Consider the following 64,801-nt stretch of genomic DNA (forward strand, 5'->3'; position numbering starts at 1 on the left):
AATTACAATTAAAAAGTTGTAACATAAACAATGAAACCATGTATGTTGTAGAGAATTAAGTTACAAACTGAGCAGTGATGAATTTACTAAAAAATATTACATAAAGAAACAAATAGAAAATCAAAAATCCAGACAATTTAACAAGATTAATCTTTTTAAAGATCCAGCTTCAGCTTTGTCTGTTGCCAGTACATTGTGGGTGGCATGTCTGTGCCGGTCAACGATCTCTGTCACTATTTACCCAGGCCACGCCAATCTTTGTTTTGGATCTTGGAACTTCCTTGAATATTCCCAGCACTTTTTGTTGTTTGCAAGTAGAGTCTCGTTTTCCTTTTTCCTTTCTTTTTTTTGTACCTGGAATCTCCAGAGTTTGGTTTAATTGTTTCCTGTTCTGCTTGTTTTGCTTTTGTACTGAAATTAAATACTAATTGTGGTGGCTCCTGGATTTGGATCCGTGCCATTCGTTTGAAACAGCAACATAATAATTTTGAAGAAATGATAATATGGGAAAAACATCTTCTGCAGTTTAGTCATTTGATCTTCCCAGTCCACACAGGGAGGCTTGCAGAGGAAGATACACAAGTAACAGGATCCCCTCTGACCCTCGCCTGCACCTCATTGTGCCTGACATGACTAGGCGTTATAGAAGCATTGTGTGCTGTTGGGAGTGCATGAGCAAGATAAGTGTGTCACAGTGAAGTGAAACGCTGCAGGAATTGTATTGTTAACTCCAAGGCTCAATGAAAAAACGTTTCTTGTATACAGTAATACAATCCAATATTAAATCCAATAGCATTTTTGACGGATCATAAATTCAATTAAGGATTGAGTGACTTCCTAAAAATTACCTCCATTGATGTATATTTTCTGACAAATTTCAGATCTTTTTCTATAAGTTTTTCAGTTTCAGAGACCGCCATCTAGTGGGCTCTGACAATAATGACACTGCACACGTTCTCTGGATGCAACTGCATTGGTCGAGGTCTTCATCTGTGTGAGCGAACCGCAGCTTTTTGAAATTAAGTCGCTACTTAAGAGACGAAGGACTTCAGAATCGGTATTAGCCATAGATAGCAACGGCCAATATTTTTTTGAAGGAACCTTAGAGAAAATTGATAAGAAACACACACTACACACGCTTGTTGAATATATTGACCAAATTCTTTTTTGAAACCAGATGTAACATGAATTCCACAAAATAAGATTAGCTTACCTGTTTGGATTGAGTGGATAATAACTAGATGTATAAAAAAGACATTAATCGATTGTAAAACTTAATCCTAAACATTGATTTTTCATCTCCCAGTAGTTATTTTTAAAAGAAACGGTGGCTGTTCATTTTTTTTTCTTTATTGTCCATATATGACCATATTGTGAGATGTCGTGATACAATTATTTTCAGATAAAATGATCATAAAGCGTGTATAGTAGGATTCTGATCAAGTAAATGTGTGTTTCAGCGAGCTGGCTTTCATTCTCATCCTTGGTTAGTATAATACATCGTGTTTCAGGTTGTGTGTGACAAGTAGTGATGGTCTGACAAAGCTTCGTGAAGCATTGTAATTATTTTCAGAGTCCACTAGATGGTGGTCTCTGCACTATTTTCCTTTGTTTTGAACAACTTGATTTTTCTAATGAAATAACACATCATTTTTAAGCTGATGGCGCCACCTACTGACTTTTAAACAACATGACACTGTTTCATGTAGCTTCATAAGCACAACACTAGTGAAAAGAACATCTAAAAACACTGGTAGATGTGGAAAAGATGGTGTTGGCAAGGAAGTATAATTTGCGAGCGATGGTTAGAAAAAAATATTTTTGTCCTACAGTAGCATCTCAATAGATATTTTTCATTTGCTTCAATTTTTTTCTAACAGATCTTCTGCTAAAATATATATCTCATTTGACGCACACAAAGAAGACAAATATTTGAGTTTTATTATTGAAGAGGTTACACAGTAATAAACAAAGAAGTTACACAAGACAAAAACATCCGCTCCTCTCGATCACGTGCACCTCTAGTCTCCATTGTTCACACGTCAATACAGTCCTTCAACACGCAGCAGCAACTTTCAGGCTTCTTCACTCAGTCTGGAATAAAACATACGTTCTTGTGTCAGGCCAACTACTGGTGTGAGCACCGGAAATAAATGTTTCCTTCTCCGCGCTGACATTTGAACTACACGGTTCCTCTCACCGTTTATTTTTTGTACACACAAATTCAAGTATGGAGTATGCATATCCCAAACCTCCCGGCTAATTCGTCAACACGCCAGGGAAATACATAAGTGAATGCCCATAGAAAAATAATCATAAAATAAAAAGTTGCGCGAAGTGAACAGCCTCAAGAGGAACAATAAAAAAATTGCTAATAAGTGCATCGTTATAACGTTTTAGTCGTTTGTGGAAATATTCGGTTTGCTAAAGCTCCACCGATCATGACACCCATGAGCTCCAAAACATTGACCATTTCATCAAGGCATCATGAGTCGACGCAGAGCTAAGGATGTAGATGCCTGGAGCAATCATCCCCGGTTGAGCTTTCAGACCCATGTCGCCCCCAGACTCGCAGTCATGTAAAAATGGCTTTGGTTCCCAGAGCAGCGCGTCACAAGCTAATCTGCTATCGCCCCCTGTTGGTCTGCGGGGTGAATGCAGGTCAAGCCGTTTGATCTACTCCGGGTATAAGCAGCAGCCGGGCAGCAAAGGGTGTGTATGATACATGTTCAGGCACATTCAATAGATGGAGAAAGTTACTACGTGTTCTCCTCACTCCTGAAGTCGACAAGCATTGATCATGATTTCCAAACTGGCGGCTACAAATGCAGGGAGTGAGAAAGTCCGTACGCTCACCGATGGAGTCGAGGAGTGCTACTCTCGTGAACAGCCCTAATATGTCGGCAGTTGAGCTCGGAAATGCTACGCAGCCTTAGTGAATTGATTGACCTTTGACCCTGTGCGGAGTAATACTATCATGACAGAAGTCAAGTGGGAAGCTCCTTAAGCAGATCTGGGGTATAGATGTTTTGCAGCCCGGGAGACCCTACAGCAGGTCGGGGAGGTGGCTGTAGACCGAGTCCAGCAGCGTCTGGCTGGCCTCCTGGCTCTTCACCCCGGCGATCTCAAACAGCTGGTCCAGCTTATCCTCGGCCGCCAGGATCTCCTCGATGACGTGCAGCTCGTCCGGGTTCAGGATGTGCAGCATGTCGTCGAAGATGGGCTGCAGGTCACAGGGGTCGAGGCGCACCTGCCGGAGCACCGTGTCTTTCTTTTCTGCAGGAGGAAAACACTAGATTAACAAGGTGACGCACCACTAAGGTTTTCTTTTCAGAAACGGAAGTCTCATAATTAAAACTGAAATTAATTTGGAACTTAAAGTGAAAGTTCAACCTGGAATCACTCTTTTTCAACTCACCCTCTTTATTATTTTGAATGTAATCCAGACCTTTTGAGAGTAATAGGAAGAAATTTAAATTTAATTTTAATCTAGCGACTGAACATGTTCTATGTCTGTATCTTCGTCCAAAAAGACATCATCAAAAAACCTCTGCGGTGCTCGCCTGTAACGCCCATCTTGTATTGAAGGATAATCTAGCAGCTGGAGACTGAGATCTGGAGCTTCTGCCACAAACAAACTATAGTCTTATTCTAGATTTTTTGCTACAATCTCTATAGTTGTGGCTTTAATATAAGATGGTCAGTACAGGCGAGCACCAGTAGAAAATGAATGATTTTATGTTTTTTAAATTTGAAATAAATTTCAGTTTCACAGATCTACCAGCAGGGGTCAGTCAATATCCGTGCCGATTAGCCTGTTGCCAAGCGATGTCTTTCCCTTTCTGACACTGTTTATGAGTCTTGTTTTATAAATAAATTCAAAATATTACTATTTTTACAAACCCTTCATTTATATTTGAGATTTAAATAATTATTGGTTCTGTCAAGGAGGTTATGCTATTGCTGTCCTGCGACGGACTGGCGTCCTGTTCAGGGTGTCCCCTGCCTCTTGACCAAATATATAGACACCTGCCCCTCTGCATCCTCCATAAGGGAACAAGAAGAAGAAGAAGGTTTATTTGTATAACGCCTTTCTAGCGGTAGAAAATTCATGAATTCATGAATAATGAATGAATTGTTCTATTGCTGGTGTTGACTTATTTTGATTTCTATTTCTCAGCAAAATATTTAAATCATCGGTTGTTAAGCAGAGATCTAAAGGGAGCAGAGTGAAAAACAGTTCTTAGTTAGTTAGTTATTAGTTCTTACAACGTTGTACTTGTTGTCGTTTAGTTGTCGATGAGGGGCCAAGGAGCAGATGATTCAATTTTGCAGGGAGTGTATTGTACAAGTAAGTTCATTGAGCAACTACTATCCAATTGAATTGCAATCAACAATATTTAAAATGCTTAAAAAAGGCTATCAGATATATTTAAAGGGCAACTAATGTGAAACTCCAAGTCTCCTGACGCATTTACATGTTTCAAATATTGAAGTCTTTCTCTCCAAGATTAAACTTCCCCCTCGTCTGAAATCTCAGCGAACATGAGGTTACAAGAGTGGAGTCCATTATGACTTAATAATGGCTTCACTCCTCCTCCAGCCAGCTGTAATCACACCCTGCTTTGTTTATACAACGAGTCCCTTGGAGGGACAGACACATACTGATGAGTACAGGTCTAAGCTAAAGGACACTTAAATCAACAGCAGTAGTTTCCATTTAAATACACATAGAAAGTAATTAAGTAAGTAATTTGTATTTATATAGCGCTTTTCCAGACCAGGGTCACAAAGCGCTTAAACGTTCAAAACAAAATTCAATAAAGTATATACTTTAATTAATATTGGTTTATATGAGCTGCTTGATGGAGGTCTGTGCTCTCATGCCTTTAATTTTTTTCTCATTTAAACCCTTGCTCCACATTTTTAAGAAAGACATCTAGTTTATTCCTATAGTGTTTGCTCAGGCTGCCCCTTGGTCTCCTCCTGTTTTATCAGGACAAGGTAGGTGCTCTTTTAATTTAGTTTTTAATTCCTTAAATATTGTTGAATGCAAGTCACCCATGAGTCTAACAAGAGGTCAACACTAACCTTTAGTAATAAACGATCCAGTTCTGCTGAGGGCCGAGTCCTTGCTGGAGGTGGAGTCACAGCGGAGAAGCGGTTCCGACTCATCGGGGAAAAAGCCTTTGGTTCGGTCCACCGGTGACTGCTCCATGCCGGTGGTACTACCTGCACTCACGCCGCTGCTGCTGCTGCTGCCGCCGAGGCTGCTGGGAGACCCCAGGGCCTTGTGGTTCGGACTGTTGACGCCGTTGCTGGATGTCATCAGCTGGTTGAGGTCAAACTGAGGGATGGAAAAGTAGAGTTGAACAATAGCAGGGGAGAGTGTTTCGTCAGGAACTTTTCCAAGGATTCACTGATGTCTAGGTCACCACGCCGCCATATGACTGCACTCACCGACAGAACAATCACGCTCTGTCTCCCATACAAAGGATGTGTGTCTGCATTTACGCACAAACTCTGACTAAGAAACAAGTAATCGCACAGCAGCCCGTGCAACTGGGGCAAATGTTTTTTTTAGACTGCAGATGCTTGAAAACATGACCCGCGCTGGATTTTTTTCTGCGACCTCGAGGGAAATGAGGTCACTGGGTTGTGATTATTTGATGAGCAGCTTTGAGTCTGCTCCGGTGATGTTCATTTGGACACTTTTCTGGAGTAAAAAGGGATAATCTAAGGACAGTCCTTCTTATAATTTACACCCGAAGGTCATTCATATTTCTCTTTTTTAACCAAATATACATTCATTTACATTAATTAAAATGATAGCCTGGATGCTATTAAACATTTCTTTTTTTTAATATATACAATTATATTATGAAAATCATAATTTATACACCATTAGTATTATTGCATATGACCCAGTATCACTGATAAAAAACAAAGACAACAGAGACCACTTAAACCTATGCAGGAGCCGAGGTATCAAACTTGAAAAGTAATCTGTTTTCTGCTAGTTCAATATGCCACGGTACAGATAACGCATATAAGTAACGCCCACTTTAAATGTAATATTGTACTTGCTAGCTTGGCTAGGGGATAGCATAGCTAGCTCTTTGTATATTTTAAAGATTGCATTTTGTGTCCAATATAATACGAAACATAGAATTTCGAAATGGTTTGACAGGAAAAAAACATTTAATGTTTTAAAATGAATTTAAAGGTTGTGTCTCAAAAGAACCACCTGCATCATGTCTACATTTGTTGCTTAAGCAGAAATGCACAGAAAAGCTTTGTCAACCACAAATGCTGTAATTCTGGAGGAACAAGAAACAACTGAACTATTGGCAATAAGGGGAAAACAAGAGAAATGTAAGATTTTTCTAACCCTACATTTCCAAAATTGTTGTGGTGAAAGACGTAATCTTTAGCTGTATAACCTTTAATTTGTTCAAATTTGTCTATTAAAGGATTATTAATGGTTTGGGCTGCGGATTATTTGCAGCTGGGAGCGTAATCACAACCATCCCCGAGATTACACGGCAGTCACGTGACGCGGCCAGCTCAGGGCGATGTGAGAAGGTGTGTCCCTTCATTAGGACCTCGCTGTGGTGCCCACCCAGGTCGAGCTCCTGCACGCTGCCTGCAAACACTTCCAACCGCACGCGAGCTGCCAGGCCCGAGAGATCGCACTGACATGGGGTCACGGCGAGGAAGAACAGGGGTGCTGTTTTGGTTCTTTTGTGTGTTTGTATGGGAAAAGTGAAGAAACACTAAGGAGCACACTCAGAACGCAGACCTCTGCCAAGCCTATATCGTGATTCTTTTGTCCCACAGAACTCGCACCCTCAAAGTAGACTAAAAGAAAAGTCTGTGGATCTGCATATTAATTTGTTATCAGCTGACCCTTCTCCCGCTATTATTCTTCTCTAATTCATCCATCCGTTTTTTGAGCGATCTTGATGCTGATGATAACAAATCCATCTTGTTTTTAGTTTTAACCCTTGTTATCTTTGTGGAAAGATGACCAGGGAGCCATAAAACAAACATGTTTGTGGTATCCCTTGTGTTGCCTCTGGGTCAAGATGACCAGGAAGCGCTAAAACAAATGTGTTTGTGGTATCCCTTGTGTTGTCTCTGGGTCAAGATGACCAGGAAGCGCTTAAATAAATGTATTTGTGGTATCCCTTGTGTTGTCTCTGGGTCAAGTCACACAAACACAAATTCAAGAAATAGTATTAGCTGCTTATAAATAATGCACAGTGGTCCGGAAATAAAAATAATCTTCAGAATAGCAACCATTTAACTTCACTATTGAAATACTTGTTAAGGCTTCATAATCCATCTTTGCACTCTTTATACAGTAACACTATCATGGACATTTTCCTCATTCTCACACAATTCATACACTCTTAAGCATCATTTTACAAAGACAAAAAAAAATCAACGTGAAAAATAGACTACGAAGTAACTTGACTCCGGGGTCCTATGACCAATCAGCATATAAAACACGGTGGTCTAATCCATATAGTAGGATTTAGATATAATATCATATATGTTGAATTGAAATATTTTTTAAACATGCAATACTGTGCGGAAATAAAGATAGGCTTAACATGTGGTTAGCTTGAAGATCCATCAGTCCACTAATGTCAACTTGATTGAAAATGTTTTAAAAATATTCTGTATATGACTATAGAACTTATAGTTTCAAGGATTTTAAAAAAAGATAACATTTTTCAAAACCACAGAAAAGCGAGATGCAACTCCAGGCGGAAATCGCGGGATGTTTTTTCTCCACGCTAACTTCCCGATGACATTAAAAACAAGATCTTCCGGCCCAATCCCAGACTTCATTAAAAATAGACCTTAAAAGTCAAGCACGGGCCGATTATCTTTCTCAGAACAATGCGAATCCGTTTCTCGGAAAAATTCTGTCCTTTTTTCCCCAGAATGTAATGGATGTGGTTTTGTTTTATTATCTCGTTACTGAAGGGACTGAAAGGCGTCTAATGGGACCAGGGTCATAAACACCCAATTACAGCATTTGATTGTGCATCACCGAGGACAGGGAAGTAATGTCTGCGTGATGCTGCTTAATGTGTGTTGCGGGTGGATCAGGACTGTCCTCTTGCAGACATGGTTTAAGCGTAGAGCTCCTTGGACCTCTTTAGCAAACCACCAAAGGAAACAAGTTATTACCCCTGCCTAGAAGGTAATGGCTAGCATTTTTACAAAATGAATGAACTTTTCAGGGAATGTTGCGTAGGGATAAGGATCCTATTTGTAAATCCTAGTGGATCCATGCATGTGGCTAAGTGCTATGTTTATGTTGTATTGTTACTAAAGTGCAGTTATGCAAGCATAGGCCGTGAATCAATATAATTGTTTTCGATGTTCCAGCGTTGAAGGGCAAATATCTGGTTGAATAACTCCGATCGATGACAGACGAACGCAACAGGCTGTGTGCTTCCCCGTTGAAACTTTATTAACTGTGATTTGATCCGAAACAGATTGTAACTCGAAGCAGAACACGGTGTGCCAATTATGAAGCCGCAACGAAAAGGCTCACGACATGAGGAAGTCTTCTGCAGAACCCAGAACAAGACTGGGATTGTCAACAGTTCACCTTGAGGTGTCCGGTCAAGGACGCTAATGTGATACAGATCGCTGGAAAGGGAAGGAGGCAGAAGAAAAGTGGATAGTGATGAAGGAAATGTCGTGTCCGCTGAGGTCGTTGTATACTTTTGGTGTTACTTAACTTTGGATTTTATTGTGATCGTGTGAGGCCATTAACCTGTTCATCATACCTGTGGGTTGTCCTCCATGACACAGCGGATCTTCTCCACCACATCGATGCGTCGCAGCCTGTGCAGGGCGTTGATCAGCTTGGCGAGGTTGGCGTCCCGGTCTCTGATGGTCCAGTGCTGCAGCGCCGCATAGGCACGTTCCGGATCGGACGAGTAGCCGTTGGAAAACGCAGCCACCTCGCGCTCAGTGGCGTTGGCCAGCGACTGGTAGACGTCGATCCACTGGGTGCCCACGTTGGACGCCACCAGTTTGAGAATATCCACTCCTGAGGAGAGAGTCAATGGAGAGACGATGGATGAGACAAAGGTCAAACATTTTAAATTACAATGAGCTTCTACTTTCTCAATCTGACTCTCAATGTGCTTCTCTTACATATTTTAAATCATGATCACGCTTGTAGTCTTAGTTAGACTTAGTTTATGAGGCCAAAACATTCATTTAACAGTCAAGGTTGAACAAAATGTGCTGTATATGTACTGACATGTCAATAGTAGTGTAACTGCAATATTGCCTTTTCATTTATACAGGCTCGGTCAATTTGTTTATCCAAACACGTCCTACAGTTTCACTCTTATTGGACGTCATTGTACAATTGTCGACATCGATAATCCATATCTTATCTTATCTTAAAAACTGGCATAGCATGAGCATGACTTGATGCGGGGCCTTGAGTTAGAACCAATCGGTCTAATTAAATAAACTTTTACATACAAAATAAACACAGTATTGTGTTACGCAGTTACATCATATGAAATGTAATTGTATAAAAAAATATTGTTCAAAGTTGGTAGCGAAGTACCAGTAATGTTATGAAAGTGTTGTTTGATCGCTGCCAAGTCTTAGTCATATCTGCCATTACTCTGGACTTGTCGCTCCTTTTAAAAAAAAAAAAACACACAGTCCCACTTTTTCATCAACACTTACATGGGCAGACACTTAGTTGGCTGGGGGTGGCACAGAAAACGCTGACTCATCTTCTTATCAAACAGCAAGCTCAATTCTGAATGTGGTGGACAAACTTCTTTTTTTTTTGACGGGCATCCAAAAACCGCATTAATGTCCGGAGACGTAGCGTGCACGAATCCTTGATGATTCCCGCAGGATCAGATTGTCATGAGCCACTGGCAAGAATCAAACGCCCCTCCCCACACACATGCACACTCCTACAGTCACGTGTCAGTACAATATATAGACACACGTGGAGCAGATAAGCCACAAACAACAACATGTCAAATGTAAACGCATGGGTTCGCTCTCGTTTAGTAACTCATTTCCTTAACCTCGTCTATACTGTAAATCCTAACGTGACGTCCCAATGTTGAGCCCTCGCGTCAATGCTATTATACCTGGAACTCAATCTAATCCACATGAAAACAGGACTCACGACTCGCTTCTTCCATCCGAGTGAACCCGGGTGGGATGTAGCAGAGCTCGCATGCAAACCTTCAGGGATGATGCACAGCGACAGCAGAGAAATCCTCCAGCTCTTCATGCCTCGCTGTCCTTGTTAGCTGGCCACATTTAAGTGACCTAAATAAGTCTCGTGCCGACTCAGTGTGTCAACATGAGGATATGACCTGAACAAATTCGGAGGCTGAATTTGTGTATTTACAGAGTGTAGTTCCATGTGCACTCTGACTAATGAATAAACATTATCATTGTTTTAATAGTCCCGTCCAAAGTCGATGTTTTTTTTTGTTCTTGGCACGGTGTTCATTGACATTTGTCGTAATTGGAGACGCCACAAAGCGGGAGCAGTTTTCAGATTCTCAGGCAATGACTCGACAAGTTGAAAATTCCAGTCATAGCTTAGACTGAAAGTTATTTTGATGTCGGCGGAGCTATGCTTCAGTCAGTTGCTCTGCTGCCAGGTTTCTACTTCAGCAGTGCAACACAAGATGCATGACGACTATTTTCAGTTGATGGTTCAAATCCAAGCAGCCACACTGCTAAATAAAATGACATGTGATTAAATTGGGTTGTGCACCTGAGCCTGACTCCAGGTAAAGGTACGCCTCCATGCTATGTGACGCACTGTAGCTAGTCCCAGTAGCTAGACTTCACAGGCGTAGATAAACAGTCCGACAGCAGCAAATCTCACTCTCAGAGACCAAGCCAAGAGTCCGGTTGTGTAAGCAGTGCCTGGTTTCAAAATAAGGGTGAAGTGTTTTCAAAGTTTAAAATTACAGTCATTTGATCGACCATCTGACTGATTTGACCGAGTTATAAGACTTATATTTACATTTACTCGCTAACGCACGTCAATAGTTTCTTTGGAAATGTTTTCCTACAAAAAACAATATTTCCATTATTTAGTGAGAGATGGATGCTCAAAACTCACACCATGCGTTCCCAGACTAGCCGAGAGACCTAGTCCCTCCAGCCTGTCCTGGGTCTACCACGTGGTCTTCTACCAGTGGAACATGCCCTGAATACCTCACCAGGGCGGTGCCCTGGAGGCATCCTTATCAGCCACCTCAACTGACTCCTCTCAACTCGGAGCAGCAGTGGTTCCACTCCAAGAATCTCATGGACGACCTTGCTTCTCCCCCTAAGAGAGAGCCGATGCCGATCTCATCCCTGCTGCTTCAAACTCAGTTGCGAACTTTTCCAGCGAGAGCTGTCCCAGTGGTGTTAACAATAATCTATTAAGCGATGCATCACAATGCCTGGTTTCTGCCCTCAAGTGGACAATAAAGTCATTGCATTTCAATTACTTCAGGGGGCGGCAACGGTGAGGGCAATGCCAGTGCGCACCTCTATTATTTACTTCATGGTCTCAAGTGCAACGCTTTCCTTATCTGTCCAAAAGTATCACATCATGTTTTCTCAGAATTAACAGGATACGTTTACTTTGTGGAATCCCAGAAACCAGTTCACAATGTTCTTGATATTCTTTAAAACATAGAATCTAGTGTAGATACACACAAATTATTTTTTCTGAACTGTATATGCATCTACTCGGGTCTCAGGAACTCCCCACACACACCAATGCTTGGGTACATATTTGAATGAGGAAACAGCCTCATCCATAACCTTTACTATAAAACTCTGCGTGAACCAAGAGCGAGCCCACCCGGCCCACCCTGCTAATTTAGAGAGCAGTATATTCTAACACGTAGCTCCCGGCTGAGCTTGGATGCAGAACAATGTAGATGTTTAATGAGTGTATGGCTGCACAACAATGTTTTCCTGAAAGACGTAGTGCCGTTGATAACGTATGGTTGGTAAATAACATTAATGTAGCGCACTAACTATTTGGTGGATAGTTACAGCTTTTTTCCCCACTGCACGTTCCCAAACAGCTTAAGCACATTTTGCTTTTTATTATCAGTAAGAAGTGATTTTTGAAAATGCATGCAATCACGCTTCAAGTTTAGGAGTTGAAGAGCTTGAGCCAGAGACATATGGCAACGGACAGTACAAGTGGTCAGAGAATCAGAAAAAGGTAATATAATAAAAACCTGTACCTTTTGTGCTCCATCCATTTCACTGCGTTCTCAAAATGTTTATTTTAGAGGATTAAGCTGCTAGTGGAAGTGTCGTAGATGACATGATCTATGTTCAAATGCAGAGAAAGCTTGGATAAGGAGGAGCAGTGTGGTCCTCACCCTGGTTCTTAGAACATTTGAAGATCTCTTGACCCTTGAAGGTTCATGGAAGATTGCTCAACCAGTTTACAGGTGTTTTGGAGACCTGGAGGTATGGGGTATCTCCAGGTATGGGGGTACTGAGCTTGTTTAAAATGGACTGTGCCATAAATTGGTTCATGGTACTGTTGGACTCTCTAGTCCTCTAGTCTCTCCTGTATTTCCCTGGTGTATTGAGCTTTCTTAAATTACTCTCATTTTGTTGACTCTCCCAGTCTCCAGTCACTGAACACACTTAGTTCCAGGTACAACATGTAGTATTGTTAAATGTACTGTATGTTGTACATAACAACCAAAATCTTGGTAAAATGATTTCACTTGGCGATTCATGAATGACACACTGCTAACCCCTGAGATTTCATACCGACAAAAACATCATTGCAGGATCCACAACAGTAATAAACTGGCCTGAAATCATTAAAAGTCCTGCTGTGGAGTAGTCACAATTTTCACTACTTCCTGGCAACTTCTTAGTGTGTGTGATCTTTGCTTTCCCTTTCTTTTTTGCTTTATTGCCCAAGTGGTTTAACTGCCCTAGTAAAGGAGTATTACAACCTTTAAGGGGAGCCAACCACGCACCTTGGAAGGATTTGGAAGCTATTTTGTTTTATGGGTCAGAGAGTAAATAGCTGTGATAAAATGGATCTTTGGGTTTGCTTGTGCATACATACATCGCTACTTAAATACCTACACATGGGCTGAGGATTACTCATCCAGGGAAGAGAACACCCATGTACTGAACACGTACACACAAGCGTTGAGGGATTATTCAACAAGTGGTCCAGTTGTGATGCCGAGGAAAAATGCACGTTTTCCATTGAATGCTCAAATGTACTTTTAAACACGTTTGAGTGACTGTCACTTCTGATCATTAGTATGTTCTACGCCCCGGTATATATATCAATGAGGTAAGCCATAGCTCTTCTCACAATAGTTTTCAACCAAGGCAGACATCCTAGCTCAGCTAGTCCTATTAATTGGCAAATGTTTCAACAACCATTGCTTGACATATCTTCATTAAGTCATGTCTGGAAGTTTTCATTATTGCATTTGAGCAGTGTATATACGCACGGCTTCCATGAGGTATGATTGTATTTGATTGTCTTTATTTCGATTGTTTACTTCAAGAGGTCTATAAGCACCATAGAAGCTACCAAGAGTTAGGAACACCACATCTATTTTTATCTTGAATAATTCAGTTTTCTGACTTGTCATAGAACGAGTTTGCACCAAGAAAAGGAACAAAATAAGGCCTGCTTCTATGGTAGCTTACGTTTAAATATTAATCATCTGTATTATTTAGTGAATAGGCAGAATGTAGGAGGATTGTAGACATGAATGTGGACCTGAAAGTGTTCCCTGACAAAATGAACACACCGACTTTTCCATGACCGATTGTAAAAGTTGATCCTCGACGTCGCTGTGCTCGATGTCACTCTATCTGCGCATCATTTCGCCGTCCTATTAGAAACCCGATCGACCCAACAGTGTTGCCAGAACAACAACAACCCTGATGCAGCTGAAACTAGATTTTTCCAGTTCTCCGTAGTCAGGCACGGAGGCAGCAGAGAAACAAAGAGAGGAGGTTTCCGCTGTATCAGAGAACACTCTCTCACACACACTCTCTCACACACACTCACACACACACACTCTATCACACACACACACAACCACTGGCTCACACGTTCAGGCAGGTGGTGTCCTCCAAGTTGTGCTCTTTTTCACTCCATTCAGCACGAAATCAAACACCCGGTGAAAGATAAAATCAACCTGTTGATAGTGCTCGAGTCAAAGCACTTGAAAAACAATGGGAGCAGCGTGAGAGGGAGGGACGGAGAACATACACTGAAAAGTGTTCATTCGCGACACAGAAACAGGTGACGGAACAAAAAGATCAACAAGTGACAAGGAGGAAGAAGTGAGGGCGAAGAAAAACAGAAGGTGCGGTGATGACGGTGGAGAACTGAGAGCAGTGACACGAGCAGAAGTGGATTGAGGGACGGCAGGGTGACACGACAATAGGGTCATTGCTTGTGTAACAAATGCCGGGGACAGCAGTGGCTGCAGGGCATCATCGATCAGATCGGATTCCATGATCTCCACTAACCCCGGCCATGTCATAGACATATAAATACCTCTTAGAGCGCATGGTGTTTTTAAAGAAATTCCATACTTGCTTTTTATTAAACTAAATATATACAAAACATTCAATTGTAAAGTAAACAACTAGTTTCTAGCTTTCATTAATGGAACATTACCTGATGAGCTTTGAAACTTAAGACAAATGCACCAGAGGAACCTGCTCATAATAATTAGAAAACACCAATTCCACTTCGGACATGACTCCAGTGAATAAGTGCTGAGAATATGAGATTATCTTGTCGTCAGACCGGCTCAAATGCTGCTGCTAGCAAAGCATCGAATTATTGTTATTGGCAACTTTTGTTTACCCATGGACTGAAGGGCTTGAGGTTGTTACGTTAAGCACAGAAAATTACGTTCATCCCAGAAGATTGTCTTAAAGGATTCGAGGTGCATTCATTTTTCGAAGGGCGTCTCGAAAGAGAGTTGAACGGGTATAATAACCATGAAACCATCTTGTAGATTCTTTTCTCCTTCATTAATGATTATGTCTCCACCAACAGGATTCGACACGATTACTTCAAATTGCCGCTGTAAGTGACAGCTTTTTAACACTAACAGCTTTTTAAATGAGTATTCATGAATGAACAAAACTTCAACTGAGTGATTCGAGAACACCTTAACCACAAATATTTGTTAAAAAAATGATGCATGACTTTCACCAACCAACGAAATGTATGTGGGCAACATGAGAAGACGACGGTGATCGGCTTTAACTTTTAAACTTACCAATAATCAATACACTTCAACAGTTTTCGTTTTATAATAAGAACATATATGTATTTGGCGATCACTGTTAGTCACTTAAATGCTTATATTGCATTGTACAGTTACAAGGGCATTATTTATAACACATTTCAGGAAATCAGTGGCGTCACATGTAACCTGACGAAGTGACAGACGAACGGATTGACAATTGACAAAGATGGCCATTTTTGTTATATGAATGTTGAATGTGTGGTATAAAGTGCCCTCTTATTGCCAAGTTGACTGTTCACTCATAAAACGGCTTTTGAAAAACGTTTGCAACGTGTGACGTCATCACGTAGGTGTGCTGGGACCGAAATAGGTGGGCCGGACCGAAATGGTTCTTACATTGAAACTCCTAAAAGGGTATGTGATTTAAAAACTTCTTGTAGCAAATTACCAAACACAACTTCATCAATGAGTTTACTGAGAGGGAATGAGACGAAGATGTTGAATAGCACATTGTTATTCTAACAAACCTGTTCAAAACAGCTGGACGGTACTGTCAACACAAGTGATAGTTTGTTATTGGAAATACGAAGCTCCAAGTTTAAATCTCTAATTTGGTGTTTTTCGTTACTTTTTCCCATTTAAACTTGGCTGCTAAAGGTACAGGTACTGGTTAGTTCACAAGAACCGTAAGTAACAGATATAAAAACATTTTGTGTAAAATAAGAAAAGTCATTTTCAATAATTATACTGCCACAATAGCCACAAAATAAACCCAGTTTCTTCGAGGAATAAAGGGGATAAATAAGTTGTGGTGACTCACCCTGTCCTTTTGAGTAGTAGATCCACTTCTCTTTAAAATGTGTTGGTGTTACAGGAGGCTTCCTCTGTATGGCCTTCTCCATAATACTGCTGGGATCCTGTGTGGGGCCTTTCTTCAGTACCCGGGTGCTCCGTTTCACACTGCACACCACGATCACAACCAGCACCAGCAGAAGCAGCAGGACAATCATCCAGGGCAGGTGTTCGTTGATGTCAAAGTGGTTGTGAGGGCTGGGTCGTGGAGAGCCCCTGCGAGTGGGTCTGTAGTAGCTAGAAACACCGTCTGCACTGTCTCTGTTCGCAGGTGTTCTGATGATACCCATCTCCACACTGTTTCCTCTGGATCCCTCCACCTCTTCAGTAGTCCTTCGGTTTTGGACACCTTGACCCAGCTGGTGGTTTGGATCTACTGGTGACCTGCGAACTGGAGGCTGCAAGGTCTTTAAAGGGTTATGCTTTGGTGGATCAGCTGTGGTGGACTGCAGGAGATAGAGACCCTCTACAGCGTGGCCTTTCCCATTCAGGTTGGGCCTTAGCTGAATTGCTGCAGACAGAAAGGAACCTGTAAAGAAGCATAGAAAAGAGGGAAGGGTAAATAAAGTAACCCATGTGTACATACCTCTGCCAAGGATGAATGAAGAAGAGTAACATCTTCTTACCTCAGAGAATCAATGGTTTCCCTATTCAACTGTATGTTTTGTTTAACAGAATAAGGAAATACAAATGCATTCTTATCTATACTGTGTAGTAAATGGTCTGCACCCTGGTGTTGGCTGATAATAGGATCGGGCTCATATTAAGAAATGAGACCATACAGCGGCAGTGAACATATTCCGATTACAACCCAGAGTGCGTGTTAATCCCTCTCATCCTCTTTTGTTCCGTATAGAGACGCAACCATAATCCAAAAATTAGGAAGAGCATTTTGTCAGTCCACAATCTCTGTGGACGTGTATGACAATCTTTTGACACAAGTGGATAATGCCAACATAAAGGCTGCGTTGTATCTGTGCATGCAAGCATGTTGAACAGGGACCCAATGTCCATCTGAACAAAAACATGTTCTACTCTGTGATTGGTACCGTCTTGATGTATGCCTGCTAACATTCACGGCAAATTCCTGCACCGATTGTTTTCCGTTGCCGGGAGATATTTGGTGTTATTTTAATAATGGAGGAAAAACACACACACTCCATGACTTAAGAGGTCTTCTTAAAGACACCGTGTAAAATGAACCGCCTGAGTAGTCATCGATCCCATTCCTGCACAAACAACCGTGACAGTGTTATAGGTGTGAGGGTCCGTGGGAGTGGGGCGGCATGGGGTGGTTGGGAAGGGGGGGGATACCGGTTACAGCTGGTTGATTCTCAGAAATGCTGCTGACTAACAAGATTGATGACGAGGAAGGTGACACAGGGAAGGAGAATGATGTGCCTCATCGCCCTAAAGACGTGTATAAAACTGAACTTGGCACTTAAATATGAACGTGTGTTTGATATCGAATATTATGTACAATGCAACCATTTGAATAATAAATGTTATATACACATGGTAAAATCCAGTGGTACACAACCAAGGGGAAGTTTACAGGGGTTTTGGAAGAGGCTGACCCTTAATCAAAAATGTTTCTATAGCGTCCGTGAATATTTTGTTTTACGTAACCCTGGTTAGTGGGACCTAAAGGTTGGGGGAACCTGAGAAAACCTCTTAGAATCTTAGCTCACCTTTGTGGACATGTAGTGATGGAGAGGAAGGTAGAGATGTTGCCTGTTCCTGTGCAAGTTTAATCCCGTCGAGGGGAGCGGCGGACGCCGGTGAGTTCGAGGACAAAGCCGTCGGAGAAGGTCCACAGACATTATTGCTATCTCTTGTTCCTGCTTTGAGAACCACCAGTCCTAGAGCTTTGCAGTCTGTGTGAGTCCAGCACTTCACGGTGCGGGAGCTCTGGTCAGAGAAAGTCCCTCTGGTGCACGGCTTGCAAACCACATCCTCGGTGTCGCTTCCTGCCTTTTTTACCCTTGTTCCTGGAGGGCAAAGGGAGTGGGGCTTACATTCTGCCCCGTACAAGAAGCTGTTGGGAGGACATGCGCAGATGCGGTCCTGAGTGGCAGTGCAAGGAGCCTTTTCGATAAGGCCGTTTGGACATGGAGCCAGACATTGATGGCACTGCTGGACACCGTTCTCACGCCGTGTGAATGAGCCCTTCAGACAGGGACTGCACTCCCTCACCGCTGTCGGGGAGCAGTGGACCGATACATGGGTCCCTGCTGGACACTTGTCGCAGACCAGCTGGGTGCCCGATTCCGGGTCTGTGTACCAATAATGGCGGGCCGAGAGGGCAGGAGGGTCAGCTGAGTTGGCAGTTGTTAGGACATGGCACGAGACGTCCACGACCACTGTCCATAAGAGCTATGAGAGAATGAGAGAAACACAGTATGGTTTTAGTGCTGCAGAGCATTTCACGGAATATTGTAACCCACCAACTTTGAAAGAGTACTACTAAGTAATAGTACAAAACAGTAAAGTACTAACTTTTTAAGTCAGGCCTCACAAATGGTTCACATTGGTTAATGAAACAATTCATATTTAAAATTAAACCATAAACCTTTTTTTTATCAGAAGACAATGAAGTGCAATCTTAAATTTCTTTAAATTAAATACAGTTAAACTCAGATGTCTCCTCTCCTCTGATCGCTTTACCTGGAAGTTTTCGCTCTGTTGAGACTGAACACAAGTTGGAAACTCTAAAAAGAACATATTATCGTATTTAAAGAATATAGGGGGCACTAACTTTTTCTTTCATTACAGTTCTGTCAAAAAAGATCTGATACTACAATGAGATTTTTCTGTCACTCACTCCACACTCCACAACATTATGTGTAATGCAGGAAAAATGTTAGTATTTATCATGAAGATAACATTTAAGTTCATAAGAATATAAGTCAGTGTTGTGTAATGCCAAGGACTAACTCACTATCATTATTTTAAAAGGCTAATTAGGTCTAGACGTTTCGCTTTTTTTTGTACTGACTCATGATAGAAAGAAAGTGATTCAATGTCTGAATCATTTTGATCCAGTAACCAGTTGGTCACTAACACCAGTCTGGCAGCTATACCAACTTCGGAAGAGGTCACAGCTAATTGTTTGCTTAGACGGGATTCCTCGCACAAAGGCTCTGTTTGTACAACGTCACAATAAATTTAAGAGCTTCATGTGACGCATCAACATGAAAGATAGGCTCGCAGAGAGTTGAGTTTCACAGTCAGTAAAAATAAAAGAGAGAGGGAAGAAATGTCCCGAAATAAAGTTTCTGGGAAGGCCAAACGTGACTCTATGATTGGTACTTCATGGTAGAATGGCTTCCATTCTTCCCGCATTCTAGTTTCCTTTCACAAATTTGATGCTTTGTATTCAGTCCCAGAGCCTCATCCATAAACATACACGCTTGTTCATGAAACTCGTTACGAAGCTGCAGCACAAACATCAATGCGTTCTTTCAGATCAACTCTTGAAGCAGACGGTTGTCAGAGCACGCAGCAGTGAAAAGAAGCATTCAGTGTGTTCGCAGTACAAACAATGCTCTTCCACTTTGTTTGATTTAATTGTTTGAATCTTTATCCAAACAAATATAAACACTCAATAACCAAAACAAAAGTTTGTTTATAATGACAACCTGGGTCTGTAGCTTTTAAACTCTTGTGGCATCGAGATAATGATGGTGAACATTTTTTGCTTTGACCAAAAAACGTTTAGCAAACAATGAAATGTTGCATTAATCCAGGGCATGAGTTGCTGTTTGCGAGATCAAGAAAGCATGATACCGACTCATGCACATGAATAAGGATATAAGTGAATGGTTTACCAAAATATAGAGAACATCAGCAAATCTGACCATTACAATCCTGCTGTCGTTGTACTATCGATGCATCTATTGCATGACAGGAGTCAAAAAAACTATTGTGGTCATTTTTTAGCTGACACGCTGTAGAATCGAAGTAGACCACGAGTTGTTTTTCTGTTATGTAAAGACGAGCTTTACATAAGTTCATATTCATCTATTTCTGAAGGGTAAAACATTTTTATTGCTGTCTCATGTACTCCAGAACTAAAGATTATATACAAAGCAACAATACACTTATTTTATATTACATTGTACATTAATATAAAACTCATGTTTGACCTGTAATATCTATACATATGCATCCAAAATGCTTTTTACGTATATTTTTCATACTTAAAACAAGTTGTTAATGCTATTCTTGGATCTAATCGTCGGTGCTGAAATGAGGGGTTATAAATCGTAACATGTGGAGGGTCAACTATCATCATGCACCCAGAGGAAATGAGAGGCAGAGTTGGGGGGCTGCTCTTGTTTAGAACATGGAGGCAACAGACACGCCACCACTTTAGATGTAATTGCAGATGCTTCCCCACCACAAAATTTGAGAAAATTAGACACACAGCGAAGTCCCCTGCCGGAATAAACAACTCCTCACCCACCCAGCCTTGTGTTCCCCTGCCTGGAAAGCATTTCAGTGTACCCTGTAATTCTATATTTCTGAAGAGCCCCTTCACTAAGAGTGCTCGGCATTTTAGCAGATGTGAAACTTGGAATTCAGGTCTTTTTTTAAAAGACAGACAGCTAACACTGTAACAATTTGCACTTCTGTTATTTTTAAACTGAGACAGCACTATATGACACTGATCCTGCAAAGAGGTACCCCGGTCTATTCTAGTTTGCATTATTGAAACTGTTTTCTTTAGCACACTCGCGACCATTTTGCACAAACTTAGACACGCTAATTGGTGTCGATGTGTCGTAATTAACTCCTGAGTCAAGATGTCAACTTGGTTTGGTTTCAGGTCCCGTGCCTCGAACCTGCAAGGGTTGATGATTCCCGTCGGAATGTAAAGTCAGTACAACAGAATGACACTAGTTTTCACCAACAAACTAGTTTTGTTTTAACCATTTAGGGTTGTCAAAAATCAGAAAATGTTTTGTCTGGATACAATACTCGTTTTAATTATCGATACCACCCAAACTATTCCGTTGCACCTGTGTTGGTCTCGGTGTTATCTTGATCTTTTAAGTATATATTTTATTGAGTTTTGTTTTGATTGTTTAAGGGCTTTGTGACCCTGGTCTGGGAAAGCGCTCTACCAATAAATAATAAATAAAAATAATAATAAATAACTTACTTACTTACTACTACAGACTTTAAACTGTAGTTCCTCTACTGTTTTTTTTTTATTATTAATATTTAATGTGTACATTTTCTAATAATTTATCTTGTGAATTCAAAAATATATATCTTCTAAATGTTTTAATTTTTTTTTTTTACCATTTGGTATCAGTGACACTTAACGTGACCCATACTTTTGATTTCCACATTTTTCAACAGGACACTTCCAGATAGTAGAATGTCTAAGGAAACTGTAATATATATCAGCCATAAAAGTTAAACTTCCGTCAAAAGAGCCTGACTCACGTGATAACATTTCAAGATTTTGTATACCTTGCACAGCCGAACAAACATTCTAAACCAGACCTTCAGGCATCTTGACTTCCTGAATAACATCCAAAAATAAGCTGTTAAATAGTTCACGTTGTACGCCGACTACTTGCCAGCATATAAGACCTGTCAACGTCGGGAAAGGAGAGTCAGCTCGGCCGCAGTCAAGCCTGGAGGCCCTCGATCGAATATCTCCCGGGCCACAGCCTCTATCATAAACGTGACTCTTAGGCGCTGTCAACCAACTGCTTTTTTTTATACGAAACAGATACCCAGTGGCTAAGGATGGTCGATAAGTGCCATTAAGATTATATCCGTTTATCAGATTTGGTTCTAATGTAAACGAAGCGAAATTATGTAGACAGTAAATTTGAAAAGCAAATGTTGTTTTACATGTTCAAACAGAAAACTGTTGTCTTTGAATGCAAGTGCTCCGGATTAATGTCGTCACTGTAGCTAACGCGCCACTGTAGTCCAAGCTAGCTGCCTTTATCTCACTGATCCATAAATGTCAATTCATTTGTTAATAACCATTAGCTGCGGCTATGAAAGATACCGTTGAAGAGAAGTTGACCGACAACTTTTCCTAACAAATGACTTTCAACTGTTTGATAAAACAACGGAAATATGTTCTCACAGTCTTGACAAAAAGCTTTGTGGCATCTACATCTTAAGTTTGCAAATTAAAGTAAATAATTCCTTATCATTGAATAGAATTGGTCATTTACTTGAGTTAGTAACTGGAAATAATATTGATATCAAGTTAGCTACTTTAGAAATAACCCATCATCATAATAACCCAATCATTTTTAAATATTGACAAATACTAGGAAAATATTGACTGGTGATCTGTCAACAGATGAACTAAACTAAAATGTGTATTAAATGTGTAACTGTTAATGAAACATGCTTTTCACACTTAATTCCATGAGTCAAATAAAAACACATTCAGCTAATGGAGACTTTTTTGGTTTGTTCTATTTTAATGCTATTTTATTTTACAGGTAGAAAAAAACAAGTTAATTTAATGTTTAAAAAAACAGTTGGAATGTTACCGTATAGCAACTCAGCTCAATAGGCTACTGCAATAAAATAATATTACTACTGCTAGAATACAACTGAAAGCTAACTGAATATTTGCAGCCAAGTATGATACACACCTATGTAAATTAAATATCATGGCTCAACTAAAAGTTTTCCCATCAGAGTGTGTTTTTTGTCTGTTACATAATGAGGCGTGTAGATACAACCGTTCTGGGTGTGGGTGGGAAGTTGGGGAAGTATGTGTGTTTCTACAACAAGTGGAACTTTAAGCTGTAGTTAAATCCAATTAACAACAGGGCTCGCCACACAAGCATGCTCTCTAACAGCAGGCAACACCTGTTGCTGTGTGTCACAGCTCATTTTCAGAGGAGAAAATCTAGGATTTAATCCTAAACTGGGACAAATGTAAACTATCTGGATATCATTTCTAGGTTCTGTGTCATCACCTGTTTAATTCTTGTAGATAAATTCACTTTTAAATGTTTCTTTATTTGAACTATGTAAATAAAAGGTTTTTCTGCTGGATCCACCATGAGTTGATGATGACTTTCCCTAATTAAACACACATTTTTTCAATAAAATCCATATTATTTGCCAAACAAAGTGCAGTAGGATACATTCATTTATACTTTTCTGGAGGTAAAATTCCAATACTTTAATCTGGAAATGTGAAAGAAACAAAGAACACATTTTAAATTAAATAATTGAAGTAATGTCTTCTGGTTTATTAACTAGTCTTCAGTTTTCAGTACAAGTACAGTATATATCTCTTAAAAGTTAATTTTATTAGTATTATTGTCATAAATTATTCTGAAATCAATATCAATAATACATTGTACGCACCTATTGGTGGTGTTCAGCCTGGACTGAATCTTGCCAAATAATTTGCTTATTAATTCAATAACAAAAAAAACCTTCACATTCCGTTGAATCATCCCGACAGTGTCCATGAACCCTGACATATTATGCATTGATAACCCGCCCTGAACGCCTCTATATATAAGCTGTCCTTTATTCTTTGGAGACAAAGACAAAGTCTTTGTTGGCAGGGTCAAAGTAGATTATCGATGTCAAAAGTCGCTATTCTCTCATAACTATGTTGAATTTCTTTAAAAATGTGTTCAAATGCTCCATATTTGTAGCAAAAAAACTGCTACAATTTCATTGTCTTGTCAGGTTGTTTTGATGGCACGAGAGGAAGTGGGGAAACAAAAGACTGAGCTCCATCTTTATATTTAGACAAAAGTAATGTAAAAAATAAATAAATTAACGTCCATGTTGATGAGTCAATGTGCAAAGGATAAAGTTAAATTAAAGTTGTGTTTGGGAAAAACTCAACACATTAACGGGGGGGGGGGGTGGGTGGTTAAAAAACATGTACTGTCCCTTTAAATGGAGAACCTGTCGAAGAAGTCCCTTAGAATAAAAGGATAAACACACGGATGGTTCTGGTACTTACCACTGCGGAAATGACCGACATGGTCACTGCGGTGGTCACTCCTTGACAAGTTGTCAACGGAAGATAAACTCTAGATGTTTTCCATCCTCATCCTCCTCCTCCTCGGTTGAGGATCTGGATCCAGGGCGCAGTGACTCCCTTCAACTGCAGCGCTTCACAGTCCGGGTCTCCAGGTGGACCGGCTTCATGTAGTACGGGATCAGGGCTTGGTTCAGGAAGAACGCTGTTGTCGTTCCCATCGCGATGATGGATGGAGGGGCCACACACGCCGGGGGATCGCCGCCTTGCCTCGCCCCGTCCAGGCTGGTTTCAGTGAAGCAGCAGTGCGGATCCTCGTCCTCCCCGCAGAGCCGCTGCCGTGATGACGTCAGGATGCGGGGAGGGGGGGCGGGACTTGACTCGGTGTCAACCAATGAGAGGCGGAGACTCGGCCGAGCACGTGTACGACACCCCGCTGTTTTTTTTTTTTCTCCCCCCGTGAACCGGTTTCACTCGTTTCATGAATCAAGCCTCGATGACTGCAGTGACATGTTTTTTATGAAGGGATTGTTCGAGCTTTTCTAGTGTGGAACCGAACACAAGTGATTTTTTTTTTTTTGTTGACTATGTGTCAGAGAGTGTTTGCCTACACAAGCATAGCAGGAACAAATATCTGCCAACTTTTATAAAAACACGTTCAACTATGTTTACAAAACACATTACATTACTTTCACCGACATAAACATACAAGAGGTGTGTATCTGGTTAAATAATACACATTTGTTTATTCTGCAGTTAATACAAAACCCTGCAGCAAGAATTCTGAGCCGCTCTAGTAGAAGAACTCACATTTCTCCGATCCTTAAAACTCTTCACTGGCTTCCGGTTTCTTTCAGGATCAACTTTAAAATTCTGGTTCTTACTTTCAGATCTATTCATGGTCAGGCTCCTCCTTACATCACTGATCTGATCCAGACTTACACCCCAGCTCGGGCTCTGAGGTCTGTGGATCAGAATCTACTGATGGTTCCTCACACACGGTTCAGGACCAGAGGAGAGAAATCCTTCCAGGCTGTTGATCCTAAGCTTTGGAACGATCTTCCTCTGTGTTTGATGATCTACTGACTCCTTCAAGAAACATCTTAAGACGTTTTTATTTTTTTCACGCTTTTCCTTGATTTTCTGGAACTTGTTGTTGTCAGTTGTATCTTGATCTTTAAAGTATATATTTTATTGAATATTGTTTTGATTGTTTAAGCGCTTTGTGACCCTGGTCTGGAAAAGTGCTATACAAATAAAAATTACTTACTTACTTACTTACATCCCAATACAGCGGTAACGACACAATATATTCGTAATACTTTATGAACAAGGATATATTTGTAGTATTGCACAAGAACGTACAGACTTTTGGCTCTTGATGGAGTCGTAAACTGCTTGAGTTTGTTTTGAAACCAAAATATGTCTAAACGTCACAGGATTTCATTGTTCCTTTAGCTGCGGAAGATGTAAGGACTGCTGCCATTTAGTGTCCGGAAGTTTCATTACAACACAAAAAAATTAACAAATGACGAATAATATTCTATTGTTAACTCTTAATTTAAAAAAATGACACACACTTCATTGAACTATAAACCATGAAAAGATTATTGTTAAAAACAAATATTTGAAAGCCAAACATTTCTAAATTGAAATGAAAATTTGAAACAGTTTTTTTTAAATAGCGATACAGTATCATGGAGAAGCGTTGCGATATATCGCCGTATCACTGTATATATGTTGAATATTATGTAGTATTTACAGCTCAGCTCCTAAAGAAAAATGTAAATCTTTTTTTCTTAATATAGAATGCAAACTACCATCAATCATTGTGAATAATAATAACCAAATACTATGAGGGACTAGTATAGATAGTAATGAATGACACAAATGTGTAATTTATTTAACAAATATATTTAGTCATTCAATAATATTTTTCGTCACCGTAAAAACAACACCATCAACAGATAAAAAATAGAAAGGGAGGGAATTTTTTAAATCTGGTTTATTGTCATAAACACAAAAACATTGAATTAAGTATTGATTAACACTTGTTTTTTTGTTTTTCAACATGGTTGGATTGAAGTCTATTTCAGACTAAATTAAGTGCACTGGGGTGTTTTTCAAGAATAAAAGCATCTTTATCTTAGGAAGTCGTCATCGTTTGTTCATCAGGAAGCTGATACAGTCGGTTGTGGTGGAGAAAGAGCTGAGCTAAATGGCAAAGTCATTTCGCCTTCGGTATGGATGGTCAAAGGTCCCTAGTGAGGCACTGAATACCACAATAACTGGATTCAGTAAATCTATTGAACATTGCTAAATATCTTCACAAAGTCATGAATATTTTTGAGAAAATTTGAACCAGAGAGGGAAAGCAGATGATCGTATAATATAAAAAAACTAGCTTCATTTATATATTTGGGGGTAACAGACAGGGCCGACCTATCCTTAGCTACATGTTGTATTTCAACGTGTCCATATGTGTCAGTGGAGCAAACAGCCACTCAGTCATCTGTTCCGAGCAGCCGGTCTCGCTACGATCCTGCTGCCCAAATATCCAGACATGACTCGTGCTGCGTCTTGGCCCGCCGGGCAGGCCGTGAGTAAACACAGTCAGCATCCACGCAGGCCGGCGTTCTTATGGCCTCAGTCGTTGCTGCAAATAGCAGCAGCCGCTAAAAGAGTGGATCGCCATCTGTGCCGCACGTGGGGAGGAAAAGACGAGCCGTTGGGGGAGGTAAAGGGATGAAACGTAGGGCTTTTCTCTTGCATGGTGGGAAAGAGACCAAGCTCGCAAGTGGGTCAGTGAATCAGATTAGAGCAAACTATCATTAGAGAATTAAAGAAATCCAGTCACGTGGTACTGAGTCAAAAGGACTGGGAAATGCTTGGAGATGAACGGCACGTGACGACTGAAAATGTGGATGGATGCACGTATATCGTTTAGTGGGTCAGAAGGACTAAGGCACTGTGTCACAAGCTGCTTCTTATATTCAGGTAAATACTCCAGCTATGACAGAATCAAGTACCTAAAAGACAACATTGCCCAGTATATTCATACTTGTCATACATGTCAAATACATTCAGGAAGAAGGCTGAAAATGGGAAATAACAATTTATTACACAGCCAGAACAGACACATTATTTCTCTTTAAAGTAGTGTTTGGCTGATTCATGAAACACCATCATTTTAATTAGAGGTCAGTAGGTGGCGCCATAAGTTTAAAAATTGGACAACAAAAGTTCAAAACAAAGGAAAATAGTGTGGTCATCTAGTGGGCTCTGAAAATAATGATACTACTTCATGAAGCTTCATCAGACCATCACTACTTTAAACAAACTGCACATCTACTTTCCCATCTTTTGATCTTTGAGCGTCATCGTTCTCAATATCAACTGGTGCTCTGAAAAAAATCAGTACAGATTAAGCAAACTTTATATTTTTAGTGTAAATGATAGAATGTGGTTTTCTTAAAGCCTAGGACTTGTTAAAACACACAGGTAAATATAAATTAACCTTATTTAAAACAAAGAATCTTCAACTGAAAGTCCACCAGGTGTTATGCTACTAATACTAGTGTATATTCTAACTATACTACTGAATGTGTTTCAAATCCCAGGCAGGATACTTATTTCCCAATGTAAATATAGTCTCAACTTAAGGTAAGTAACTTAAAATTTTATAATTTATTTTATCAAAGTTTATATTCTTTGGGTTAATAAGTTCCAAAGTAAAATTGGTTGAGAACAATTGCCTTAAACGTACTAATGAAATCAAGGCTGAGAAACATTTATTATGTGAAAGTATTATTTTTAAGAATAGACCAAAGGTTAGCCTTTAAATGAAGGCTAGAAATCTTAGAAAAAGAGATTATAGTTGAGTATGTGGAACGAAGAATAAAAGACACAAGGAAGTTGTCTGTTGAAAAATATTATGTCACAGTTATGCAACGAACAAAAAGTCCGATTTGATTCAAGTTAAAATAAAGAAAACAATTAAGATAAGCTGTCTTTCATGCCCAACCACATTGTCAAGAAGCTTATAAGGGTGGCGAAGGATTGGCAGCAATGAACCTACCTCAACAAAGGTTTTTTTCCTTCCTGGTATCAATCCAAAGAACTGGCTAGTTCAACCATTATCTTCTTCTTCTTTTACCAGGAAACATTCATCGTTTAACATTCCCTAACTTCCTCCTTCAACTTTACGAAATATGTTTCCCTCAGATATACTAATCTGAACTGTTATCAATGATAATGTCATTTTCACTCACAAACAAGTGTCAGTCATGCTGTGATCGCTTACTTAAATCAGGGCTCCCTCTGCTGGTCACAATTATTCATTACAGTTTAGTGTGTGAAATTAACGATTGACTTTGCGTTTATAATTTATCTTATGGTTATGGTGATTGTGAAAAAACGCAGTTTACATTTTAAGGCATACGTTTGGAAAATATTGAAATGGTGCGTTTTATTTAATTTATTTTGCATTACAACATTTTTTGTAAGCACCGGTATGATCTATTTAATGTGAGTGATTGTTTTAACATACATTGTTTTAGCGTTAACATGTATTCATTTTCGTTTTCAATTTATTGAATTTTCTATATGATATTTTACTTTGAGGTAAATTTTCCTTAAATATTTAGCATATTTTTCACGTTCGTACTATTATGAAGAAGGCTGCTAGACAGAATTAATTTATATTTTATTTCCTTGAAAAACACTACAAAGACATCATATTAGAAAGTGCCAGAATTACCTGTGACAATGATGTATAAAAAGAAAATTTGACAATCGCCACAACAATTCAATTTGATATATCTTTTAAGGCTTATATTAAACACCAAACACTAAACACAGCTTTTGTCTTCTTTTAAACATTAACTTGAATAAATAATAACAATTACAATAAGTCATGATAATAATAAAATGTTTATTTTACTGCAACATAATGTATTTGCACTTAAACTCATTTACTACAGTTATTCAACCAAAAACTGATTGTACCAGAGAAAGCAAATAAGCGACATGGTTGTTTTAACCGAGCCAGGATAAGCTCTCTGTGTGTGTTTGTATGTGTGTGTGTGTGTGTGTGCGTGTGTGTCGTATTTGCATAGAATTTGTGTTCACACTAACTTGTTTATACTAGAAACTAAATGGCTCCCTCTGGAATGAATTTGCCCTCAAATACTTCCTCTGATTTTAATTTGAAGATAAGCAGAAAGGTTGACGCAGTGCACTGCACAATACATTTCCCTATGTTTGTTTATGTTTTTTTTCTTCTTATTCTGAGATAAGAGCGTAAACCCATTTCAAATTAATTGTAAGAACTTATCTCTTCTAGCTACATAAATGTCTGTCCAACAGTTAAACTCCCAACAACATAAGCTTCCTGAGCCATAATGTTGCTTTGGAGAGGTTTTTGGCGCCATTTGAACATCATAATAAATAAGATTTTGTGCCCACCTAATGTATTTTAATAGTTGATAAATATCTTTTAGATTTAGTGCACACAATTAAATAGAAACATGTTTAGCTAACCTTTAATTTAATGTAAAATACATTACACATTAAACAGCACCACAAAATGGGTTGTCGTTCGATGATCAAGAAAATTGTGCAATATAGTTTCTCTTGGTTGAAGAGGGAAATGACTGTTTGCACATTGATCATGAGATTATCTTTAAAAAGGTATTTCGAAACCACTTTTTCTGTGGTCATAAAAGTAGACCTGCAGTTAAACCCTACCAAAATAATGGTCATTCCCATATATAGACCAGTAAGTAGTCACTAAGATTTGTAGCAGTAAATGCAGATTTATTTTTTCATCTCTGAAATGCTCTTGAAGAAGACCTTGTTTCTCACGTTTAAATTCCTCTTGTATATCAACCGGAGTCACCAAACATCAACAAAAAAAAACCTTTTTAGATCTATCAATATAAACTATTGATAAGCGTCTCCATCTTGTTCCACCACCTTCCTAATCAATATTGATTATAAGATTCTTCTAGTGGGTTTATGAAGCTTTGAATTTGCCCCAATCCTGGCTATTTATCTGATACGCTTTAATGTTCCCAAGGTAAGAAGAAAAAGATACAGAAAAGACACCGACTATATAATTTTAAGATGTTATGTCATTTTACAGCTTATCTCTATGTTTCTTCACCTTTTTTAATAACTCCTTTAATATTTTTTTTAACTTATTTGTATTCATTTTATTTCCACTAAGAAAACTGACCACTATGAATGGGTGGGTTTTACTCTGGCTCCATGTCCGGCTCTAAGCGTGGGCGGTGTCTCTGGGCGCTCCCCGATCTCCCCTGAAGTATGCGAGGTGTGTCTGTGTAGGTGTGTGTAGTGTGTCTATGGAAGGCTGCTTTGATCATTTTCTTTTATTGATAATGTGTGTTCCCGCTCATATCATCAGGTCAAGCACTTACATGATTTAATTAAAAACTCAATAGAAGTTAAGTTTAACTCAGTCATTAATCCAAGTATAATAATAAACAACTTTTGTATGACCTCTACTGGCTGATTGTGTAATACATGAGGTGAAACATGTCCCTGTTACATATAGTAAAATAAACTTTAAACCATTAAACTATTTGTTTGGTTAAATATAATAAAATAAATTACCGTTAAACTTGGCGACAGAGGTTGATGTTTATGTTAATACTGTGTTGTCGTATAGAGAGGCCAGTGTTTAAGATAAGATAAGGAACGTAGAAGGGGTGATAAAGATATATCACGTTCTCCACAATACTGAATTGATATTCTACTTTATCGATATTCAACAGCACTATGTTGATTATTTAAAAAATAATGATAATCATAATAATTTATCCCTTTAAATATTTGGCTTGAGAAATCCTATTTTATGTGTTACCATGGTCTCTTACAGTTTGTAGCTCATTTGTATTTTTACATGCGAATATTCACTGACGTAAATTTCTGTGTTGTTATTAAACTTTCAACTGCTAGATGGCAGCAGTTCTTACGTTCTCTGTACCTAAATGAATATTGAAATTCTGTGAGATCCTGGTGACGACTGAGGACGAGAGGATACAGTGGACTCCAGCAGCTTTTAAAGCTATTGTTTCCTAAAGGGGTCAGGCGGTCTGCGAATTGTACAAGGCTAGAGTCATGTACCCGGACAATACTATAACTATATCAATGTTCCTACAGTATCGCAATATATCATGTCATTGCCCGAGCCCTAGAACATAGATTATGGATGTAAACAATTATAAACGGAGTCAAAGAGATGTTGAAGGAAAGAAGTTAGATGAGACTGTTTGGTGAAGCACAACAACCACTTAATTAAGAAACCGTACATCAAACTTTCCGGAATAAAATTGTCATGAAAAGACATTTCTACGGCTTTACTCACTGACACATTATAATAGTTTTATTGGTATATACTGTATATTTTTTTAAGTTAAATTTACATGTGAGCTTTATCTCACTATATACTATATATATACTGTACATCATGGATGATGACAGTCATCCTCTGAACACTGTCATCAGTGAGCAGAGAAGCAGAATGAGTGCATGAATGCTCCTCCCATGATGCAACACTAATAGACTCAGGGACTCATTCATTCCTCTGGCTATTTGATTGTACAATTCTGAGTTTGGGGGCAGGAGTGGAGCGAAAGTATCATGATGTTCTATTCTATGTTAGTCTTTGTATCCTGTTATTTGAGCTATGTTCTTTATCTTTAGACTTTAGATTGTATCATCTTGTTCTTTCTCTTTATTTATCTTTGTTCTTGTTCTTATTTTTTATTTTTATGAATACTAATTTTTATTACCTAACCTAACCTATCTTTTATCTACATGTGCATTGAAGTGACCTAGAGTGAGAAGTCAACCATAACCCATTAATGTGTATATGTAAAGATTTCCACTGGGTATCACCTCATGGCTTTAGAAAATGTGAGTTATTATGACTTAAAATCCTTGCGCCACTTTTTTCTTGGTACTTTCCACTGCCGAATACACATTTTCGTCACGAACCCACAAGGTGTCTGTCTGTCACACTCAGTGGAATGCGTTTGTGTGTGTGAGTGTTTGTGTGTGTGTGTGTGTGTGTGTGTGTGTGCACGTCAGGGTCTGGACAAACCTGTCGGAGGCATCGTGAGGTTTCCTGCTTCGATGTGTTCAGGCAGCAGAGCTCGGAGCCCAAGAAAGGTGGAGACTCCTGCCTCAACTTCCTGCACAGTAATCTTCAAGCAGCACCAGCAGAAGCGGGGAGGCTGCTGCATGGACGAGGACGGATGGATACACGACGACTCCCCTAAATGTTCTTTTTGTTTTGCTTTTTCCTCGGTGAAATAGTAGTTCTGACCCGTTTCCACGCCTGGGTTGTTGCGAGCTAGCAGCAGTTATTCCCAACGTCGTGTAGCGAGGCGGTTCCGAAGGACAGGAATGGGTGAGTTTTTCCATGATGTGGCGCTTCGTTCATGTTTCCCCAACATCAAACTATTAATTGCTTTTTTTGTTGCTTTTTCACCCCCCGTAGACAGCTCGGAAACCGAGTGTCAATGCGTTTGAAACATGGCTGTCAACGCTTGTTTGCTGGCCATTAAAGTTAGCAACGGCTAAGCTAACTAGCTAGCTAAGTTAACAGGATAACGCCTCCTCCATCCCTGCTGCTGCTGCCAGCATTTCCCTTTAGAAAAACTAGCCTGTAAACTTCGTCAACAACTAGGTATTTATCTTTTTTACAACACACCAAATGAAGAACTTATTGTAGGTGTGCTAGATAGAGTGGGTTACTAGTTGTAGTTCACGTAGGAATAGTGAACGTCATCCACTGGTTAGCTTCTTCTGTGTGAAGTTAACCAGCTCTTATGGCTGTGAACACAACACTTAAATAAGGCACACAATAAACATCTTTAAAGGTTTGTCAGTCCATTTATGTCCATTCCTGTTTTATGGCACTATCGTTCTGTCAAGTCTAGTTGGAGTTGCTGTACAAAACTATTTTATTTAGTTTCAACTATTCATAAACCAACCTGTTTTGGATAACTTCAATTCCCTATTATTTTCAGAAAACCTCCAATAAACTTCCTCATTATTGATATCAACTTTCTGTGGTATAAACAAATTCCAACTCCAAATATAAACTGTTAAGTGTTCAGGTTATGTGCCTTTAAACGCTCACTATAAACATTTGTTTGTATCAGTTTTCTGTGATAAAACGGCAACCACTGACGTTCAAGTAGCTGAAATATGCCTGTTTTGGTTTGTGTAGTTAAGCGAATAACTATGCTGGCAAACAGGTTTCTTTTACTGTATTCGCTGGTTGTACTTAGCCGGTTTCTCAAAGAATAAGTCAAAGAATACCAGGAAGAAGTGTACAAATGGTGAAGATTGTAAACATTCAACCTAGGGAAATTCATGGCAGGAAATAGTTTGACCTTTCTGAATTTATCCAAACAAACAAACAAAAAAAGGCTAGCCACAAACTAAGGTCTGAGTCCACTGGTGTGTTCTTCTCACACATTCAGTTTTCTACCCTCTGAGGTATGTCTTTCCTCGGGTGGCTGAGTGTATTTCCTCCGTGTTTGAACATGCCCTTGCTGTATAGGCCTGTTGTATTCTGTGTTTGCTTTCCCCTCAGCTGTGCTAGGACCACATACCATGAATCTTCAACATGAAATATGGACTGCATTCTGTATCTAATAACTGTGATTTGTATTCACTGAATCCTTTATCGCCTAAATTGGTAGAAGTTTAAAACTAATCTGGACAAGTGCCAGCTTGTCTGAATGAATGGCACTGAGCCATTCACTTTAGCAAACTCTTGGTTCTCATGTTGCTCCCACCCTAGGAAGACTTTATTGTAGGTTTTCGACTTATTGTTTACATGGTCATAGCCTGGCTCGTGATTTTCACCTATGAACGCATTTAAACATTTTTAAAACACTATTTTGTTCTGGATTAATGCTTTGTTTTTTATCATTTACTCACAAACTTTGCTTTTGGCTAGGTCGACAAAACGTTGACTAAGTTTAAATGCAGGAAGTAACAGATCAATGTAACCATCTGGTTCAGTTGCTGTTAATGTCTCAATATACATGAGGGTGACACATTTTATTTAATTGGTGAGGATTAACACTTGCATGCTCTTTATTATTTTTGCAGATTATATCGATTCAATTTCTTCTCTTTATAGTTTTCTTTCTTAGCCTAGGCAGACCAAGTCTGATTTTTCAGCTGATTTAGATCACAAAGGATATAACCATCACTTTCTTCCCTGACTGTATTGCTAAAATGACTTGGGATGACGTCTAAAACTGGTTGGCTTTACATGAGTCCTATGATGTTGATGTCATTTACCTTAACTATTTCTTTTTTTTCGATAATCCTGTTTACTAATACTAACCGCTTAAAACTGAAATATATTGTGGTGGAAGGGGCCTCATCTACACGTCTACACGCCTTGCGATATACAACTGAAAACAACCACAAAGACCGATGCCATGTCTAGTTACAGGATTCTCTACTGTATATAATTTACATACTGTAATCTTTGGTCATACTGTTAGAGTTGACTCTTCTGTGTTTATTTCCAGGGCACAGCAGTATCTTTCACAGACACTGTTCTTATTCAAGCTAACATAAAAAAAATGCAATCTCAGTCGAACTGAGGGAATAAATTGTCCTTCCTAGCTTCCATTATCAATGGTCTTTAACTACTGTTGGAATTAATGGCAGTAGCAATACACAGATGACACGATTTAATAAGATAAAGTCGGCTCATAATTTGATACAAAATGTTGGATAAACTACATTTTCGGAATTATTGGAGAAACTGTGATTTGGTAATATCATTTGATTGTTCTACTCTCATCGGTTGAATTAATAGAACTTACAACCAAACCATATCCAAACATCAGCATTAAAAGTGGCTGTAGCTGGCTGTATCCTCTTGTCCTCAGCCATCACTTGAACCTTGCTGGATTTCATTGTTCCTTTAGCTGCAGAGGTCGTAATGACTAGGGGTGTAAGAAAATATCGATGAAACGATTTCAGATACTGTATCAATATTCAATAGCATTGCATCGAAATAAAAAATACAACAAAAAAAACTATATTTGCGCTGCCGTCATGTGTGGAGGGAAAGCGCGCTTCAGGATTCAACACCACTAACTTTATAAAGTAAGTAAGTAAGTAATATTTATTTATATAGCGCTTTTCGAGACCAGGCATCTTAAGACGCATTAGACAAAGAATGAGCAGATCGAAACACAAAACAACAAAACGAAGCGGTTAACTTTGCTGTTCTGTAGAGACGAGAGAAACTTTCATTCAACGTATGAAAGTCAAAAATAACAAACGTTTTTGTTAGTGTAAATGTTTCTCTATCTATCTATGTTGACCTCATCTCCCTCAATCCAATAAATAGTGAGTTTGTATTTAATACTGGTTAAATAAAGGCTGATAGCGCTGAGTTTTGTGTGTGTGACATCAGCGCTAAATTTAAATTAATGATGATACGAAAATACTTTTAATAAATATTTTAGTCTTAACACCGCTGAACACGTTACTAACTTACTTTTAAAATCTTGTAAATAACAGATCTTTTTTTTTTTTCAAAAAATACAAAATAAAATAACGTTGAATTAAAATAAAATGTTATTTCATGTGTTAAATATATATTTAACCTCAGCTTTTAAAGCTGATGTTTGGACTCATTTTGGCTTTATGACGATGTTTAAGAATGTATTAGGTTTGAGTATTTTTTAAAATATCTTTCTAAATGTTTAAGCGCTTTGTGACCCTGGTGTAGAAAAGTGCTATATAAATATATATTGCTTACTTACTTACTTACTTACTTACAACTGCCATCTAGTAGCCGGATGTTTAATTGCAACACAGAAATGAAAAAACAAAAATGATTGGAATTGTTGTATATAATTATGTTTTAATATACAATTTATTAAAATATAAACTATAAAACAACAATGATAAAAAAAACATACTTCTTTTTTTCATAAGGATAAAAAAAAGAAAAGAGAAATACTGTTGAATATTGATACAGCAACATCAATAAAAATACTTAAGCAGAGACTGATTGAAGATTCTAAATGGTCAGTCATTTGCCTGTTGATATTTGGTCAGCGAAGTTTGTTCAAGTTTAAGGTACAATGACTTCATTTCTTTCAGATTACTTCTGGGAAATGTTCTCTGCCAGTAAGTTATTTTTGTCTGTTTCTGTTTGCATATCATTTTCAGTTATGTATTCAAAAGAGCAAGACAGGTTTGATTAGAGAGAAACGTCTTCTATTGTTTGCCTAAGTGTCGGTCACAGGTGTGGTGGATTCCCATAAAGTATTTAGTGTTTTCCTTTTTGTAATTCGCATCACAATCTATTTAAGTTTTGAAGAAAGAAAGACTAAATTTAGTTTCAGTCTGAAACAAGCCCTCTATCTCAACTCTGTCAAACAGTGGAATTCCCATTAGTGGTATTTCTATGGGCGTTGGTTAACTGTACTGTACACATGCTCGTTTATTGTGGGTAAATAGAGTTGGGCAGGTGACTTCAGGCATTTGATAAGAAGTGCAATTGTGGCCTCCGGTGTCTGTTGCAATGTTGCATGTTTTCCCACATGTCGGCCTTCGCTCTGCTAAAGGAAATGCCGCTTAAAGTTCTTGCCACTTATTCAGTACAGGGAGAGTCCTGTGTCTCTCTGTTTGGCACTGAACCTGCTCTGCCCTGAGTATTTCCCTCTTGTCTTCCGTCCTTTTTCCTTCGACTCACACACTCACACATGCACACATCCGTATGTCCTTTCACCGGACTAAACCTGGAAGCGTTGTGTCAGCAGAAGAAGGTCAACAATAACCTGGAGACTTTTTTTTTTTAACAGCTTGTTAAGAAGTTTAAGGAAGTTAAAAGACGAAGATGAAAGATAAACTTACACGGCCCCTAAGTTCATTGCTATCAAGTTTCAACATCACCTCTTTGATTCGCACCAAAGATTATTTACAGTTGTGTTGACAATTATCCTGACATCCACTTTGAAGCTCTCAGAGCGCTCCCCTTTCCCCCCCGACTCATAGAACTCTCCTATCTTCTTATTTTTGTCTGTTCGTCTTTCGTGCTCGATAGAAAAACCACTGCAAAGCTTCTTGTGTTTTTATTTTAATATGGTTGCACAGCTGTTTTCTTAGCAAGGGTTGTTGCTTATTCAGTTAAATAAGATGAACACGTTAAGAGCCGAGAGTTGCATGATTTATTCACTGCCTCTCCCATCTTCTGGATGTTGTGCGTGCTTGATGGTATGAAACTTTTAACACTTTACTTGTCCTTTGTGATGTAGGCCATGAATCGCTAGTTTTGTGTATTGGCAAGAATCTGGAGATGCAATACGTATACAGGGGCAACGATTTGATATGTTGCGAAATATTGCGATACTGTTGGTACAAGGATATATGATTTTGATTTGTAGTATTTTTAGATTTGCGAGTTTTTGACTCTGTCATTGCAGAATTTAAATACCAAATCTCTTGACGAATGCTTGGATTGATTTCTTCAACAGCCACACAACCACACTGTGCTGCACTTGAATGTCAAATATTGGTAACACAGGGAGAATAAACTTGTGCAGATTTGCTCACTTCCTTTACACAATAGCTTCTGTATTTGCAATAATTTGCAACTTTTTATTAGTATGATTGAAGGATAATTACTACCTTTTCATAATCAGTGCTTATCTTTATCCTTTTAAAAACGGTTAGCCTGTTGGGTTTGGCTTTTTGATAAACGTATATATAGAAAGGCATATTCTTTGTGAAACAAACATGTAATCCACAGCTCCTCCCCGAGCATTTCACAGGCCCACACCTATCACTTCCCATTTGTGTGCTTTTAGATGTCGTTTACAGTTTCTGCTTTCTTAAGTACTCTATCAAGCTGAATCATTTTAAAAGAGAAATGAGAATAAAAAGAGTTCCTTTGGTTTACACAATTATTTTAGTTTAGTTTAATGTCCTCTACTTATTTTAGGATTAGACAATTAGAATATAGGGGTCACTTCAAGTTTAAATTTATATTTATCATGGTGACTATTTCTTTCAAACCTCCAGACAGGAGATAATATGATGAAGGTGCTAATAGGATAATAATAAAATGACGCACAGACGATTATATTCCAATTAAGAGATCCATTTGACAGGAAGGTATGTAGCAAAGTTTAAAATGCTTGTATAAACCTGAACAAAACTAATGTAACTTAATCCGTAAATATATTACATTGTCTGGGTAAGGGTTGTCAAAAGTATCCAAACACAGAAAAGTGTTGATACTAAAATGTTGTATCCAGATACCATACCGATTTTCAAAAGTTTCGATACGTCTAATTGCTATTTATTTATTTAATGTTCGCACTACCTTAGACGTGAAACTTGTTACCATAGTTGTCTTATATGCTTGATAGAAAAAAAACACTATGTGCATATTGCAAAGCTTCTTGTGTTTCCAGTTTCTCAATATTGTGCACAGCTGTTTTCTTAGCAATAGTTGTTGCTTATTCTGTTAAATAAGATGAACATGTTTAGCCCAGAGTTGCATGGTTTATTCACCTCTCACTTCTTTGGATGTTGTGCATGCTTGATGGTATAAAAACTTAAAGCTTTTCTTGTCATTTTAATGAATTACTATGTATTGCACTTTCTGTGTAAGCGTTGTCAAAAGTATTGGAATTCAAAAAGTGTTGTATTAAAATGTTGTGTCCAGATTTGATACTCATTTTAAAAGTATCGATAACATCTGATTTTTATTGTTTATTTATTTTTTACGCAGTACATCAGACCTGAAACTTGTTACCATAGTTTTATTTTATTAAAATTAAACAAGTGGTTCTGTTAATTGATGTATGTTATAAAAATATTATTTTTCTTTTTCTCTTTTATTGGAAAGTGTATTGGTGTTGAAAATGTTAGTATCGTGACAACCCTAGTTTGTGTTTTATGCTTTATCTATTGGGATTAATACAACATGGCATAGCTCCCTAGTTTGTGTGTTTGTGTTGCATTTCATTCAATGAATGTTTGGAGGTATTTTTATTTGATCGGTAGTGTTTAACTAAGTCATAGTGTGGATGTGGTGATGCAAAGGGTTTGCAAAGTTTTAAAGGATTATGCTCAAGTGGTGTCCACAAATACAATTCAAAATAGGGTTTTGCAAGTTGACACACATTTTGCAATTCATCTTATTAGGCTTGTTTGTTTGTTTGCTTGGTTGCTATAATGTTAAAGGTTGAAGAACACTGCACACATGATCATGAGTGTGTTTGTGACACACAATGAAGCCTCCACTCTGTGTGTAGCGTTAACTTAGCAGTGAGTTCCTACCAGTCAGTGTTGTCTTTTGTTTTTCTGCTCTCTGGCCTCGACTCATACTGATGTTTATATGGTCAACGTTATTTTTCTGGGGTCTTGGTATAATTGTTTACTTGTATGCGTCTTTGGTTTAGCAACTTTGGGCAGTAAATGACATTCTAAGCTGAAGATGGGTCTGTAAAGAGAGCACAACATCTGCTGGCATACCTCATCAGCAAACAGCTGTTTTAATTAACAGATAGAATAGGGTTTTAAAAAAAGTTGTTACAAAAAAAAAAGATACACAACATGACATGTAATCTGCCCAAATGAAGATAACGTTTGTCAAATTAGAATTATTAACCAGAGTTGTAAACGCAGAAATGAGATTAAAAAATACATAAACATAAAATATAATAATTTTATTCAGTCCAGCTGTTTCTTTTGCTCCCTCTCTGTGAACGTATTGCTGGAAACCATGCATGGAAAGTAGACACACAGGTGGGTTTACTCCTTGATATACATGATTTTTGATTACTTTATCTTGGGGAATGCACATTGAAACAGCCTTTCGGAATGTTTACATCCTTAACTCGCACACTAAAGATGGGGGGCTGGGCCACACAAAATTACAGGTCTCACCACAATGCAGCAGCATTTTAGAAACTATTCAGTTAAACAGATTGAACTATACAAGTGGTTGTGGAATTATAACGCCTGCTGCTGTTTGTTTATTCCTTTAGTCATTATCTCCACATTGTCTGCAAACATCTGGTCACAGATTACAGTAATATTATGTTTGTTTTATTAGAACGGAGCCAAGGCTCTCTGCTTGCAGATGGAGTTTAACTTTTCGAGATGGAGCTTTCTGAAAAGCTCATGTGAAATCCTGTTGGTGGAAACGAGAGGATAAGGGAGAAGAAATATCTGGTAAATTGGATAAGTCTATGAAGTTAAAAGGCAAAAAGAACCCTTTTTTTCTGTATTATGTTGAGAGGAGCAGCTGTTTTAACTGTGGGTCAAGGTTAGTGTTATCAGTTGACCTCATGCAAACCTGTTTGCTCATGTTTGTTGTGTTAAACTGGTGTAAAGGTAGAGTTGAAGTTCTTACTGTTTTCTTTACTAGATTACTCGATCCTTACTTTGCATCCTCATTGCTACCAATAAATGTTCCGACTCGAAAATAGAGATCACCTGTGGAATGTAGGATACTGTTAAAACACCATCCAATCCTTGTAACTGGCCCATTCAAATTGTTCGCCTTGGGAAATGGGACTGGACCTTTGGTATCAAAATGCAGCTTGCTCACACCACTGTGAAAATTACCTACTTCACCTCTAAAGCATGGAATGTTTGGAGGTTGTCCTTGTGTACAGACCTTTCCAGTTTACCCAGCATGTTGTTGTTTGGCATCACTGTGCTGCAGGGCATGCAGTGAGATTCACAGCGCAGTGAGTCATAAGTTAAAGGGTCATTCCAAATAGCAGAATACCTCAGTTGATGCTCTTTCCAGTATAGATGCGGCGGAACCTGTTCAACTGGATCCATCTCTTTAATTAGATTCTTCATTTAATGATTATGTTTTCTTTTAAAATTTCCGCATGAATAATTGTCAATATTGAATTAAACGATCGTTTCAGTTCCTAAATGTGCAGGATTTTCACACATGTTTTTGTCTCTCCTGCATATTCTTCTGGGCCCATGTGGAGCAGAAGTGGTCGTGGAGTACGAGTATGAAGCAAACCATGACGACGAGCTGTCCCTAAAATTGGGAGAAGTGATCAAGAATGTGCGATACATCCAGGACGAGGATGGTTGGATGGAAGGCGAGCTAAATGGGAAAAGAGGCGTTTTCCCAGATAACTTTGTCAAGGTACACTTTTTGTCTTTATTTGAAAAGCAACTAGCTTTCTTATGACTGAAAGAAAAACTATAGAAAGGCCTGAAAAGTAATTAATCTGTCAACCAAAATGTTTATTTAATACCTACAATTAAATAATTCCATTTAAGCTACACATTAGTCAGTTTCTAACCATGAAATCAGTTTCTCCTTTCCTGTCTGATCTGTTCTTCTCTCCTCCCTCCAACCTGTGTATTGCCTCTGTAATCCTTCATAGTGAGATAGGTAATCGGCTAAAAAGCCTGGCTCTGTCCTGAGCTTGAATAGTTAATCCTCTAAGGAACCTGCTGGTTGTTGAACTTTGGTCTGCACTATGCTTTTTAGTAGTGAAGTTTTATTTCTTCTTCCTGGTTTGACGCTTCTGCCGACTGGGGAACATGTAGAATCTCAGGGGGTGATATGGTAAGAAAGTGATCAATTTGTTGAAAGATTTGATTAGATGTTTTAGGTGTTAAAATGTAAAGGGTCCTAAAGTGTCTTTTCAGAAGAAAAAGTGTGAAATAATTATCACTGTTGAATGTGTGAAGCCATTGAGCAATTTTTAGTTGCTTTTCTGAAGAGGTGATGTCTGGTGGTGCTGTTTAAGCATTAGGTACAGTAGGTGCTTATTCTCACTCGGCGTCAAGTGACGTGCACAGAGGAGCAACAGAGTTCATTCCCACTATCTACAGGGCTTTTTCGGAATTCTAGGTTGTTCTTTCCTGTTTTTTTTCTCCCAAAAACTTCCTTCTTCCTTTGTATCCCCCCTCTCGCTACACAAACGCACACACTTCCTCAGTTGTAGAATTGCATGGTCAGCATGCCTACCAGGACGTGACTGATGAAGCCGGTCATTGTCTTTTCGAAGCATACATATTTGTCTACACACCTTTTTGTGTTTAATGATGCAATGTATTCTTAAAAAATAATCACTTTGAATTATTATATTTAAAAGTTCTGATCAATATTTGTTTATTAATCCAAGGAAAGTGTTTCTGTTAAATAAATGTGGTGCACATTACTTTTCCTATATTTATTTATGTTGAGTCCCAAATATATATTTAAATAATTGATTTTAAAAACCATGTGCTATTCCAATTGTTTAAATCCTAAATCAAATCAAAATGTTTAACACACAGTTGTTATAGTATAGATTACTCTTAAACATCAATCATCAAATTCCTATGAGCTAGGTTTTTGGAAGTTTTCTATTAGAAAGAAACTACTCAATTAGTAGTTTCGACTACTTTTCCATCTCACAGAGTGAGAAAATGTGTCTTTGAAACTTGAAATAACTTTCACATTATACATATAAGGGAGACAAACTACTTCCCTACATGATTATTTTGTTTAATCCTGAGAAAACTGATTTGACAGCAAGATGATGTGACCATAAAAATGACAACAATACAGATGCTAACGACACTTTTTACGTTTGTATGTATTTAAGGAAGTGAAGAAGGACATTAAAGAGGTCAAGGAAACCAAACATGAACCAAAAGAAGATTCCTCGTTGCTTCAGAGGAGAGAGAAAAGTGCAGGAAATGTGGCAAACCTGGTGCAAAGGATGAGCACCATCGGCATTCCAACCGGAGGCTTCCAGCTTCCACCCCCAGCTCCTGCAAAGAGTGAGCCAAGCTGGGTTTTTTTTTTACCTCAATAGTTTTTGTTTTATATTGTTTGACAGAAGGATAATGCAAACTAGCAAAGACAAAAAATGTTGTTGGTATACTGACACATTTTTAAAGATTTTTAAAACATATTTTAAACAAAAGTTAAAGGCTAAGATATTCCTGCTTTTAAACTGTTGACACCTTAACTTTTGGTTTTGTTTTGCCTGAAGCAACTTATGTTGTGGTCTTCGTGTCTGACTAGTTTTGTCACACTGGAAAAAAAAAAGGTGTTCAGCTCGAGCTGTTCAATTTCTTTCTGAGTCATTTTATAATGATAAAACCTCGTCTGCACTCTAAACCTGCTCCACCGCTCGCACACCCACCTGTTCTAAACTGAGAAACCACACACTGCTGTGCAGTTCAGCTTTTTCCTCCCCACAGGTTTGTCGTGATAATGTCCGTTTTCTCACAGCGGTCTTGCTCTTTTGAATAAATCAGTATCGTCATTGAAACTCTTTTGGTTTTGTAGCAAATCAGATTGACCTGTTTATGACATTGTAATATACATTATCTAACCATTTATTTGAATCATATATATATATAGCAGAAATACATTAAAGTTTTAAATAAAACCACTTGGGTTAAAATAAAAACAACGTGTTTTTATCTCCTTATTATAAAAGAAAGTGTTTTATGTGAACTATATGATGTTGCTCAACATGATGGACATCTAATATTGCTGTTACTGTAACTGTATCATGTGCCATCATCTCGTCTGGCCTGAGGTGTGCAGTTGAAATCTTTAAGACTCGCAAGTGGCCCGACAAGTTCTGGAACCATAACTATGATTCAGCGATCCCCTTTAGGAGTTTAAGCCATCGCTCAAAGCTCAACCTTTTGATAAGCATGAATATGTTAAAAGTGTGTGCTTTGACACATTGGTTAAATGATCCCGCTGTGTTTGTTTCCAAAGAGCCCAAGAAGAGGCTGTGCAAGGTGTTGTTCGACTACACTCCTCATAACGAAGATGAGCTCGGGCTAACAGTCGGAGAAATAGTCGAAGTCAACCAAGAGGTAAGTTTTTGTGTTCAAGTACGTTTGTAAATGATGTCGCTATTTTCATGCTTAGTAAATAAAAGAAAATAAGTGTTTGGTCATAAATTCAAACATAGAAAAGAATGGTCTAACTTGGATTACATATGGAAAAATGGCTGCATAATGGTTCAAAAAATGTTATTCTCTTCCTTCATTCAAACATGCATATATGAGGCTTTTATTTTAGTCTTTTACACTCGAGGCAAACATAACTGTGTTTATTGGCAAACCTTTAAAATGAAAATGTGTTCTGCTTGTGGACAGGTGGAAGAAGGATGGTGGAGCGGCACTTTAAACGGGAAAACAGGACTCTTTCCATCCAACTTTGTCAAAGAGATCGAGCCAGCCACAGAAGAAGCAGAGTCCGTTGATGCTGCCGCAGATGAGATGGGTAAGGTTAACTTAACGCAGCACATTTATAGAAACATTTAGTCTAGATAATATTTTGGTTGTCTAATAAAATAAGTTTCCAGCTTTTTTAACGATAAAATATCAATCAATCAAATGGCATGTCAGAAAAAAAAAAATTCAAACAGAAATATAAGAAAATAAATTATGAAGGTCTGAGGAAAAAGATAAAAAACAATTAATGTACTGACGTTGTTGAGTTAAGTGCCAGCTCCCCCTGGTGGTAAAGAAATCTATAGCATTCTCAAGTTTCAATCTAAATCTGTGCTTGTTGTCTTAATCTTGTCAGATGGGACTGCTCTGGAAAATGTTTCCAGTCCGACAACACCTCAAGCATCCCTAGGAAATGGAGTAATTCCCAAGAAGATACGAGGCATTGGATTTGGAGACATTTTTAAAGAGGGTTCTGTTAAATTAAAAGCCCGCCTACCCAGTCCTGAGACGGAGGAGAGAAAGGAGAAGGTAAGCGTTGATACAATAGGATGTATTGTTGTCACCTCCCTGGTCTTGTGACAGATGTTAGTGAAATCCTTGCACGAGTCCTGAACAAAGAAAAAAACAAGATTGAATCAAGGGTATTCACAAGGGGTCTTATCGTTGCCATGCCTTATAATGCATAGAAGGTGAAAATAAATAATACAATCTTTTTTTTTAAAGGAAAAATACATTATCATATTTATGGCAAAGCATTTTAAATACCTAGTTATATTTTAATGTAATAATGTAAGTGCAGTTTAGCAACAAAAAAAAAGGACCTGGCTTGCATTTGTATGATATAGATAATTCATTCCCACAGTCGACACCTGTCAGTTACCCAAGACTCTAGCCTTGCGTAACCTGTTTCTCTTTCTGCTTTTTTTCTTTTCACGACAGCCCTCACACCTCCTTCACGTTGCTTTTTTCACTCTCCCCCAATCCTCACATCTCACCACTTATTCAGTGGCACAAGATAATTTCATGTTAATGTGGTGGACAAGACAGAAATCTCTATTCATAAACGACAAACATGAGCACGATGTTCACATCAGTATTAAGCTAATCAACATCACCACTCGAATGTCTTTTGCCATTCATTAAGTCAAACCCTTGCCCCCCCCCCCCCCCCCCCATCAAGCTTTAGGATTGGCATGTTCGCTCATCGGAAATAATCCATTTCCACTTGTTTGGGTTTTTGCTTCATTTTAGCCAATCCCATCATTACCATCTGCCGCAAAGCCTTCCCTTCCCAACATGACAGACTCCCACCGAGCAGACGGAGACAAATCTAAAGGTAAGCATGGAGAAAAATGAGAATAAATGTTGATAAATATTTGGTTTGTGTGTGCAAAGCTGCGTTTCTATTTGTTTTGGCTTCCTGTTCTTTCTTGTGAATGTTTAAACAGTCGTTTTAATCCTGTTCTTCCTAAATGGCAACTTCTTTTGATTTTCATATTAATTCAACAGTATTTTCTTCTTGACCCCCAGCTAAAGAGTTATGTAAAGTCACATTTGCATTTGACACCACAAATGAGGATGAGCTCCGCTTGAAAGAAGGAGATATTATTACCATATTGAGCAAGGTAAAGACGTTCACAAGTGTTTTTATCCACATTTTAAAATGAAACCGAGATGAAATGCAAGAGAAAAACCTTTAAGGCTAAATTATCTTTTCTTACTGATGGAAACATACTTTTCTTATTTTGTCAATATGGTTATTGGTGGTGATTATCTGAAGAAGCTCCATGAAACGGTTGACATATAGACTGAAGTAACAATATTTTTAGTCGTAAACAAAAGAAACAAAGTGTAAAAAGGTTTAATAGGGATTTTCTCTTTTAAAGGACACAGGAGAGCCTGGGTGGTGGCGAGGGGAGGTTGGTGGCAAAAAAGGAGTTTTCCCTGACAACTTTGTCACCATACTTTCTGAGGGAGAAAAAGAGGTAAGAGTTTAATATAACTCTCCTCCTTATGTTCCTCAACTTGCGTTTATGTCTTCGTTGACTGAACTTCATGAGTACGATAAATCATCATGAAGACTCTGAAGTATTATAACTTGCAGAATTATCTCTGATTCCTGAAGACGGTTATAGAAGTAAGTCTTTTTAATGCATTGATAGTGCAACTAATAACGTACAATGAGTTTGTTTGTGAGTTCATGCCTGTTTTACAACTTGAATAAAGTAATGATTTGCTCATCTGTCACTCAGTTAATCACAAGTCCATCTGTATATTTCAGACTCTCCCATCACGAAGCTCGTTAAAGTCATCACCAAGGCAGGAGTCGGAGGAGGTAAAACTTTCTTTAACGGCTAAATTGCGATGTTATTTTTTCATGAATATCCAGCCAAGTGGGTGAAGGAGTCTCTACACAGAAGCTTGCATGGTTGAGGGTCACTTTTCTATGCACTTCAACACAATACTGAATAGTGAACCGACTTATGATGCGTCTTTTACCATGACAAGTAGAATCTTAAAATATAGAACGTATCCTATTAATGTCTTCCTCTTTACAAAATAAGTGATTCACAGGCTGTTACTGAAAGTTAATTTCTTGTCTCTTTCTTTCTCAAGCTCGGGGTGACATAATATGAATTGATCTATTTCGAAACAAACACTGCTTGGCAGATGTTGTTTACCACTGACATTCCTCACGTTTAGGCTGCTGCAGATTTAATCTTTTCTATTGGGTGCATTTAGACTTTTTCTTTTATGACTCGAACGTGTTTGATGTTTCATTCGTCTGTTAGTCCATTTAAAGAGTGAATGAAAGCTTATTGAATGCTTTACTGTGCACTTTGATGACCTTTTAACTTCTTAATTTGTGTTGTTGTTGTGTGGAACCAGAAGCCCAAGAAGCCTCTTCCTCCATCCAAAAGCATAGGTAAGTGTGTGTGAATGGCTGTAAAAAGCACTACCGAATTTCCCCTCGCGGGACTAATAAGGGATTCTAAAAATAAAAAAAAAAGAATGTTAGTATTGTAGCAGACAGATCGTTTATAACAATCTAAAGGTTGCTCTGCCGACTGTTTTCCTTTGGGAAATTAGTTTTAGACGATGGAAGCTACAGCAAGTTTCATAAAAGCAACAATAAAGAGCAAATAAAAATAACAATTGCAAAGAGATAAAATAAAGTGCAAATATAAAGAACATTCATTCCTCACAATCTGAAGCTGGACTCACTGGTGACAGTTGCTGAGAGGAGATCACTGGACAAACTACTGTCCATCATGGATGATGGCAGTCATCCTCTGAACACTGTCGTCAGTGAACAGAGAAGCAGATGGAGCACGAATGCTCCTTCCCAGATGCAACACTAATAGACTCAGGGACATTTTCATTCCTAGGGCTATTAAATTGTACAATTCTGAGTTGGGGGGCAGGAGTGGATTAAAAGTATAATGATGTTCTGTTCTATGTTAGTCTTTGTATCCTTTGTCTTTGTTATTGTTCTTTGATCTATGTTCTTTATCTTTATATTTAGACTTAGATTGTATCATCTTGTTCTTTCTCTTTATTTCTCTTTGTTCTTGTTCTTATTTTATTTAATTTATTTTTTATGAAAGATTGCTGTATTTCCTGTGGCTAATTAGAAAAAAAAAACTATTTCCCGAAGGAGACCTCCTGAGGGATCAATAAAGTTCTACCTAACCTAACCTATCATGAGGGACTTACTGCATCTTAGAGAGGAAGACTTTTACATTTGAAACATTTGAGTGAGTCAGGAAAGTTTGGTTTTCACATTGGATGACCTTTAAGATTCTCATTTTACTCAGCTAATAGCATTTCACTGAGTGAACCATAAACTTTGAATTTGTTATTTTCCAGCTCTCAAACCAGAGGTGCCGAGTGCGGAGAAGAAGCCGCATCACATCAGGCTAGATGACAGAGGTAGGACCTGTTGCTTTTTCAGGCTTGTTTTCTGATGCACACCAGTATTAAAGCTTGTCCCTGTAATGATTGTTCACTCACTTACAATTGCTTTTCGATATCTCAACTAAAAATATATGCATGCATCCTTTTTTCTGTCACTTAATCTCTCCTGTTTAATTGGAATATTAATTGGTTGTGTTGTTGAATGTATTAATTTAATGACCTTGAGTGACTTCAGCTAATTACTTGTATCCTTTGTAAGCGTAAGTGTTTTGAATGTTAACTCAATTGATGATGTTTGTTCGATGTATGTTGTTTTTTTGAAGTTAAAAGAACCAAACATTTCACAATCACCCCTTTTTTTTAATATGCATTTATTAAATCATTCATTTGCAGCTCAGATTCACTGTATGTATGACATTTTATTTGATTTAAAATACCATGCTCCTAATGAATCCCCTAAAGGTGTTATTATGGTCTGGTTTATTTTGAAAGTGAGTAAATATATATATACACTTTTCTCGTAAAACCTTTCTTGAAGTTACAGAACCCACAGATTGTTTTGGCTTGTGACACATTAAATATGAGAATAAACACATTTTTAAAATTATTATTTCAGCATTGATGAGAAAGGTAATTACTATTCTTAAAAAAAAGTATGTTATTGAATATTCAGCCAATTTAGTTTAGAAATACAAATGATTAACGTTAAATACTGATGTTGTCGAGTCAAATTCTTATTTACATGGTTCGTTCTCAATATTGAATTTAAAATTGGGTTCTTGATCAAATTTTGAAAACGATGATATAATCTGTTTTTATTCTTCCCTTAGAAACAAAGCATTTTAATTGTACTTAAAATGTATTAACTTTGTCTGTTTTTATTTTTTGTCAGCATTACAGAACGTTATTTTAGATCACCACACTGTGGAATTACAAATATATCAACCATTAGTTGTCGGTAATGCTAACTACCTGATGATGCAGTCATTAAATAAGTCGGCACAATTATTTACACGTATGAAATTAGCTCCTTGGCAGAGGTAATTATTATTGGAAATGGATACTGTCTGTAAAACATCCCTTTTTTTTCCTCTATAAAATAGTTGACAAGCCTACACTTGAATACAAGCCATCCAAGCCTGTAGCTCCGCTTGTCCCGCCAAAGAAGCCAGTCCCCCCTCCAGCCAAAGGCAAACCTGGAGGTCTCCCTCCAAAGAGGCCGGACAAACCTATCGCTCCATCACCAAGTCTAAGGTAGGTTTGCTGCCGACTTCTCTCACAGCTCTTCTGTTTTTAAAAATTTCCACTTGATTTCAGGCTAAACGGTGAGGTGCCTTCTTTGCGGCCAAAATCCGAATTTGAACCTCTGCCGCCATCCAGACCTAAAACCCTCTCTGGGGATTGGGGTGATAAATCCTCGGATATGTGTAAGTTTTCATACTAAACATTTGACGTTGTTCTTTGGCAATGGTTTCTTGACTTCCTACTTGTTAAGTTCTGACTGAAAAGCTAGTGAACCTGCCAAGTGAGAAGGATTTGTGACGGGCATGTCCTTGATCTGGAAGAAACTGACTAAACCTTGTTTGAGGAATACGTTATTGAGAAAATAAAGTGTCATAATGTTGCATTGATGCAAATAAAAACATTAAATTAAAGAACATCCATAATCTAGACAAGGGACGGGTAGAATGAGTTATTGAACCCTGATGTTCTGGTTCGTATCGATCTCAGTCTCTGGAGGGTTGAACTTCGGAGAGTTGACGAGCTGCTAAAACGTTCACACTCCTCCCACCCACGACACGTGTTGGCTTTGAACACCAGAATTCAATCATGATGAAATAATGGTTCTTGTTTTTAACTAAAGTGAGCCGACACCAAAAAGGCGTAAAGTGCCTTTCCATCAAAGGTCGACGACATTGCATCACAAGAGGATGTGACTTTATATGGCTATACAACATAAAGCTACAGTCATTGACGTGTACATCTCTTACTCATATTTAGCTTGACTAACTACCAATGGAAATCTTAAAAACCAGGCTCGTATACGAGGGTAAGGTCCAAGTGTTTTATTGTAATTAATATTTTGATTATCTACATGCAAATCCTGGAGAATCCCTTGAGAACTGAACATAATTGCAACGCTGATATTGTTATTTCAAACCACATATCTATGGTAGGATCTCAAGATGGTAATTGCTTCCGTTCTCTTCAATCAGCCACAGACCTGATGAGTTTCGATGATTTATCATCTACCTCAGAGAAGCTCTCTCACCCCACCGTAAACAGACCAAAGATGCCTGGGAGGAGACTACCTGCACAATTCGCTGGAGGACATTCGGTGAATAAAAATATCTTGTTACCTTCAAAAATGTAACTCATCATCCTGGAGGCAGTACAGTAGTTACATAAGTATATGTATACAGTATAACTATCTACAATGATACTACCTGTTCTTACCTAAAGCCTTTTTCTGACCTTTTATCTTGTGAATTTAAAACAAAGCTGCACATTTTGGCAGAATGTTAAAATCCCAAGTGACAGCCGAGTCGTAGAGTAACAGTTGTTTCACTTCATCTACACCATTGTAATCTTTGGAAATGATTTTAGCCCAACAAGGAAGTCAGCGTGGAGAAATCCTTCAAGCTGGATGACGACATCAACGGAGCCAAAGTGAAGCTTCCTGAAACCAGAAAGGTAATGAATGATGAATCGTTATTACTTGTTGAGGACCTCGTTAACGACGGTCTGATGTAACCACTGTGAGCTGGAAGAACTTAATCATGTCTCGGAGGATTGGCAACCTGAAGCTGTTCACACTCAACATGGCGACGCTATTATCGACATGTCACCATTATGTAAATTAAGCAGTAACACGATTACTAGGGAAAGAAGAAGACAAAGGAAAAGCAAAAAAAAAAAGGGAAAGCAAAGGACAAAAGTCAACATTAAAATATTAACACACTTGCATTACATTGTAATCACTACACGATATTAAATATCAAAGAAAGAAAGAAAATCTACCCAATTAAATGGGAAGAAAAATAAATGATTATATTTATCAAAGAGTGTAAAGTAGATCATACACACTGATTAATATCATGATGAACATCCGATTAATTAGTTACAGTCATGAGTTACAGTCATGAGTTTTAATCTAATTTTTTAGCCTTTTTTTTCCTGTTTGCAGTTTGTCTGTTTGTAAAATGATTAATTCTTCCCGTTTGTGTTGCTCTTCTTTGTTGGGTCAGTCACAGCCTGAAGTGGACATTGGTCTGGTGAATGGATAATGGGTTTATTTTGATTTCATAATTATTTAGACGACATCAAACACAGAAATGTCAACTTAAGGTTGCAGGCAAGCCTGGGGCTTTTCTCAGCTATTTTAGCTGTAAATAATTATTAACATTAATCCATTACAGAGCGTAGATATTGCTCTCCTTTAAAAAAAAAAAAAAACTCCTGTCATTATTGGAATGACAAATGATGGCCATTCACATCGCCTTAAAAGTGTATCCAATCAACCAGCCATTACAAATGGCCGGCAGGTGAAGTGACTCACGTCTCTGTGAGTGTACAACATTGATTGTAATTGCTGTGGATAATGAAACGTATGAAGTGGGACCTGCCACATGCTGCTCCGTCCACCTCTTGGGTGCCTAATTGGAAAATAATCTTTGTCCAAAATTACTTAGAAAGAGGAAATGGAGGATGAGATGTGAACGTAACGTTTCGTAATGTAGAAAAGTCAGTAATGAGGGCTCAGTGCAGCTCCTTCAACCCTGCAGCTCAGATTTACAAAAAGGAAATTACTCTCCTTCCTCTTCTTGTTATTTTCTTTACTTCCATTAAATGCATCGAAACATAGGTAAGCAAAACAAAAACAATCTTTCTAACCAACTACGTGAAGCTTCCTCAGGTTATTGAATTCCAGCCACAGTTTGATGTCCTATAATAGGAGGACTAACCCACGTGACGATATGTACAGTGGCTTGCTAAGGTATTCATACCCCTTGAACCTTTCCACATTACATGCCACAAACATAAATATATCTTATTAGAATTTAATGTGAAAGACAAAGGGTTACAAAATGTGGAAAAGTTCAAGGGGTATGAATACTTTTGCAAGCCGCTGTGTGTCTAGTGAACGCAGCTCATTGAATGGTGTCAGTTAAAAGCATAAAAAATATATTAAACAATTACAGGAAATGTTTCTTTGGTCTGACGGCCGCATTTCTTCAATTCATTTTTTACGGGTCTAATAGGAGTCAACAGGCAAAGGAAGAAAACAAACAAACCACTGGATTTATGTTCGTAAATGGACTGCTGAACTTATTAGAGTGTGTTTTAAGGGGTTCAATTCCAATGCTGACGTTTTATAACCAATTTCACCTTTAATTTATCTGCACAGCCTTCAACAAGCCTCTTATCACCTTCATCGTCATTTCATCGAGCCAGCCTGGAGACCAAGACCAACCCCGCTGCTCCAATTTCCAGCACAGACGGCGGCGCTCACAGAAAAGAGGACGCAGCTGCTCAGCTGGAGGAGCTGCGGAGCCAGATGAAGGAGCTGGTGATGTCGGTGGAGCTGCTCAAGACGCAACAAATGTAAGGAGTGAAAAATCAAAACGCTTTCAATCACAAATCATGTCCCTTCGTGGCACCTACAACACTAATGGCTTAACAGACTGTGAAGTCTCACAGACTGTCAACACTTTTGATTGATTTTAGTTGTAATGGCTTGCAGTGAAAAAAAAAGACATTTTATAACCTTTATTATTTATATAGATATTTTTCACCACAGACTGGTTGAGCTTATTTTGGTTAGATGGATGGATGGATGGATACTTTATTAATCCCCCGGAGGAGAAATTATTTTGTCCAGCAGCAAGAACACATCTATCCATACAAACATCCATAAATAAAAACATGTTAAAACAATCAAATACGTACATAAATTCAATACATACAAAAACATATAAAAAAAAAAATACATAAATAAAGAATTTAAAAGTTGTCAATAAAAAGTATAAAGTGCATGTCAAGCACAAGGGAGGGATCTATTGTAGCTAATGGCAGAAAGAACAAGGGATGTCTTAAAGAGTTTTGTTCTGCAGTGCATGGAGAGGAGCCTGTTGCTGTGGTTACTCTTCTGATCACATGCAGAGGGTGTGGATGGTTATGACCTTCATAAGAGTCTTCATCCTTTTCTCCAGCACTGCTCCCACAGAGTCTAGTCTTTTTTTCACGAACTGACCTCAACATAAAAATGAAAAAAGTCAAAAAATAAGGCGTCACCATATTAAAAAAGACATCTTACAAATATGCTGAATCAGCAGAGGTCCCTGGACAGATTTTTGTTTATGCAACAAGATTGTCTTATATGAAATTTGTGGGGTTTTTTTTCACTTTTACGTTCTGCTTATTTTTGGAATGAACTAAAAAAAGCTTCTTCCATTGCCAAGACTCAAAGGCTAATGTTATTTAAGAGAAAATATAGATGTACATACTTTGGTTTCCTATTACTTTAGCATTTAAAACTAGTGGGGATTTTATTATTTTTGTGTAGAATCTTGTAACATTAATCATGCCGGAGGGAAATTGTTGGCCTGAATAAGAAGAGAAAAGAACCCTGGAAAAAAGGATCAATACCTGGCCTCGTAAGCTAAAAAAAAAGGAGCAAAATGTAAAGGACACAATAAAGGTTTAACCATTTATCGATTCAAATAATGAACTCCAAGACATTATCAAACGAGCGTCTGTTGATGTTTGCAGGAAAGAGATCGCAGATCTCCGGGGAGAACTGGATGATGAGAAGCTGAAGCGCATGACTCTGCAGGTAATGTCGATGCACAGTGGACCGTCTATACCTCATCATTGGCCCGGTCACATATTGATGGTCTTTGTGTACTCACGGATGGAGTCACTCCGTCATGGGACCTGATCTGATCCTGTCACACGGAAACACGGAGCGTTGGAAGGGCACGGAAGATTAATGAGTGGGTTCTTTGTGTAAAACTGTAGCTCGGGACTTTGGACGAACTCATCCGATCACCCACAGTCGGGTTTAGACGAAGAGCATTAGGAACCTGACGTCTTTGAGCGTGATAGCTCAGTATTCCGGTCCTCATTAAATCCCTGAAATCTGAATTTTCCACCCTCTTCCTTAAGTTTGCATCACGAGCAACTGTTAGAGATTCTTTTCTGGGACATCATCATAAGCCTTCTTTTCCTGTAGCTTCGTCACAAGCTGTTCAGAATCAGGCCAGCATCGGGCTCCCTTAACTCCCAATCACAAGCCCCACTACGTTCAAGCACAGCTGACAATGTCGATTAACTTCTATCTTATAAGACCCTGTGTGATGTCAGGTGTCCGGGGATCTTCACATGTGATCACCGCTACTGTCGGGTTCATTGGAGACGACACTCTGTCCCATGTCATTATTCTGCTCGGTGTCTCCGAGTCCGATCAGAAAGGTTGTTCAGTCAACATGAAACATTTTACGAAGGTGCTGGCTCCGCGATCGGCAGCAGCTTTAAACCATTTGTGTTTTAAAGAGAGACCAGAGAGAAGTGAGTTCCAATAATCCGGGCGTGAGGTGACCAGGATGGTGACGAGGGTTTGAAGGGGTCGGCGAGGCTGGGGGGGAAGGACGGAGGCGATTCATGTTGCGAGGATGGAAACACACCGACCTGGAGACGTTATTAAGTGAATTGATTTCAGTGAGAAATCCTCTAATCGTCTGTTGTGCTCCAAACGTTTAATCAGATCTGAACTATTCTGACGTGCTCGAGCTCAGAGGAAAAATAGCCCCGAGCGTAGAGAAAGACGCCATTTCTTCACGTGTCTTCTTTCAGCCGAGAGGTATCAACACGTGACTCCTTCTCCTCGTTGAACATAAACCTTCTTACTTCTGACTTGGATTAGTTTGTTTTTATGTGAAAACGTCTTAAGAGAATACTTTTCCAATAAGCATGATTTGTTGAATATTCAAACATACAATATATTTTATATAAAAAGGTGGAACGTAATGAGCTCATTTTCATCTTCCATATTTTTGATTTCATCTAAATTAAAACGCTTATTTTGTAGAATAAGTTAATGAGAATAACATTCTTTTAGTGTTGAATCACATGCAAGCGTCAGCTTTGAGGTTTTGTTTAGTAGAACAATTTCCTAATGGCTCACATGTCGACCCCCCGGACACCAAGCAAGACCTTTCCTGATAAGAATAACTTGAATATTGTCACAATGAACTTGTGTCCTTTTCCACGGCTCCGGTCACGGGAGTTTATTCCGACTCTCTTTGTCTCGACAGATGGAGCTGGAGAGGCTGAAGCGTATGGTTCACTCCACGTGAAGCGTCTCTGCAGCGACCTTTGAAGACGCTTTCAAGGAAAAAAATAAACTCCCCTATATTTGTAAGATCCACATTTTGCACATTAATCCTTTTCAAGCTAGATGTAATTAAATGACGGATGTATATGTTTCTTTTTTTTCTTTTTTTTTCTTCTTCTTTTTTTGGCAACCCGATTAAACAGAGGCCTTACTTTAAACTACTGTGCCGGACTTGCTCTCGCTCACTCTGCGTTCCTCCTCAGCGACGGTTCGCTCTCAGTACTACTGACTATACACAACTGGGGATGTTACTTGTCATCTTATGACATTGTCTTGTGTTTTAGGCTGCACAGATTGATGGGTTTTTTTTTTAAGTTGTATGGAAAATATTTGCTTTTGTTTTTTTGGCTCCACTTAAAACAGCTTGAGGTGTCTTCAAGCATTTTGTAACCAGGGAAACACTACTGTGCCTGTTAAGTGTTTGTTATGGGAGATACTTGTGACTTTTACTTAAGAAAAATATACCTTTTGTATCGTGTCTTTTTAGACCCCGAGTGCGAGTCTCACCTTCAGATTCATTCGGCAAGCTATGGTTTGTCTTGTGAATCCTTCCCTTCTCAAACAGTCTTTCATGTTATTTAGCACTTACGATCATTTGACACAGTCCTCACTTCCCATTCGACATGACCAACCATGTTCTCTTCTGTCAATCCTTGGACTCATCATAACAAAATGACTTTAGAAACTGAAAATGGCGTGTGTTGGGTTTTGTGTCTATGCAACGTTAAGAGTTCTTCTACAGCCTGTTGTTTTCCTCTTTCATCTCCACCTGTTCCATCCTTTCCTATCGAAGGAATGCCACTTTCTTATCTAGCAACTGTGACAATCTTTGTACACCTATGCATTCAATCAAATATTAGAGGATTATAGTTCTTTGTTTATCGTCTTATCCTTCCTGCCAGCTGGAAAATGAATTGACTCGGATGAAGATAAGTAAGACGGGGTTCATGGGGCGACTGCTAATCCCAGGATTCACTCATGTCTAAGACATTCCATGTTAGCATTAAAGCTTAAAGTACACTTCATGATCCAACTTTCATGGAATACTTTTTTATTTTAAGTAAGCAGAGGCTTTAAGGAAAGTTGCCTCGATCCATAAACGCATTTTGTCGCCCATGAGTTTGTATCAGCACTTTAAAAGTAGCATCTCAAATGGTGGGTTCAGTCGTTTTTCTCAGATTCTTGCTAAGCTATTGAAAACGATCCGACTCAAGTGTGTGTTGACGACGTCGACAGAGCGAGCTCGTCGATGTCGTCCTCGGTTTTAGGGTCCAAAAGTCTTGCTGCTTCTTATCTCCGACTTCACATCGACGCGTTTAAAAAAAAAACTGGACAGTGAGTTGAATCGATGGTTCTGAGACGCATGATGTTGATCACAAACGCAACTATTGTTTTTTTTTTAACCGGTTCTCCACGTGTCACAGATGTCTTAAAATGATCTGAATCGTCCTCAGGCTTTGTTCAAGTGTGTGAATGTTGCGGGAAACACAACCGGAGTGTTTTATTTTCTCAGTGTTGATGACCTTAATAAGCGTGTCGTTGCCTGAACATCTCTGAGTACAGTTCTATATGATGTGGGAATAATGTTTGGGAGCTTCTTTGTAAATGGATAATTCAGCTTTACGTTCACATGTTGTACATTCCAGACTTTAAGAGAAATCTGTGCACATTCACTTGCCAGTTTTTTTTTTGTTGTTTACAAGAAGTGTATTTCTTGCATGAGATGAGGTTCTTTCAGATTTAAAAAAAACCCAGAATAAATATCTTTATTTACAATCAACATGTTTCCTTGCATTGTTTTCGTCTGGTTCTCCAAACAAGCCGACCAGCTGTGTCAAGAATGAGATCAAGCTCAACATGTTTTATGTTTTTGGATAAATGATGACATTGTGGGGTCATCAATAAAGGTTGTATCAATCTCAGCTACACAAGCTTAAGAAAACATCCCCCTGTCTCTTCACATTTATTCAATTTCATACTTGAATTCATCAAAAAGGTTGCCATGAGTCTCGTCCTCTTCCTGCTGCTGCTGCATGACTTTGAAAACCAGCTTCATCCTCTACTGATCTCTCACCACCGACTTGTATGAACCCAGATATCGAAATTGATTTCATCGAAACGTGGTTGCGATGATGGTCACGTTCAACCTAGAGATTAAAACGCCGTCAGACGTTCTCTGATCATCATAAATACAAAATGTCAATCCATGTTATTCAATACGATCTGCGTTATGTGCGGTTCATGGTTGATGGGGCGCGTTAAGGGGCCACATTTTTTAAATGTATCAACGCCACAAGGTTAGCTTGTTACACCGGCCTATGGCGTGTCATATTGTCAAAGAATTTATGTTGCTTTTATAGTCTTATCACAATAAACATATAATCGTTCTTACTGCAGCTCACAATAAGCTTAAAGGAAAGTTACCCAGTAGAATTTTTGTTTGACGAGAAATGACAGTTTGTGCTTAAGATACAGTGACCGCACCAAGATATACGTATAGGCTTATCTTCCCATGCAAGCTGTTATACCGCGCTCACTGACTCCTACAGAAAACCGGTTCTAGCTGGCTGCGTCTAGCAACAATGGAACAAAATGTTTGTATTCGAGTTTGTAATGATCTGAGCTATTAAATAAAAAGGCAGCAAGGAGCGGAAAACAACAGTGGCTTGGGACGAGCCGGAAGAATCGCCTCCACTCCTAGGTAGTAAATCTAGATTCAGTAAATAAATCTATAGACTCTCATCTACATGAAACTATCCATATGGAGGCGGCAGGAGGAGGAAAGTGCTGGAGAACCGATGGTGATCTGTGACCTGACGTCTGAATGACGCATCAAACTCACAATAAGTTGTCGCTTCCGGGGCTTCGATATGTGCGAATGTAAATCTCTGTGTGACGCTAACGATCCAAAGTCTTGTGGAGAGAAGTCTCGGTTTGAAAGGTCAAATCTATGATTCACCACTTTACATCTTAGGTGCATGTTTAAGCTCACACCAAAGAAAATGGTTGGAAACCAAGATGTACATGACATCCACATGGTTTCAGTGATATATATATTCATAACTTTGTCGTTACGTATACCGCCGTGGGTCGGGAGCTTCCGGGGTCAATCTTTTTGAAATGACGACAAAAACATCCGACATTTAGTTCTAGACCAGGGGTGGGCAATTAAATTTCTTCAAGGGCCACATTAAATTCTGTGAATGTTGTTAGGGGCCGTCGAGCAAAAAGAAAGACGAGAAAATCCCTAAAAAAAAGGACAAGCGTCATTAGGCCGTGACTTTTATTAAGCTTAATAAGCTGCAATGCTATTCTTGTATGAGTTTTTTTTCAAAACATTTCTTCAACTAACTTTAAATATTTTCAGGGATTAATATATACTCAAAAAATTATACAAAAAAGGAGGGAAAAAGTAAATAAGTGTTGTAAATGAATAATAAATACAAAATACACTTTTTAATGCATTAGAACCATTTATACATGATTGTACTTTGACATTACAAGGGCCGCACAAATACAGTCAAAGGGCCGCATGTGGCCCCCGGGCCGCACTTTGCCCAGGTCTGTTCTAGACGCTCTTGTCGTTTCAAGTGTCAGAAACGTACGGAAAGTTGTGTCGGGATGACACAGAAGTATTAGTGGAAAATATCACGAAGACACGAGCAGAGGCGAAAAGATTTCAGGAATAAAGAAGAAAAAGCCTACAGGAACTTTTCTGGGAACAGACGAGAAGTTGCAAGAATTAAGGGAACTTAGAAGAAGTTGCAAAACGTAGTGATGGGCCGATGAAGCTTCATGAAGCAATGTTGTGTTGTTTAGCGGTCAGCAGGGGGTGCCATCAGTTTAAAAATGATTTCATTACAACAGTTGTTCAAAACAAAGGAAAATAGTGCCGCCATCTAGTGGACTCTGAATATAATGACACTGCTTCATGAAGCTTCATCAGACCATCACTAGTAAAAAAAAAGTGTTGGGAAAAGCAGTAGCAAGAAGTGCGCCACCTGCTGGGCACAAAAATAAATGTTAGATATTCATTAAAAAAAAAAAACTTTTTAAATGGAAAAAGTGAATATTGAAAAAACCCAAGAACAAATATAAAGGTAAGTTCAATACATATTTATAGAAACTAACAATAGGAGTCAAATAATCTTAATGTTTGAAGGTCGATCCGAATGGATTCCTGGGAAATCTCTGCAGATGCAGAGTGGGCTTCTGACCTCTACCTGTGCGAGTCTAACGTTGATTGCAGGATGTGTGATTATGGGGGCGGCATAAAACTCCCGGTAACAGCGGAATCACGGAAACTATAAGTGCTTGGAAATGCTAATCGTCATGACAGCCGCAGCCAATCAGTGACCTCGCTGGACTCGCACGCCGCTCCAGGCATTAAAAATCAATTGTTTTATTGTTTTTTTTTTAAAGGTTCCGCATCATTTCCTATACTAATGGTTACACTTCTGCACGTGCACTGCTGGGATGTTGACACACTGTTTACTTGTGGTAGATTAAAAAAACAATTCTTCTTCAAGCATTTCGAGACAGAAGGTCAAACATGCCGATAAAAAAAAACATTTAAACCTGTGTCTTAGATAATCGGCGAGTATAAAAGTGTAATTTAATGCAGATAAAACACTAGATTCTTATCCAATTCATAACGTATCAGTATTTGAATGTCCTTCTATTGAATACATGCTAACTTTGGCATTCACAAATTAAAACATTCGGTGTCAAATTCCTGTTTAATGGATACATATTTTTCTCAGCCTACCATTCTGACTATTAACATAACATAACAACAATGATTTGCACTCATGTTGGATATCATTTTGACTGAGACATTCTTTTTTTATATTACAATAAATTTCTAAATGTAAAATCATAACAGGCTGCTCCGTTCTTCTGTGTTGTCTAAGCCCGTGTTTGGATAAGCCTAGTACGTATGGCCTGTGCCTCACATTTTATTTTATATTTTTCAGTCACATCCGGGGATAGTGGGGGTCGCCAGTCTCTGGCACCGTTATTTTGGGGGTCGCGGGTTGAAAAGTTTTGGGAAAACCCTTGGTTTAGAGGTTAGTAGGTGGCGCCACCAGATGTGATGTTTTATTAGAACACATGTTCAAAACCAAGGAAAGTAATGGCACTGCTTCATGAAGCTTCATCAGACCATTGCCACCTCTGACACGGAAACTGGAGGACCCGGAGTGACCCCCACACTAGTTCCTGGAACACGCAATTTATTAGAAAGATCGATCATCTGTCGCTTCTGTCTAATCTGACTGCATCCTCTTTGCGTTCGCTCATCCTCTCGGCCCCATTTTGGAAATGAAGAATACAGGATTAGCTTCTTCTGGTAGCTTCTGTCAATGAACCTGCTGGTGTTTGGAAACGTATTAAAGCGTCACGTAACGCTGGGGTTTGAAGTCCTGTTGGACCGGCTTCTCTGCAACAACACATAGAGCTTTTGTTTCACTGATTTTCACTTGTTTTTTTTTCTATTCAACATGATGGAAATGTCTAGCCACATGCTAATGCTATAATCAATACAACTGAACCTAAAAGTCAGACTTTTTGAAGGGCCAACGTTGTCTTATCTGAGGACACTCATAGACTACAGAGACTACAAATTGATTTGAAAAAAAAAACAACCTCTGTTTTTCCAGTTCACGTCCAACCCCCTGCCGGGTTTTCATTTCCCGTTCCACCTTCAGGCACAGACACCTGCCGGAAATACAACGGTCAACAGTGACTTATCTCTGGTTCTTCTTCGAGATTTAGGTAAGAGATTGTTCTCATGGTCCTTCAATCTTTCTTGGGATTACCGTGTCTATCACTCGAGACCATTGGGAAAACCGACCGCAAAGTAGATATAGATATTTTCAATGTTTATTTCCATAATATATTGTTTTTTTATCGAATTATTCACATCACTCAATATTTCATTAATATTGCTGCTCATGTCTGTTGCGATACCTGGGATACCTCAAACACATTTGTTTTTAAGGCCTTTGGGTCACCTTGAGCCAGAGATAACAAAAAGGTCAATTAACCATGTTATTAGTTCTATCTATCTAGTTAAACACTATCTTATATTTGGTACCAAGGAATCAGAATTTTTTGATCCGTGGTAGCTGTAAAAAAAAGAGTCAAGAAGGTCATCTCCGCGCCGCTCTTGGATCGTCTACTTTGACAGCTGAGTAGACGAAAACGATCGGTGCCGTTTGTCGGTAGGTGTGGTCTGTCTTAACACGGTCGAACGACAATGAAAGCATCACACATGAGCAGAACATAAGGCCCCGTGACGTCTTTTGAGACGCTGTTTTGTCGCACTTGAGGTGTGACCTAAGCCGTAGGACTTTAATAACAAAAATGCCACCTCAGCACTTTTAGTCAGAGTTGAATAAGGAATAAAAATGATGAAAATGGTTTTACCTGGTAAGCCAAGTCATTTGAAGTGAATCAGTGTTCATGTTATTATGGTGACGTATAAAGATGCCAGTTTTCACTTTTATCTCTGTTTCTTATCTTATCTTAAACTGTCTCATATCAACATTAATCTACTCTGATTTTGGGCCAACCGTACCCTCAGTCACGTTAAATGACACACGTTAATTGTCACATGTGAGCCAATGTCTCAAGCAGGCAAGTAACAAACAATTTAAAAAATTAAACCTTTTTTAAATGTTATATCAGAAAAATGTTTATTGAAACTAATGTAAAGACAAAGCACATTTTCTTTTCATGTGTTGTGAAATACACTAGAAAGTAGAATTAAATGAAACATCTAGTGATGGTCTGATGAAGCTTCATGAAGCACTGTCATTATTTTCAGAGTCCACTAGATGGAGCTCTCTGCACTATTTTCCTTCGTTTTGAACAACTGTTGAACGATCATTTTTAAACTGATGGCGCCACCTACTGACCTTTAAACAACATGACACTGCTTCATGAAGCTTCATCAGTCACAGAGCAGGCAGAGTCAAACAACCATTGACTCTCACACACTAACCTATGGACAGTTCAGTCCTGAATCTTATTTTTAGAATGCGGTGCGAGACCGACTGCCAGGAGTCAACATATGTAACCAGAGGGAGAGAATATAAAAGTCCCCACAGATGGAAGGCAGGTTGCCTCGAGCAAAGCAACCTTCCTGCTGAGGCGGTAATAGACACATGGACTGTGGACACAATGGAGAGTCTATTTCTCTTGCTTGGCCTGGGAATGAGAAAATGATATAAAAGCACTTTGTTTTCCAAATATGTTTTTATATTATTTTTCAAGAGTTATACATATTCACAAAAATGACAGACAGAGGACAACATTCCCAAAACAAAAAGCCCTATAGTCATATTTGAGACGAGAATAATACAATAAATACTTACTTTCTTCTTTTAACTTTATACATGATCTTGTCCAAGATCTTGGAGAAGGTGGTGTCTGAGCAGCTGTCGTTGTTCCTGGATCAGAGCAGCATCTATGAGAAGTTTCAGTCTGGCTTCCGTAAATATCAATCTACTGAGACAGCTTTATTGAAAGTGTCCAGTGACATCATGATGTCGGCTGATACAGGTAAATATACTGTCCTGGTTCTCTTGGATCTGTCCTCAGCCTTTGACACAGTTGATCACCAGATCCTGCTGAGAAGACTGAGGGATGAAGTGGGACTGTCTGGGTCTGTATTAGAATGGTTCTCATCTTACCTTTCTGGGCGCAGTTTTAGTGTATCTGCCAATCAAATGAGGTCTGAATCGGCAGATCTGTTGTGTGGAGTCCCTCAAGGTTCTGTTCTGGGTCCTTTTATGTTTTTTCTGTACTACATTGTACAAAATGTGATACTCTGTATCACATTTTTGCTGATGACATCCAGCTCTACTGCTCTTTTGATCCAACTGAGCCCCAGAGGCTGAACAGCTTAGTCAATTGTTTGCTAGAAATCAAACAATGGCTGAGTGAAAACACTTTGCAGCTAAATGTGGACAAAACTGAAACTCTGGTTATTGCTCCTGATGATAAGATTCCATGGTTGAGTCAGTACTTGGGTGACTTAGGTCAGTCTGCAAAACTGAGCCTGAGAAACCTGGGTGTTGTATTTGACAAAGAAATGTCTCTAGTTCAACACTGCAGAAAACTGACCAGAAATTGTTTCCTTTAAGTGAGAAAAATTATATCACAACACGATCTGGAGCTTATAATCCATGCGTTTGTGTCTTCTCGTCTGGACTATTATAACAGTTTATTTTGGCGTCTAAACTAGAAGGATCTGTCTCGCCTTCAGTTAATACAAAACTCTGCAGTGAGAATTCTGACCCGCTCTAGTAGAAGAACTCACATTTCCCCGATCCTTAAAACTCTTCACTGGCTGCCAGTTTCTTTCAGGATCAATTTTAAAATTCTGGTTCTTACTTTCAGAGCTATTCATGGTCAGACTCCTCCTTACATCACTTTGTGGCCCTGGTCTAGAAAGGCACTTTACAAATAACCTTTGCTTACTTACTTACTTACTGATAAGGGCCACATGAATACAGACAAAGGGCAGAATGACAATTATTGACTCCACTGTGTTTCAGGATCAATAATCCTAAATAAATACTCTGATTCAATTTACTGCTCAATGCTGGTCTTCTCTCTCTGTTTCTAAATAATCTGTTGATGGTATCTGGAGGTTTGTGGCTACTGGGAAGATGCAGCTCTTGGATGAAAAATGCAAAGATACCAATCAGCTGTAGGATCCTCTTCTCACATATGCTGCCTTTTTCTGGAGTCATGGCCTTCGGCAAACAAACCGAGCGCACAACCTTATGACCCACAAGTCTCACTTCATCCACTCTAGTGCCCAAGTTTCCACTGAAAATCCACCTGGATGTTTTCGGAGGATCAAGCTAGTTAGGCGGAATGAATCTGCGGTTTATCATGTGAGTGCATCACTTCGTTAATCTCCTCCGGCGAGGGAAAAGATCATCTATTGTTCTATCGTCTTGACCAGAGCACAGGAAATTCTTTAACACAGACCATTTGTTCAAATTCTGTGTGAGATGATGTGCTTGCGTGCCTGATGTCGGACTCTTC

At 38.7% G+C, this 64,801-nt stretch overlaps 2 protein-coding genes across 2 annotated transcripts; one reads left to right on the forward strand and one right to left on the reverse strand.

The window, feature by feature from the left end:
- Positions 1–1,924: 1,924 nt before the first annotated feature.
- tnfrsf21 (tumor necrosis factor receptor superfamily, member 21) lies at positions 1,925–24,471 on the reverse strand. Its single transcript, XM_087806068.1, has 6 exons — positions 24,142–24,471; positions 17,849–18,533; positions 16,126–16,686; positions 8,814–9,079; positions 5,092–5,347; positions 1,925–3,276 (listed from the first exon to the last, which is right to left on the reverse strand). The coding sequence occupies exons 1-6, from the start codon at positions 24,160–24,162 to the stop codon at positions 3,047–3,049; spliced, it is 2,019 nt and encodes a 672-aa protein (XP_087662194.1). The 5' UTR covers positions 24,163–24,471; the 3' UTR covers positions 1,925–3,046.
- Positions 24,472–32,239: 7,768 nt separating this feature from the next.
- cd2ap (CD2-associated protein) lies at positions 32,240–57,518 on the forward strand. The gene is made up of 19 exons (XM_087805295.1): positions 32,240–32,596; positions 41,208–41,368; positions 42,825–43,002; positions 43,961–44,061; positions 44,347–44,473; positions 44,780–44,952; positions 45,676–45,760; positions 45,955–46,049; positions 46,311–46,409; positions 46,706–46,759; positions 47,314–47,350; positions 48,295–48,357; positions 49,446–49,596; positions 49,660–49,769; positions 50,559–50,680; positions 50,950–51,036; positions 52,751–52,947; positions 54,115–54,178; positions 55,659–57,518. The coding sequence occupies exons 1-19, from the start codon at positions 32,593–32,595 to the stop codon at positions 55,698–55,700; spliced, it is 1,950 nt and encodes a 649-aa protein (XP_087661421.1). The 5' UTR covers positions 32,240–32,592; the 3' UTR covers positions 55,701–57,518.
- The last annotated feature ends 7,283 nt before the right edge of the window (positions 57,519–64,801 follow it).

The sequence above is a fragment of the Callionymus lyra genome, chromosome 13 (genome assembly GCF_982586985.1).
Source record: "Callionymus lyra chromosome 13, fCalLyr1.hap1.1, whole genome shotgun sequence".
NCBI lineage: Eukaryota > Metazoa > Chordata > Actinopteri > Syngnathiformes > Callionymidae > Callionymus > Callionymus lyra.

What these genes read in the sequence shown, in the direction of transcription:
- cd2ap (XM_087805295.1), top strand. An exon ending in CATCAGGCTAGATGACAGAG is followed by an intron (nt 48,358 to 49,445) that starts GTAGGACCTGTT and finishes TCTATAAAATAG; the next exon opens with TTGACAAGCCTACACTTGAA. An exon ending in CTGCTCAAGACGCAACAAAT is followed by an intron (nt 52,948 to 54,114) that starts GTAAGGAGTGAA and finishes TGATGTTTGCAG; the next exon opens with GAAAGAGATCGCAGATCTCC.
- tnfrsf21 (XM_087806068.1), bottom strand. Translation starts at nt 24,162, where the DNA reads ATGTCGGTCATTTCCGCAGTG. An exon ending in TCATGGAGGACAACCCACAG is followed by an intron (nt 5,348 to 8,813) that starts GTATGATGAACA and finishes TCCATCCCTCAG; the next exon opens with TTTGACCTCAACCAGCTGAT. An exon ending in TGGATCGTTTATTACTAAAG is followed by an intron (nt 3,277 to 5,091) that starts GTTAGTGTTGAC and finishes TTCCTCCTGCAG; the next exon opens with AAAAGAAAGACACGGTGCTC.